Genomic DNA, 72,089 nt, shown 5'->3' on the forward strand with positions numbered 1-72,089 from the left:
CTCTTGTGGCCTTGTCTCATAAGAACAAATCTGTCACTGATTCTTTTATAATCCAAAGCATACCATCTCAGGAAGATTGCCTGCTAGTTATTAGCTTGTTTTATTATGGCTCTTGATAGCAAACAATAATTAAGTGTTCAAACATAAGGTTTTTATCCACTTTAAATAATTGCTTATTAAGATTCACAGGCTAATCCTCACAATTGACTTCTAAATACCTACCTTTTGCCTAGGATTTTAATGTTTTATGTCATTATTTAACCAAGTCCAGTCTTCTTCATTTTTTTCTTACATCCTTCATTCCATCCAGTGAAAATGGTTACTCTCTTTAAAACACTGAATTCTATCAGTTCCTTTATTCATACTGTGGGGAGAGCCCAATAAATAGATATTTTTGTAAACCTTGTATTTTCTGACAGACATCTTGGGGAAATAACAGTGACTACAAACACTTAGCTTTCCTATTTTTTCTTGTATCTGGATGGATGCATGTTAGTTGTCATTGTTTCCTTGTTTTTTCTTTAACAAAATGCAGTTTGTCAATGCAGGGCTTTTTTGTCTCATTAAGAGCATTCCCTTCAAATAAGAAATGGTAATGAGTGGTCATAACATTGTCATTTCTCTTCTGTTTGAAATTTGCTTGTACACATCTTATCTTCCTTTGGTTATATATTGATTTTAAAGCAAATGGTTGTCCCTAGTGAGCAAACTATTTCCCTATGATTTTTCCTTGACAATATTTGGCTGCCTCTCTTTTTCAAATATGAAATGATTTTCCCTATTTCCTACCTTTTGTCTTAACATTTTATATTGTGATTGCAGTTTCATCTGTCTCTACTTCTCCCTGCCTCTTCCAAATCTCCTCCCTCCAGACTCACTCCTTGTCTGTCTTTCATTAGATAAGAACAGGATTCTAAGGGATAATAACCAGACATGACAAAATAAAATATAATAATGTAAAGCAAAAACCATCATACTAAAGTTGGGCATGATATCCCAACAGGAGAAAAAGTGTCCCCAAAACAAACACAAGAAATCAGAAACTTATTTGTTATCACACTCTAGGTCCTATAAAAATGCTAGTTAAATGTTTGCTGATGGGAATGCAAACATGTACAGCCAATTTAGAAAACAATATTGCAGTTTCTCAGAAAACTGGGAATTGAACTACCCCACAACCGAAGTATACAAATATTTGGGCATATAGCCAAAGGGTGTGCCATCCTATCATAAGCAAACTTGCCCAGCTGTGTTCATAACAGCTTTATTCATAATATTCTGGAACCATAAGCAACTTTCATGTCCCTAAATCAAAGAATTAATAAAGAAAATGTACATTTACACAACGGAGTATTATTTAGCTGTTAAAATTTAACATCATCCTTCTGGTCTCCATTGGCACCCAGAGCTAAGGCTTTCTCACAACCCTCTGTAACCAAATCCTGCCCAGAGAGAGCTGGTCTCCCAAGACTGTTCTCACTCCTAAAATTACAGGCTGAAATGTCCATAGGAAGGACAAGCACCAGTCAGAGATAGGAAGACCAATTAGTATCAGAGATATCCAGATGGCAAGAGGTAAGCAAAAGAACCTAAGGAACAGAAACCAAGGCTACTTGTCATCATCAGATCCCTGTTTGCCAACCACAGCAAGACCTGGAAACTCCAAAACAAAGGGAAAGAAAGATTTGGTTTAAAAACCATATCTCATGAGTATGATATAGGACTTTAAGAAGGAAAATAAAAATTTCATTTAAAGAAATACAGGAGAACACAGGGAAACAAGAACAAGCCATTAAAGAGGAAGCACAAAAATCCCTTAAAGATTAAATAAAAACAAACAAACAAACAAACAAACTCAAACACATGAAAGAATGGAATAAAACTATGCAGGATCTAAAAAATGGAAATAGAAACAATAAAGAAATTGCAGAGACAACCCTGGAGATAGAAAACCTAAAAAGAGATTAGGAGTCATAGGTGCAAGCATCACCAACAGAATACAAGAGATAGAAGAAAGAATCGCAGTGTCAGAAAATACCATAGAAAACACTGACAAAATAGTCAAAGAAAATGCAAAATGCAAAAAGCTCCTAAGTCAAAACATCCAGGAAATCCAGGACACAACAAGAAGACCAAATCTACGAATAATAGGTATAAAGAGAGCAAAGATTCACAAATTTAAGGGCCATTAAATATCTTCCAAAAATAAGGGAAAAAACCCTAATTTATAGAAAGAGATGCCCATGAATACAAAAGAAGCCTACAGACATTTAAAATAAATTAGACAAGCAAAGAAATTCCTCCTCTCACATAATAGTCAAAATACACAAAATAAAGAAAGAATATTAAAAGCAGTAAGGGAAAAATGTCAAGTAACATATAAAGGCAGACCTATCAGAATTATACCAAATTTCTCACCAGAGACTATGAAAGCCAGAAGATCCTAAGCAGATGCCATACAGACTCTAAGACAACGCAAATGCCAGCCCATGCTACTATATCCAGCAAAACTCTCAGTTACCATAGATGTACAAACCAAGATATTCCATGACAAAACCAAATTAGCACAATATATTTCCATAAATCTAGCCCTATAAAGGGTAATAGATGGAAAACTCCAACACATGGAGAGAAACTACACCCTAGATAAAGCAAGAAAGTAATCTTCCTGCAACAAACTCAAAGAAGGTAGCCACACAAACATAATTCCACCTGTAACAACAAAAATAATAGGAAACAATCACTATTTCTTAATATTTCTTAACATCAATGAACTCAAGTCCCCAATAAAAAGACATAGACTGCCAGACTGGATATGTAAAGGTGACTCAGCATTTTGCTGCATACAGGAAACACACCTCAATGACAAAGACAAACACTACTGAGAGTAAAAGACTGGGAAAATTTTTTCACAGCAAATGGTCCCAAGAAACAAGCTGGAGTAGCCGTTCTAGTATCCAATAAAATTGACTTTCTACAACAAGTTATAAAAAAAGATCAGGAAGGACATTTTATGTTCATCAAAGGATAAATCAACCAAGATGAACTCTCAATTCTGAACATCTATGCTCCAAATGCAAAGGCACCCACACTCATAAAATAAACTTTACTAAAGTTTAAAGAATAGATTGCACCACACACAATGATAGTGTGAGACTTTAACACACCACTCTCACCAATGGAGAGATCACAGAAACAGAAACTGAGCAGAGACACAGTGAAACTAACAGAAGATATGAACAAAATGCATTTAACAGACAACTATAGAACATTTCATCCTTTAAAAAAAAAGAATATACTGTCTTCCCCACTTCTCATAGCACCTTCTCCAAAATTTACCATATAATGTGCCACAAAATGGGATTCCACAGATAAAAAGAAGATTGAAATAATCCTCTGGATTCTATCAGATCACTATGGACTAAGACTGGTCTTCAGAAACAACAAAAATAACAAAAAGCCCACATACACATGGAAGTTGAACAGCACTCTATTCTATGATAACTTGGTCAAGGAAGAAATAAAGAAAGAAATTAAGGACTTTTTATAATTTAGTGAAAATGAACAGACAACACATCAAAACTTATGGGATACAATGAAAGCAATGCTAAGAGGAAATCGAATAGCTCTGAGTGCCTCCAAAACGAAACTGGAAAGAGCATACACTAACAGCTTGACAGCACACATGAAACCTCTAGATTAAAAGGAAGTAAATACCCACGAGAGGAGTAGATGGCTGGAAATAAACAAACTCAGGGTTCATGGTCCATACCAACCAAGTTGAAACAAAAAGAACTATAGACCAGAACTTCAAGACTCTGAAGAAAGAAATCGATGATGATCTCAGAAGATTAAAAATCTCCTATACTCATGGATTGGCAGGATTAATATAGTAAAAATGGCCATTTTGCCAAAAGCAATCGACATATTCAATGCAATCCCTATTGAAATTCCAACTCATTTCTTAATATAAAGAAATAGAAAGAGTAATTTGCAAATTCATTTGGAAAAGCAGAAAATCTAGCATATCTAAAACTATTCTAAATAATAAAAGAGCTTCTGGGAGAATCACCATCCAGACCTCAAGCTGTATTACAGAGCAATCATGATTAAAAAACAAATAAAAAAAAAAAAACCCTGCATAGTTGGTAAAAAGACAGGCAGTTAGATCAATAGAATAGAATTGAAGACCCAGAAATGAACCCACACACCTGTAGTCACTTGATCTTTGACAAAGGTGCTAAAACTATCCAATGGGAAAAAGCATTTTCAAAAGAAGGTGCTGGTTGAACTGGAGGTCAGCATGTAGAAGAATGAAAACTGACCTATTCTTATCTCCTTTTACATAGCTCAAATCCAAGTGGATCAAAGACCTCCACATAAAAATAGTAGAAGAGTAATTGAGGAAGAGCCTTAAACACAACAGCACAGGGGAAAAATTTCCTAAATAGAACGCCAATGACTTATGTTCTAAGGTCAAGAATCGAAAAATGGGACCTCATAAAATTACAAAGCTTCGTAAGGTAAAGGACACTATCAATAGGACAAAACAGCAACCAACAGATAGGAAAAAGATTGTTACCAATCCTACATTTGATAGAGGGCAAATATCTAATATATGCAAAGAACTCAAGAAGTTAGACTCCAGAGAGCCAAATAACACTATTCAAAAATTTGGCATAGAGCTAAACAAAGAATTCTCAGCTGAGAAATGTCAAATGGCTGAGAAGCACTTAAAGAAATGTTCAACCTTCTTAGTCATCAGGGAAATGCTAGTCAAAACAACCCTGATATTCCACCACACAATAGTCAGAATGGCTAAGAAAAAAAATACAGGTGATTAATATATGTTGGAGAAGATGTAGAGAAAGAGGAACACTCCTCCATTGTTGCTGAAAATTCCAAGTCTGTATAGCTACTCTTGAAATCAGTCTGGTGGTTCCTCAGAAAATTGGACATAGTGCTACTTGAAGACCAGGCTATACAACTCCTGGGAATACACCCAAATGGTGCTTCAACATAAATAAGGACACATGTTTCACTATGTTCATAGCAACCTTATTTATAATAGCCAGAAGCTGGAAAGAACCCAGACGCCCTTCAACAGAGGAATGGATACAGAAAATGTGGTACATCTACACAATGGAATATTACTCAGCCACTGAAAACAATTACTACATAAATTTTAGGCAAATGGAAGAGACTAGAAAATATTGTCCTATGGGCGGTTACCCAGTCAGAAAATAACACACATGATATGCTCTTACTGATAAGTGGATATAAGCCCAAAATCTTGGAATACCTTAGAAAAAATTTCACAGACCACAAGAAGCCCAAATGAAAGAAGACAAAAAATGTGGATGCTTCATTCTTTCTTAGAAGGGAGAATAAAATGCAGGAGGAAATACAAGGACATAGAGTGGAGCTGGGTCTGAAGAAAAGTCATCCAGAGACTGCCTGACTTGGGAATCCATCCCTTATACAGAGACCAAACCCACTCACTATTGCTGATGGGAAGAAGTGCTTGCTGATAAGAGCCAGATATGGCTGTCCTCTGTGAGGCTCTGTCAGAACCGTACTGGTACAGATGAGGATGCTTGCAGCTAACCATTAGACTGAACAGTGGGACTCCAATGGAGGTTTTAGAGAAAAGGTTGCAGGTGCTGAAAGGGGGTTGCAACACCATAGGAAGAACAAAAATATCAACCAACCAGATCTCACCAGAGCTCCCAGGGACTAAACCACCAATCAGTGTGTGAAGTGACACATGATTCCAGCCACACATGCAGCAGAGGATGTCATTGTTCAGCATAAGAGGAAAAGCCCTTGGTCCAGTGAAGGCTCATTTTCCCAGTGTATGGTAATGCCAGTGCCATGGAAGTTGGAGTGGGTAGGTAGAAGTGGGTGTATCCTTATAGGAGCAAGGAGAGGTCAGAGGCGGTATGGCAGAGGGGTAAAGGGGATAGCATTTGAAATGTAAGTACATAAACTATCCAAGAAAAATAAAATTGAAAAAAAGTTGTAATGTTTATATTTGTTATTCATTTCATGTTATAAAATGTATGCTTTTACTTTGGTTTGGTTTTCTCTGAAAATGAATGTGCAGAGATCAACTTCAACATAGAATCTACTCCTTGACTTTAAGTTGTAATGTTTATATTTGTAGGTTTTTTTTCATGTTACAAAAATTATGTTTTTTTCTTTTGTTTTGTTTTCTGAAACTAAATTGCAGAGAAATTTTTCCTAAAACTCTACTAAGTTAAATTCTGGATGAAAAAAAATCAGCTTGTTTCAATTCTCCGCTAATTCTTTTAGAAGTTTTATTCTTCCTGAATTGCTGGAAAAATACACAAATTGTAGAAATGATATTAAGCCATTCACCATTTTCATTAAAAGTGCAACTTGATGCGCAGTCTCTCCACAATCTTATGCATTCAGAAGAACTGACTAATGAAAAGAACAACATATTGCAAAAATGGTAGAAGTTAGAATATGCCCAATTAAAAACATTTTTCAGAGTACAAACAGCAGACACCATTGATCCGTAACTTGTCTGGACTTATTGATTATTTTTATATTCTCATTCTTTTTGCATTCTACAAAGATTTGAAGAAATATATCAGTCAGAACCTTTGAAACTTAGGAAAATATTCTGTTGAACAAGTTATATATGTTTTAATGTTTATAAACTTAGTCCAAATTCAAAAAATTGAATATATAAAGCATTTACAAATGAGAAATTAGTTTAGGGGAGTAATTTTAAAATAAGGAATGATTTTAGATGCTTAGATACCTTAATAGGTGAGGATACTTTTAGATCAGACTGATAACCTGAGTTAAATACATGGATCCCACATGTTTGGAGGAGGAAACTCATTCTTAGAAGTTGTGCTGTGAAACCTACATGTATATATAATGCACATGCATAAACACACACACACACACACACACAGAGAGAGAGAGAGAGAGAGAGAGAGAGAGACAGAGAGAGACAGAGAGAGACAGAGTGAGACAGAGACAGAGAGAGAGAGATATTAATGTACATGAAGAAAACCTTAAGTGAAAAGTAAATATCCTTTTCTAGTAGCACAGAAAACAAAATGCTTATTAATTATCAATTCCATGTAATAAAAACACAATACTCTGAATTTCATCATTCTTTCTAGAAAATGTTCATGCATGATTTTCATATATTTCTATTTACTTTGAGTGCATAAGAAAGATGGATTTATTATTAAAAAGACAGTTGTTATTTTTAATATATTCTATGAGGTAGAGATGATAAAATGATAGAAAAGATAATTGTAATTTTTGTTTTTCAGAACTATTTGAATAGAGATTCCAATAACAAACTGTATTGTAACTTGAACTTTTCATATGGGAAGGATAGGGTTAGTGACAAAAAGAGACAGAAGCAGTTTAACATAATTTAAAGTTGTATCAAAATTCCTATAGAAGTCTAACTTACATGACAATTAAAAATGCCTTGCAATGTTGGCTATTATTGCTACTACTGGCCACAATTTATTAAGCAAAGTTCCAATGACAGTTGTATGATATCTCTTCATAAGACTTTATTTAGACAGGCCACAGAGGTCCCCCAAATAGAAAAGTTTCTTGTTATTGTACTCAGATGCTCACAACTAGATGATGAAAACTTCCTGCTGAAGACATTGAGTACCGTGGTTGTAAGGTATAGAGATATCAAGATGGCACTGACTGAGTTTTCCCTCTGGGGGCTTGCTTTCTAGGTGCTAAAATTTGCAATATAAACTTCTTAAAAGAAAAGTGCACTGTGTTTACCATTTGGGACCAATGAATTACAATGTCGTTCTGCTAAGCACGATGTGCATACTTATGCAATAGTCACATGAAAGTCACTGAAGTAACTTCTCTCTGATTGTATTTGAAGCTGAATTCACAAGAGGGGGTTTCATTTGTGGATTGCAAGCTAGTTTAAAAACATAGTTATTTGAGTAAGGCAACCCAGACACTAAAAGATATCCATGGTATGTACTTATTTATAAATGGATATTAGCCATAAACTACAGGATAACTATGCCATAATCCAGAGATTTACAGGAACCAAATAACAAGGTGGGCCCCAAGCTAGGATGCTTGAATTTCACTCAGAAGGGTAAATAAAATAGATGTCACAGGTGGATGGATGGAGGGAACTGAATGAGAGAGGGGCTGGAGAAAGGAACTACAGCGGGAAGACAACCAGGTATAGGGAGAGCAGTGGAGAGAGAATGGAAATAGGTGGTGAACAGGAAGGAAGAAGATCTATGCGGGTGGATAGCTGAATCTTATAGCAATGGGAGATATGAAGGCTGATGTGGCCACCTGTAGCCAGTCAGGACTCCCAATGAAGGGATTAGAACATGAACCCATCCACAAAATCTTTGACCCAAAATGTGTCTAGCCTACAAGATGTGCAGGGACAAAGATAGAATACAGAATGAAGGAGAAGCTAATCAATAAATGGCTCAACTTGAGACCAATCCCACTGGCAAGAACCAATCTCTGACACTATTAACAATATTCTGTTATGCTTGCAGACAGAAGCCTAGCGTAACTGTCCTTCTAGAGGCTCCACCCTGTAGCCAACAGAAATAGTTGAAAAAAACCACAGCCAAAACTTTCGATGGAAATTAGGGAGTCTTATCGAGAAATTGAGGGAAGGATTGAGGGACTAGGACAGGGACTAGGACAGGATACAGACTCCACAGGAAGACCAATAGAGTCAATTAACCTGTATCCTTGGGTACTCCCAGGAATCACCAACCAAAGAGCAAGCATGGGATTGACCTTGGCTTTCCAGAGATAAGTAGCAGATGTACAACTTGGTCTTCACGCGGATCCCCCAACAACTGGAGCTGGGATTGTCTGTGATTCCATTGCCTGCCTGAGGATTCCATTCTCCTAACTAGGCAACCTTCTTTGTCCTCAGTTGGATAGGATGTGCCTAGTACTGCATTGACTTGATGTGCTAGGGTGGGCTGATATCTTGGGGAGGGTCTCCCCACTTCTCAGAGGAGAAGAGGAGATGGGGAGGAAAAAGGGCTGTGAGGGGTGAGGGGCTTGGAAACAGTACTGCAATTGATATGTAAAGTGAAGAAATAATTAGTTGATGAAAAACAAGGCTATTGAGGCTATAAAAAGGGGAACTTCTTGCTTAGCTAAATTGACATGATGTCCATTTACCTTATCAACATTTATTAATGTATCATTAAACAAATTTTACTCTTAGCCTTAATAAAATATGCCTTCCATCATTTCTTCCTTTCCAAAGAATTGCAACAAATGCAGAGAATTATAACTGATCGAGGTGCTGAGAATAAGCGGCTGCTAAATGGTCAGTCTTAAAGAATTTCTGAGATTCCTCTGTAAATCACATAGAGCATTACCCAAGAAAATTAGAGGAAGAGACTGTGAAATACCATCCCCTGGGCTAGATTTATTGAGAATCTGAAGGTCATTGTGGCCACGGATCACCAGAGAAACCAAGCGTATTAAGCATGCATGGTGGCCTGTTCAAAGAGAAGGTTATAGAACCTTATTTTACATTCAGAAAGCTGGTAGTTGGACCTAATTTCTATAGATATTTTGAAGGAGCTGTGGAATGGTATCATGCATTCAAACTATATGCCATATGAAATAGGCTTTGTAATTATCCAGCATGCCTAATAAAAGTGCATGTTTTTAAGCATGTAGAATCTTGGTATTAGAGTTTACATTTCTCCTCTCTCTACCATCATCATCACACCCTCCTCTCACTCATTTTTCTCTTCTAAGATTTTTGTGAGGTTTTCTTTTTTAATGAGTGTGACTAAAGAAGATTGACAATACTGTAAAACACTACAAGGAATATTTTCTATATTTGGCTGAGAAGTCATGATTTCTTCCTTAGTGTGTTAGGTTAGTCCCTTAACTTCTGCACTTTCACCTGCTTGTAAGAAACTACTAAAAGTAATGCTCACTGTCAGGATGTCGCATTGATTTTGTTCAGTGCCGCTGATTTTTTTCTTGCAAAATAAATTCTTAGAATACAATAATTAAAATTATTTCAAAGCTTTCTGGTATTGGCAACTAAAGTAAACAGTTCATTTCTAAGCAGATATATATCTGGCAATTAGAAAGATAGCCATAGAGAGCAAAGAGGAGACAACTACTTCTGCACACATTCCTGACCCAAGAGGAACCCATCTAGTGTCTTCTGTGCCCTCTGGTCACAGGGATCTAGGAGGAGACAGAGGCAGGATCCTTCCAGTTTCTGCCGTGCCCAGAGCCAAGAGCCAGTCACCAGGAGCGCCAAAACACCTGAGAGCAGAGGTAAGACCAACTTTTCTTCTCCAAGCGACCCACCTGATGGCCTTAGGACACACAAAGGCAGAAGTTGTCTGGGACAAAACACTTCCAGATTCTGGCTGTACCCAGAGCTGAAACTCTTCTGCAATTCTCTGTACCCAAATCCTGTAGGGGAAAGAGCTGAACTCTCAGAAGTGCAGACAGTCCTGAAAACTCAGGGGAGACCACCAGTCCTGCTCACATTCCTGGCCAAAGAGGAACTTTCCTAGTGCCCTTTAAATACAGGAATATAAAAGCAGTCAACGGCAGGAATATTCTGGTTTCTACCAGTGCCCAGAACTTAACTGAATTGGTCCCACAGCTGCCTGCACCCAGGTCTCATAGGTGGTTGGGGTGTCGGGGAGAGCTGGACTCTCAGAAGGACAGACAATCCTGAGAACATAAAACAGACAACTACTTCTGACCACATTCTGGACCCAAGAGGAAGGACCTGGCTAGTGTCCTCTTTGCCCTCTAGGCATAGGGATCTAGGAGCCATCAGGGGCAGGACCCTTCCAGTTTTTGCCTGCACTGAGAGCCAAAAGCCAGTCTCCAGAAGCACCTACACACCTGAGAGAGGAGGTAAAACCAACTCTTCTGCTCCAAGCAACCCACGTGGAAGCTTCAAGTCACAAAAAATCAGGAGCATCCCTTTTTTTCCCAGACAGCCTGAAAGAAAATAGTTCTACAAGAGTGCTAACACGGGAGGGTCAAATCACTGTCAGAGACAGGAAGACAAGCAAACACCAGAGACAACCTGATGGCAAAAGACAAGCACAGGAACCTAAGCAACAGAAAACAAGGCTACTTGGCATTATCAGAGCCCCAACAAAGCAAATACTGGAAATCCAAATACACTAGAAAAGCAAGATTTGGATTTAAAATCACATCTCATGACGATGATAAAGGACTTTAAGAAGGACATAAGTTATTTCCTTGAAGAAATACAGGAGAAAACAAGTAAACAAGTAGAAGTCCTTAAGGAGGAAACACAAATAACCCTTAAACAATTACAGGAAAACACAACCAAACTGGTAAAGGAACTGAAAAAGAAAACATACAGGATTTAAAAATGGAAATAGAAATAATAAAGAAAGCACAAAGAGAAACAAACCTGGAGATAGGAAACCAACAGAATGCAACAGATAGAAGAGGGTACCATAGAAAACATTGACACAATGACCAAAGATAATATAAAACACAAAAAGCTCCTAATCCAAAACATCCAGAAAATTCAGGACACAATGAGAAGACCAAAACTAAGGATTACACATATAGAAGAGGGTGAAGACTCCAACTTAAAGGGCCAGTAAATATCTTCAAAATAATTATAGATGAAAATGTCCCTAACCTTTAGAAAGAGATGCCCATAAACATAAAAGATGCATACCGAACTCTAAATAGATTGGACTAGAAAAGAAATTCCTCCCTTCACATAATAGTCAAAACACCAAATGCACAAAACAAAGAAAGAATATGAAAAGAATTAAAGGGGAAAGGTCAAGTAACATATAAAGGCAGACCTATCAGAATTATACCAGACTTCTCACCAGAGACTATGAAAGCCAGAAGATCCTTGGCAGATATCATACAGACCCTAAAAGAACACAAATGTCACCCCAGGCTACTATATCCAGCAAAGCTCGCAATTAACATAGATGGAGAAATCAAGATATTCCATGACAAAACCAAATTTACACAATATCTTCCTACAAATCCAGTCCTACAAAGGATAATAGATGGAAAACTCCAACATACGGAGAGAAACTACACCGTAGAAAAAGCAAGAAAGTAATCTCCTTGCAACGAAACCAAAAGAAGAGAGACACACAAACATAATTCCACCTCTAATAATGAAAATAACAGGAAGCAACAACTACTATTCCTTAATATCTCTCAACATTAATGGACTCAATCCCCAATAAAAAGACATAGACTAACAGACTGGATACATAAAGAGGACCCAGAATTTTGCTGCATACAGAAACTCATCTCAGGGAAAAAGATTCTTTACCTCAGAGTAAAGAGATGAAAAACATTTCCAAGCAAATGGTCCAAAGAAACAAACTGGAGTAGCTATTCTAATATTGAATAAAATCGACTTTAAAAGAAAAGCTATCAAAAAAGATAAGGAAACTTCATATTTATCAAAGGAAAAACTGACCAAGATGAACTCTCAATCCAAAATATCTATGTTCTATATATAAGAGCACCTACGTTCATAAAAGAAATCTTATAAAAGATCAAAGCACACATTGCACCTCACGGAATAATAGTAAGAGATTACAACAACCTACTCTCATCAATGGACACATCATGAAAACAGAAATTTTAAACAGAGACATAGAAAAACTAGCAGAAGTTATTAACCCAATGAATTTAACAGATATTTATGGAAAATTTCATCCTAAAACATAAGATTATACCATCTTCTTAGCAACTCATGATACCTTCTCCAAATTGATCATATAATTGGTCACAAAACAGGCCTCAACAGATATAAAAAGATTGAAATTATCCCATAAATACTACCAGATCACAATGGACTAATCCTGCTCTTCTGTAAGAACAATAAGACAGAAAGCCCATATATAGGTGGAAGTTGAACAATACTCTACTCAATGATAACTTGGTCAAGGGAGAAATAAAGAAATTAAAGATGTTTTAGAATTTAATGAAAATTTTCAGACAAAATATCCAAACTTATGGGACACAATAAAAGCAGTGCTAAGAGGAAAACTCTTAGCTCTGAGTGCCACTAAAAGAAACAGGAGACAGCATATATTTGCAGGTTGACAGCAGACATAAAAGATCTGAACAAATGGAAGCTAATACTATTAGAAGAGGAGTAGAAAGCAGAAAATAATCAAATTCATGTTTGAAATCAACCACATAGAAACAAAAATGACAGTACTGGTACTTTTATAAAATCAACAAGATAGATAAACACGTAGCCAGACTAACCAGAGAGCACAGAGAGTGCATCCAAATTAACAAAATAGTAAATGACAAAAGAGAGATAACAACAGAATTTGAAGAAATTTAAAAAAATAATCAGATCCTACTACAAAAGCATATATTCAACAAAACTTGAAAATCTGGAGGAAATGGACAATTCTCTTTTCTTTTTTAAAAATCTTTACTATATTGAGTATTTCTTATTTATATTTCGATTGTTATTCCCCTTCCCAGTATAAAATATCCCCCAACCCCTCCCCCTCTCCTTGTCTATAGGCTTCCCCTCCCCATCCTCCCCCATTACCACCCTCCCCCCAACAATCACCTTCATTGGGGGTTCAGTCTTGGCAGGACCAAGGGCTTCCCCTTCCACTGGTGCTCTTACTAGGATATTCATTGCTACCTATGAGGTTGGAGCCCAGGGTCAGTCCATGTATAGTCTTTGGGAAGTGGTTTAGTCCTGGAAGCTCTGGTTGGTTGGCATTGTTGTTCATATGGGGTCTCAAGTCCCTTCAAGCTCTTCCACTCCTTTCTCTGATTCCTTCAACAGGGGTCCTGTTCTCAGTTCAGTGGTTTGCTGCTGGCATTCGCCTGTGTATTGGCTGTATTCTGGCTGTGTCTCTCAGGAGAGATCTACATCTGGTTCCTGTCTGTCTGCATTTCTTTGCTTCATCCATCTTATCTAGTTTGATGGCTGTATATGTATGGGCCACATGTGGGGGAGGCTCTGAATGGGTATTCCTTCTGCCTCTGTTCTAAACTTTGCCTCCCTTGACACTGTCAAGGGTATTCTTGTTCCCCTTTTAAAGAAGGAGTGAAGCATTCACATTTTGGTCATCCCTCTTGAGTTTCATGAGTTCTGTGCATCTAGGGTAATTCAAGCATTTGGGCTAATAGCCACTTATCAATGAGTGCATACTATATGAGTTTTTCTGTGATTGGATTACCTCACTCAGGATGATATTTTCCAGTTCCCTCCATTTGCCTATGAATTTCATAAAGGCATTGTTTTTGGTAGCTGAGTAATATTCCATTGTGTAGATGTACCACATTTTCTGTATCCATTCCTCTGTTGAAGGGCATCTGGGTTCTTTCCAGCTTCTGACTATTATAAATAAGGCTGCTATGAACATAGTGGAGTATGTGTCTTTGTTATATGTTGGGGCATCTTTTGGGTATGTGCCCAAGAGATGTATAGCTGGGTCCTCAGGTAGTTCAATGTCCAATTTTCTGAGGAACCTCCAGACTGATTTCCAGAATGGTTTTACCAGTCTGCAATCCCACCAACAATGGAGGAGTGTTCCTCTTTCTCCACATCCTCGCCAGCATTTGCTGTCACCTGAGTTTTTGATTTTAGCCATTCTCACTGGTGTGAGGTGAAATCTCAGAGTTGTTTTGATTTGCATTTCCTTATGACTAAAGATGTTGAACATTTCTTTAGGTGTTTCTCAGCCATTCGGCATTCCTCAGCTGTGAATTCTTTGTTTAGCTCTGAACCCCATTTTTTAATAGGGTTATTTGTCTCCCTGGGTCTAACTTCTTGAGTTCTTTGTATATTTTGGATATAAGCCCTCTGTCAGTTGTAGGATTGGTAAAGATCTTTTCCCAATCTGTTGGTTGCCGTTTTGTCCTAACAACAGTATTCTTTGCCTTATAGAAGCTTTGCAGTTTTATGAGATCCCATTTGTCGATTCTTGAACTTAGAGCATAAGCCATTGGTGTTTTGTTCAGGAAATTTTTTCCAGTGCCCATGTGTTCGAGATGCTTCCTCACCTTTTCTTCTACTAGTTTGAGTGTATCTGGTTTGATGTGGAGGTCCTTGATCCACTTGGACTTAAGCTTTGTACAGGGTGATAAGCATGAATCGATCTGCATTCTTCTACATGCTGACCTCCAGTTGAACTAGCACCATTTGCTGAAAATGCTATCTTTTTTCCATTGGATGGTTTTAGCCCCTTTGTCAAAAATCAAGTGACCATAAGTGTGTGGGTTTATTTCTGGGTCTTCATTTCTATTCCACTGGTCTATCTGTTTGTCTCTGTACCAATACCATGCAGTTTTTATCACTATTGCTCTGTAATACTGCTTGAGTTCAGGGATAGTGATTCCCCCTGAAGTATTTTACTGTTGAGGATAGTTTTAGCTATCCCGGATTTTTTGTTATTCCAGATGAATTTGCAAATTGTTCTGTCTAACTCTCTGAAGAATTGGATTGGTATTCCTTTTTAACACCTCCATTCTGACTATGGTGCTGTCCTTAGGACTGTGGGTACATTGCTAATGAGCAGGTAGATCAGTGTTGCTCATTGTGCTATAAACATCAGCAAAATTATCTTCACCACTTGCATCATCACGAGTGTATCTCAAGGCAAGTAGTTAACAAGGGTTTATTTGTTTGGACTTAGAGAACAAAATAAAAATCTCTTCACAAATTTCAAAATCTTTCTACATTAGAGCTGTTAAATAAAAGATGGAAAAATACTAGCCAACACAAAGTTGTGAGTTCTAGGTATACAATTTTAAGTTCAAATGGAAGTCAGAAGATTATAATTTTACTGGATGACTAATTCCTTACTAAGCATTGAGATTTCACCCCTCCTAAATTTAGCTGCTCTGAATGCTTGTAAACAATGCTAACATCTCCCTGTGGAAATGCTGGCATTATCGACGCATACCACTGCAACTGTTTTTTTCTGGTTTTCTGTCTGTTTGTGGTGAAGTTCTGAAGCCAAAGAATGTTAGAAAATAGAGATGCCATTTCTCAGTAGGGATCCTTAACAAGATACGGATCCCCTCCACTTTTGCAAAAATGTATTTAACTGTATTTTCTTTTAAAACGTAATTTCATCCTATACATTCTCAATTCCTTTAACATGAACAGAAACAAACGAACAAAGAAACAGCATTAAATTTATAATGCAGGCCTAATATTCCAGAAAAATACTGTGAAAAAGCAGGAAACCAAGATTCATTTGAATCTGTGTATGTATGCTAGGTGGGAGTTTGTTATTTCCACTTGACAGACTCTATGATGATTGTTTGCATAAGAAAAGGCATGGTGCAATGTCACCTTTGCCTGAACCTTATAACAGAGGGTCATTTCCAGAAAGAATTAATCACTTTAGAATACATAAAAATCACAAAGTAAGTAATAAATTCACATTTTCAGTTCTATTAGAAATATCAGAGAGTCTGTAAGCTAGGTAAAAAGTTAAATCCTTAACAGTTATGGCTAAAAGATAAAGTGAGAGAACTATGTATTTTATTAACCCGAAGAAAATTGTCAAAGCCATGTTCTGTACTAATAAATAACTCAAATGCAAAGATTCCACATAAAGAAAATATTTTTACTGATACATTACTTCCAGATGATATAAAGGTGACACTAATTCAGAAGTCTACTGAATTCTCCTCACTACAGATCATTGAATCTTCATATTTCAATAAATACGCCTAGTTAATAACATACTTAAATTCCTTCGAGAAATGAAAAGGATTATGCAATTGGTGAAAGTGAACAAGATACTCAGGGATGAATTATTCAATGTGAAATGAGTACTTTAAACAAATTAGGTAAGATGAAAGCAATGAGACATATTGACTGTAGCACCTACAATGTCAAAAATGAACTTAGGGCTCTTCGTCCGTCCGTGTGTGTGTGTGTGTGTGTGTGTGTGTGTGTGTGTGTCTATATGTGTTCATAGTGGCATTTGTGTTGCAAACCTGTGGTTACATGTGTATGTTCAGTTGTGTGCACCCACGTGTACACATACAATGTCTGGATGTCATATTTTTTGCTCCATCACTCTCCACCTTATTTCCCTGACACAGGTTATATCTACCATTGAACAAGCCTCAGTATTTCAATGAGGCTGGCTGACCATTGAGCTCTCAGTATCCATTTCCTACTCCAAATGCAAGGCTTATAAGAGCACGTGTCCATGCCCAGTCTTTTATATTGAATGTAGGGATTAGCACTCAGTTCCTCATGGTGTGTAACAAATACTCTTTCTGACTGATCTACCACTCCAGTCATAAGTATACTGCTTTTATCAGGGATTAATTATGAAATTTCCAAGATTCACTTAAAAATGTTTTAGGCCTTGTTGTCTGGGTAGATCATGAATCTCAGTCTATTAATTGTAGGACATTACCAAGTTGATTAATTATAGAACATCACCAAGAAAGTTAGCTTTTAGAAACTCTTCTATTAAACACAATGTTTCTTTAAGCATTTCTGTAGCAAAATATTTGTTTAATTCTGGTATTCTACACATCTTGGTCTGATTTTCTCAGAAGAACTCCCACACATGCATCTTTGGAGTTCTATAAAAAATATATTAGCATAAACTTGTACTTTCTTTGTGTCTAACTATTTCCCTCAAATCACAGCTCTCTTATGCCCACTTCACTCATCATTGTAGTGTGAGGGTCTGCATATGCTGGGCCCAGGGAGCAGCACTAATTGGAGGTGTGGCCTTGTTGGAGTAGGTGTATCACTGTGGGTGTGAGCTCTAAGACCCTCATCCTAGCTGCCTGGAAGTGAGTATTCTGCTAGCAACTTTCAGATGAAGATGTAGAACTCTCAGCTCCTCCTGCACCATGCCTGCCTGGATGCTGCTATTTTCCTGCCTTGATGATAATGGACTGAACCTCTGAACCTGTAAGTCCACCCCAATTAAGTGTTGTCCTTTTAAGTGTTACCATGGTCATGCTGTCTGTTCACAGCAGTAAAATCCTAACTAAGACAGCTGGTCAATCCTCTGTTGTCTTCCAGTTCCTAATATTCAAGGTGATTTCTCCAGGAGATAATGAAGTATTGTTAGCCTGTATGAACTAGTCCATGTGGAAATGATTTTCTTACTGCTTCGTATTGGGCAGTCTTGATTTGAGGAAGGATGACTGGTTGGTTATGTTACTCAATTTCTCCACTCTCTGTAGCATCTGACTAATCTTCCTGCCTTGACTACAGCCTCCTGTAGGGACTGTTTTATTCCTTGTTTCAAAGTATTCCCCAAATCAAATATTTCAGTTGCATAGTTTTCCTGATTGCTATGGCCATCTGTCCTGGGTGAATGTTGAGGCTGCTGACTGCACACTAAGGCCCAGACTTTCCTTTCTTCCATAATAAAGGTGGAGTTGCAGGTTGTCTTCTCTCACCTCCACCATTCTCCTTCCGCATACTTTCTTTCTGTACGTTCTTCTGCTTTCTGAGGCAGGGCTTAGTGTGTGTGTGTGTGTGTGTGTGTGTGTGTGTGTGTGTGTGTGTGTGTGTGTGTGTGTGAGTGAGAGAGAGAGAGAGAGAGAGAGAGAGAGAGAGAAACCCTCAGCTCTCAGCTGGAATTCTAATTGAAGCCTTTGCTAGCAGATAAGCAAGTAGTCCAATTGCTTTAATTTTCTAATTAACATTGACTTGAGGCCCTTCTTACTTACACGCTGTGCCTTTGTCATCTCCCAGGGCACCACCAGAAACTGAGAAAGGATGTGAACTAAAGCCTTTGTGTTATCCTAGTGGCTTTTGATTTTGTCTTCTCAGATAATAATTCCATCCACGGGGCATCTCTCCATCCTCTTCATGTATCTTTTCTATCAAAAGAAAAAGAGAAAGAAAAAAAATCTCAGCAACATTTTTAACTGCAATTGGAGAGCCACCAAAATGGTATATACTGCCAAGACTTGGTAAGTTAGTTAATTGTTTACTGTTGACTGAGCACCCAGTATCTCCAAAGGATATTCCACTTTGATATGTTTTTCACAGTAGCTGTGTTACTATCCTTAGTAAGGACAACTGTTATAAGAAGGACGGGCACAGAGGGATTTGCCCAACTGAGGTCTTCAGGCAGTGGCGCTTTAATTGCATGGATTATCACCCACAGCATGGGCAGCACTCCTGTAAACTCATCTTCTATTCTGTCATGTACCTGACAGGCCAGTGTATACTCTACACGAGTAGCTACCCCTCTTAAAAGAAATAGGTCAACATAGCATAAGAATAAAGTGATCATATTGCAATTAGTATTAATAATTTCCCTGTTTTTAATTTTAGATCGTCATGTGCTCATAACTTTTCAATCCCAAACTGTGAACCATTCTGTTAGCATCGTTTACTAACTAGCTTTGGACCTTGCTATATATACCTCAGTGTGGCAGTTCCCTCATAACAGTTCTTAGCCACTCCCTTAGACTGACATTCATTCTCAAGACAATTCAATCAACTTCGTAATAAATATCTGAATCATTCACACTAACGATTTCCAACTTTAATCACATCAGTTTTCCTTAACTAATCTGATTCACCGTGCACCCATCCCAGAAGTTGTCCACAGTTCCTTTTAGGTGGTCGAGACACCCTATTTATCACTCAGTACTGTATGGCCAGAATGTTTAGAATCTCTCCAAGCCCCTGTGACATTTTGCCCACCTTTAGGAAGGCCTAGTTTGGGATGGTGAAACTGTTTTCTTTATGATTAGTGATTTTTGAATGGAAATCCTCACGAGCATCTTTCATCGGTGAGAACACGAAAAGGAGGAGTCACATATCTAACAGAAAGCAAGTCTTCCTGTCAAAAATGGCAAGGATCCTGCTCATAGCTGTCCCTGATTACAGTAACTTAAATAATAAATAATAAATTTTGTTTATATAACTCTCAGTTTAGAAGATTTTGGAACATCATCTATTTACACTGCAATTCTTTACTTCCTGTTTTTTCTTTCACTGTCTTGACAGCAATTATTAGATAGAAACATTAATTCTTAATTATTATATTATCTAAAAATAAGCATGTGTAGGAATTCATACAAATAATATATGTTAAAGAACTGTTCTGTCTTCTATACTTGATTTATGAAAAAGTTTTGTAAAATTTAAACCATTTTTGGTGGAAGAAAAAAATAAAAATTTCATAATCGGATTTTATATCCAAAAGGGTAAAAATATTAACTGAATTGGAGGGATTTTTACTCTTAAACCTAATAAAAATTTCTTCATGTATACATTTTTATAAAATATAAAGCAGAATACACACATTTAATCAATCTCCGAAAATAATTTATCTGATATTATTGAATCTAATATTAACCATGAAAGGCTTATTCAAAGCAGTATTAGCACTTGAATAAGTTGACTTCATATGATACATCCCAGTAAGGTATATTATCATAAAATAGCTAAATATAAGTTTAAGTACATTTTGGAATATTCTGCAAAAATATAAAATTGAAAATCATTATTGATCAAAATTATATCACTAAAACATTGCTGTTAATATTTTTACTTCGAGTTATGTAAATTATATGTAGACATGTTATAACAACAAACATATAATATTTAATTATACATAAATAATACACAAACAACATATAATTTATAATTAAATAATATTTTTATAGCTATTATTACGTGCTGCATATATTAACTTGTATCTTATTTCAAATTTAGTAACTTAAAATACAACTTTCCCAAAAGACTCTTTAAAATACTTTCATAGCCACATATTTCATCATTTATGCAGTATCAAATGCATTTTCATATTAGGTATTAAGATACTGTGTTTCAAGTTCCAATCTACTCTAATGTGTTCCACTCTGTGACTCCTGGCTACAAGGTTGTGTAATATGTATTTTGGACCATTTCTTTGCATGACATTAAAATTAATATTAGATCATTTCTTTTCAAGTCTGTGTGTCTGCAACTCTGAGTATAGCTAGAGATCCTTCCATTCAAACTCTAATAACAATATTTGACTCTTGATACCTCAATGGAAAGGACGACAGTCATAAAAACATTTTTGGTCTCTCAAAGGATTACTTTGAGAAGGGGAATGAAGAAAATGTTTTAATTTGAAGCTTGCTCGTTTCTTCCTCAGTTTGAAATCTATAATCCTGAACCACTGTGTGGCCTAGTGAGCCTTTGTGGCTTACCATTAATGACAAGGCTTTGTTCTGGTAGGGAGGCGTCCGGATGTTCAAGGAAGTCTGTAATCAGATGTCCAGGTCTTTGATTTTGTGCTTCAGCATCAGGAAATCTGTACAGCCACATAACTAAAGCATGTTCTTTTGAAGATCTTTCAGGGTCTGAGTTCTCAGGCAGAGAATAAGGTTACTATTTATAGAAATTCAGTGTCCAAGTTTCTGAATACTTTAAGAATTTAGAAAAAAAAAACACTGCCAAACAGGTTATTTCAATACTTTCAATAACAGCATATGGCTAGAGATAAATTATTATTACTAATATGTTACAGGTGAAATTATATATTAGCTTTTTTGCTAATATCACCACTTAGGAGATTATATCTAATCAGTATGAACACTAGTCAGCAAAAGCTGACAGTCACTTAAAATATCAGGATTTTAAACTAACTGAAGTTATACATTTTAAACCTTTATTGCTTTAAGCTAATTATTTCTAATTGAATAGGAGGGTGTTCTAAAGGAATGAAGGAAGGTAGGAAGGCAGGAAGGCAGGAAGGCAGGAAGGCAGGAAGGCAGGAAGGCAGGAAGGCAGGAAGGCAGGAAGGCAGGAAGGCAGGAAGGAGCTGTTTGACCTTCAAGTGGTATTTATCAAATATGAAAAAAATCTATAATCTTGATATAGCATTTGCTATATGAAAGTCTCTAGACGATATCAGAGACTAATATCACATTCAGTTTTAAAAATCTGAGTGTCTTGCCTGAGGTCAAGGACGAGATACCAATACTGACCTTTGCCATGCTCTTTATCTCAGCACTGGACTCACTACTGAAAACAATTAAGAAAGAGAACGAAATTAGAGATACATCAATAGGACATGTAAAAGTAAGACTTTCTAAATCTTATGACATGATATATACAAAACAAAGCTCTTCATCACAACAAATGTTATAAACAATTCTGTGAATTTAGAGTACAGAAATGTAACACAAATATTAATTTTATTTCCATTTTGAGTGATTAACTAAAAAGAAGCCTGAGAGAATTATTCTGTTTCTTCTAGCATTCCAAGTAGGGAACAATTGGATAAATTTACCCAAGGAGGAAAATAAAAAAAATTATATAGCTAGAGCCACATATATCAAGAAGTAAGTCACAAATCCATGAAAATTATTACAACTTTCAGTAAGAGGAGATTTCAGTATCTAAAGTTCTCCTTGGGTTTCACACAATACTCGTCAAATTCTAATGACTAATTTAGCAATCATAGAAATCTAGTCTTATAATTGTCACCTGCCAACAAATGTCCCAAATGGCTACAAAAGTTATGGACAAAAGATCAATTCTCCAGGAACCACAGTTTTGTATTTTATTCCATGTGCAACCTATGGGTCCATGGTCAGTTCATCTTGAACAAAGTTACTTTGAACACAAAATGTAATGTGCAGTTTTATTTTTTATGCTGTGTTACACAAAACTGAGGCTATGGAGTGCTCACAAAAAGGGACCTACCATGACTACCCTCTGAAAGACCCAACAAGCAGCTGAAAAAGTCAGAAGCAGATATTTGCACCCAAACAACGAAGAGAAGCTTGTGGCACCTGTGGTTGAATTAGGGGAAAGCTGTAGAAAGCTGAGCAGGAGGGCGACCCTGTAGGAGAACCAGCAGTCTCAATTAATTTGGACCTCCAAGATCTCTCAGACACTGGATCACAACCAGGCAGCATACAGCAGCTGACAGGAGGCCATCAACACATATACAGGAGAGGACTTCCAGGTCTGGGTTCAGTCAGAGAAGATGTACCTAGCCCTTAACAGACTGGAGGCCCCAGGAAGTTTAGAGGTCTGGTGGGGTGGGGACATCATCGTGGAGACAAGGGGATCAGGGAGGAGGTATGGGTTGTGGAACAGTCAGAGAGTAGACCGGGAGGGGAATAAAATCAGGAGTGTAAAAATGAAGAAATAAAGAAATAAGTAAATAAACAAACATACTGGATTTAAATGTAAAGTTTGAAACCATAGAAATCTTAATAAAAATGAGAAAAATCCATAACACCATTGTTGAAAAAAATTGTGATGATACCAAAACTGGGACAAAGACAACCTAAGTAGCAAAGTAGTAAAATATTTCTTCAAAACAAAAGGACAGTCAAAAGTGTGATGACAATCCTGGGTATGAGAGAAAGTAAAGGATTAATAGCAAAAATAAGGGTTGAGGAGATGGTTTTGTGGGCAAAATGCTTTGCAGGCAAAAAGATCTAAGCCCGATTTCAGCCACCCACAGACAATGCTGGATACGGAGTAAGGTACTTACAATTTCAGCGGTGGGGAGGAGGAGCGATGGGTGTTACCTAATTCGCAAGCTCCAGATGCCTTTGAAATACTTTGTTTCAAAATCAAGATGGACAATTCCAGAGCAAAAACATGTAAGACTGACCTCTGTCTCTGGCCTTCATGTACAGTCAAGTATGTCCACCCAGTCACACATGAACAGATACATATATTGGCACATCATGCACACAGAACCTAGTATCCAACATAATCAAAGACACAAATCACTCATGTTCAACTAAACAGAAGAACAAAGCACAGATTCTAACAAAAATAGTAAACGATCTGAAAAAAGAAGTGGTTTAAGTTACTAACATTAAAATACAAAAAAAGATACATGATATCACTATTAAAGACATACAAATTGAAAACATGAGATGATCGCATCAAATTTGCTAATGTGACAACTAGTAAAAAGCCAAAAGATGCTGAGAATTAAAGTGTGGGGATCTTCATATACTGCTGGTGTTTTTGCTAATTACACAGCAAAAAGATCATAAGGCCTTAACCCTACGTAAAGACATAAGGCCTTAACTTTCTGTAGAGGAATATAGGCAAATAGGAAATGCTAAGAGTGGGATACATAACTTTCCCCAGGGAAGTACATACCACTTGATTATGTAATAGTAAATGGTTATTCCTGAAAATACACATAAAAGTAAGTTTATACAGACAGACTAGTCTGGATTTATGTATTAAGAGTATACAGGTATATACATTTCCCATGTAACAATAATAGTATACAAATATAATTCTAAGAGAAAAAGGAAAGGTATATGGAAGCATTTGGAAACATATGACCCAGTAATCATATGATCTTGCTCTGTATCTACAGAAATAAAAAAGAACATTATCTCAATAGATATTCTCTGTGTTCATAGAAACAGTATTAAGAGTTACAAAGATATTGAATCAACTTAGATATCAGTCAATGGACTAATGGGTAAATTAAACTTTGGTGTACAAACAGTGTAGTAAAATGACGTTGATTGAGAAGAGGTATAGCTGGAAAGAGAACAGAGATTGGCAAGAGTGGTAGGAAGCAAGAGAGGATAGCATGGTTAATATGATCTCAATGCTGCAAGTATACGTCAGAAATGTCATAATGAAGTCTATTACTATGTATAATTGACATATGTTAATAAAATGCTACAATAATACTATGAAATAAGCTCAGTATAGAAATGCTATCACATTAAATCAGTTATATGTTCAATGTAAAACAAGATTGATACCATAAAAGTCAAGGGTTTGAATAAGGACTCACCTGACCTGTCAGCAGAGGAGGAACTACATGTTACTCTTTTTGTTTTAATTAGAATTTTATTGCTGTGATAAAGACACCATGACAAACTGTAGCCTGGGGAGGAAAGGACTTACACATTTCAGTCACAATCCAGCACTGAGGTAAGCTCAAGCTGACCAAGAACCTGAAGGCTGGAACTTATGCAGAGTCCAAAGAAGGGTGCTACTTACAGGCCTGCTCCCCATGACTTGCCATGTCTGCTTTCTTACCCAGAGACATGTGCTTCGGGGTAACATCACCCACATGGATTGGGAGTTCTCGTATCAACCCTTAATCAAGAAAATGCCCCACTTACTTGCCTAAAGGCAAATTTGGTGAAGGCATTTTTCTCAGTTGGGGTTCCTTTTTTCCAAATATCTTTAGTTTGTTTCAAATTGATACAATCAACCAAGAAATGAACTTAACACTGGCTCATTAAAGATAGAAACTTTGAATGCAATGTGAACCATGCTATGGCCCTAATGGCACAGTAGAGTGACTATATTCCTCAGTTATGCACTCTATGAGAGATTTGGTGAATATAGAGCGTGCAAGGTCCTCGTAAACACATGTAAGCGCCAAAAAAAGTTAAACAAGCATGCTTTTCTTTTCAAAGGAAAATGTTTTCGTGTTTTCCACCAGAGTACTGGGAATGAATATAGTCTATTGCCTGGTCATCTTTTTCTATCTATAGAGTAGGCATCACCCAAATCCCCCAGAGCATTAGGTCTGTTTATTACAGACTATCCCTGCCAACAGCCCCCTATAGCCCAGATTTCGAGGATCAACTCTCAGTCAATAAAACCAATCCTTAGCAGAGATCATTATTTCTGACTTAACATTACCAGACATCATGCAAGAGGCCATATGAATTTCTTAACGTTCCTGTATAAAATGGTGTCTTAGGCTTTGTTGTATACATAAGAGTGAGTTACTTCATCAGGATTTCCTCTCTCCAAATTATGCTGTGCTTAAATATGGCTAAAATAAGCTGCCTGGTGTCAGACCTCAGAACTCTGAACCAACACCAGCTAAGTAAGCCGTGCTGAGTCAGATTTCCTTCTTGTCTTTTGTATGTCATCTGCAAGCACTTACAGGGGCCCTCACAAGTGAAGAGAGTGGGTCTTAGTTTATTTCAACACATAATATATGTGGGGTAATTTACATGTTTTTTTAACGCAGTCCCCCACTACCACAAATTATGCAATCGAGTTTCTCACATTTGGGGAAATCACAGGGGTCAGCACATCCAGAGTGCAATGGATAAGCCTCACCCTGGAAAAATACCCTCATGATCATGGTATCTCCCCTGCCAGAATTACATGTTTATCAACTTCATGTCATAACCTATATTAGGTCCCATATTTTAAATATATACATTTTTATTTGTAAATTATACTTAAATAAATATGTGTAAAAGAAAAAAAAACCTTTCAATAGTTTCCCAGGATGGTAGCTTGTTTGACATACATCAAAACAGCACAAAATGGATTTTTGAAGAAATACTTACCTTGTTTATTCGAACTGCCTTTCTAATCTCTGAATGATAGTGTATGGCACAGATGGTTAAAACAGGAAAACCATGAGTTCAAACTCAGGAGCCCTATAGTCATCTATAACTAGAGCTTCAGGGGGTCGAACTGCTCTTATCTCCTTGGGCATTGCATTAACATGCACCAAGATACAGAAAGATGCAAATAACTAAAAATCCTAAAATTAAATCTGATAGCATGATTTCACAAAAATTATCTTTGATTTAGAAAAACAAATGCCAAAATTGTTGTTATCAGAATGGCAGACTGCAGGATCCTGAGACACTATCCTTATTTGAGGCTTTGCGATCCTCGACTTTTTGAGGTTCATAAAACTGTCCCCATACAGTTAGTCACCCCGTCCTCCTGACACAAGGCGAGCAAGCCGCGTGAAGACTGTCAAAAACCCAAAACTTTTAACATTATCTCTCTGCTTCTCTTTTTCTTAGTGGAGATCTTAATTGTTTACTGCCTCTCTAAATGAGTCAACTTTCAAGAAAACAGCAGATGGTGAGAAAGGAAAAGGCCATGGCCAAATTAGTGAGATCATCTTCGCAGCCTGTTACCGAGTCTGTTCTCAAATGCTTGCTCACTGACAGCCGCGTTAATGAACCCCTGAGTACAGGAGAGCAGAAGGTTTTCTTCTGTTAAGCAACGAAAAGTAAACAAATGTCAATAAGTGCCACAAAGCCATCACATCATTTCTTATCTTTGAAAGATTAATCAGTTTTAAGATGAATTAATCTTTTTTGAGTGCTAGTCAATGAGCGGTTGTTAGAAGGGATAGAATGCCCCTGCCCAGTCCTCAGTGCAAGATAAAATAGGTCTGAAAATACAAAATAAATTGGAGGAAGGCACTCACCAACTAAAATGTTAAAGTCTGAAGATTTACTGTAAAAACCAAACACAAACACAGACATAGTTTGGAATAGATGGTGCTTTATTCTGAAATTGCTTTGTGATAGCACCATCTTGTGGTCAATCTTAAAACAGTCCCCCTTTCTAAACAAAATACAGCTAAATGGAGCTGCAGCAATGCTTCTTCTGAAAAGGCCAGTACTTCTTAAGTCTTTTGTGTTGTTGATCTTTTAATTAGATTTTGATGTTACTCCTGACATTCATTTCTACTATTAAAATTTTCCCAAAATTATAGGGTTTGGTGGCACCAACTTTTAATCTCTGTGTAACAGGGGCATGACAAGAGGCTCACAGACTCAGGGCACTTTAGAACAAGTGTCTTAAACAGAAGCAATTTAAATCCTCTTAATTTTATAAGTCACTTGAACTATATTCCTTACTAATTACTGTTTCAGGAAGTACTTAATGATTTTGGACGGCAGTTATGCTTAAGAAAATAAATTCCATCAAGTTTCATGTATTTACATGTTATGTAAACCACAAATATATTTTCATCTAACAATGTATTTTTAAGCATATTAGGAGTAGAACATATTATTAGCAAACCTTTAAAATATCTTCATTCCAAGGGATTGATAAAGTTTCACAAATTCCTCTACACTCTGATATGATAGACTTAAGAGTATAATAGACAAAGGTAATCACTATTTCATATTTGTAGTAGATTTTTAGCAAATGCTCTGGAACCTCTTGTGCTCTAGTTTTGTGGATTTATTTATGTATTTATGTATTTATGTTTTTATTTATTTCCTTTGGTTGTTGTTTATGGAAAGACCCAGGCCACACGATGTTCTTTTGCTCAGATGCTGTCTGAAAATACTTAATTCTCATCTGTTTTCAAAACTGCAATAAATTTTGGGTTTGCTTTTGTTCACAATGCTAAGTTGCCGGGGATTCGTGAAGCGCCTGTGTTTAAGATTCTACCATTGGTGCCCTAAGTCCACAATCAAAAAGCTCACAGGGAATAATACCAGGAAGGATATTTCTATCCATCTCCTCCTGCATATCTGCAAAGTAGGCTGACAGAAACTGTGACCCTTCCATGTGGAAGGAAAGGAAGTTTCCATTGGGGCAATCCTTTCCATTTCCCAATCTTTAGACCTTAAATAGGAGTAATATTCTGATAACCAATTATTATAGGCTTTACTGTATTCAGTTTTACTTTCTGCCCACCTGATAGTTTGGCAGTGGGAGAGAACATGGGTGTTCTCTCACCAGGAACCCGAGATTAGGAAATATGGCCTCCGTAGGTTTCCTCTTCCTGCCTCTTCTGCAGTCATGATGCTGAGCACACATGGACACCTGCCCTACACTCAAGGAATCCTCTCTAAGGTGTCTCTCTACTCTGCTGATATTTCTTCCCTACCTGGTAATAGCTCTTTGAGAGAAAGAGCACAAGTGAGGAGCTCTGGGTGCACAGTCAATAGATGGCTCCCTCTTGCTCACAGCCTGCATTCTGTCTAGCCTGAAAGCTAGACTTCGCAGTGGCCTGACTAAGTGCCTGACACAAGCAATGGGAAACAGGAAAGGTTTATTTTCCCTCAGAGTTTAAAGGAATCTCAGTCCATCGTTGTGGATAAGGCATCATTCCCTAATTAGGAAATCAGGATTCTTATTGAAACAGTTGACTTTAGGCCTGGCAAAATGATACAAAAGTAGAGAATGTAATTAGAGAACTGTTTTTAATGTCAGAACCAGGACTAAAAATAAGAAGATGGAGCCAATCCAACTTCAATATAATAGGTTATGTTTCATTGTGGGGCAAGTGGAACTGTGTCACCAGACAAAAACTGGGAATGTTGAGTGGATTCAGAAACCACAGTGATTCTCATATCTGAGAATAGTAGGCATTTTATCTGCTCCCCACCCAGTTCCTACCCTGTAGCATGTGAACAGGACACCCCACATGAGGATTGTGACAACTACTTAAGTAGCACAGACCACAGAGTTCTCCATGCTAATAAATTATCTAGATGGGCTGGCCCTGGGGGTTTAGCCAATAAGCTTCCTGACCATTCCATCCAGTAAAAGGTATTTAATCTCTGGTCCACCCTAAGTAAGTTGTATGAACCAATTTTCTATGCTGAATAAACAGGTTGGACAACCAAAGACTGTTTCTCTCATCAAGAATCGACATGGGGGAAACCTTCAATATTGAGCTGTGCCCTCCTGACTCCTTCTGCTTCTCAATGGCATTTGGGAACTCCAACTTCAGCCTCAGCCTGTGCCATTTCTCACCCAGGCTTGGATCCCATGTTAGGCTTCATTCTACCTCCCCTGGTGTTCCTCAAGCCAGTCACCACCATGACAGAGAGGATGGGATCTAGCCTAGCACTTCCCTGTTTTGTCTGCCACAGTGGTGTTCCCACACCCCAACAACAAGGCAGAATGTGAAACCCCACTTCATTTTATTATATTTTATTTTCTCAGGCTTGGCTATTATCTCTTAGAAGTCTGTTCTTTTCTAATGAGAGACAGAAAGGGAGTGGATCTGGAGGAAGGGAAGTTAGGAAAGAATTGGGAGGAGTACAAAGAGGGGAAACTGTAATAAGTATATTTTGTATGAGGAAATAATCTGTTTTCAATAAAAACAAACAAACGAACAAACTTGAGAATAAATGGAATGAAGTCTTAATGAGGCAGAAGGTAAACAGAGAGCTCCCGATATTCCGAATATGCTTCATCTAAGCAAATGAACTATGGCGATGAAATAACATTTCCTCTATGTAAACTATGCTGTAGATGAGCAAATATAGACAACAATAAGAGATGGAAGTCTTAGCTTTTCCAGCCCCATGTCTGCCTGGACACTGCCTGGGTAATAATGGATTGAAACTCTAAACCTGTAAAGCAGCCCCAATTAAATGCTGCCTTTGTCATGTTTTCTGTTCACAGCACTGAAACCCTAACTAAGACACTCTACTATTTCATTGTGAGAATTTTGGCTAGATTGATATTGTACAAGTCAGAATCCTTCTGGTCCACATCTGTGTCCTGGAGTTAAGGCTGTCCCACAATCCTCCATACCCAAACCCTGCCTGGAGAAAGCTGGTCTCCCAGGAGTGCTCTCACTCCTAAGATGACAGGCTCACAGGCCCACAGAAGAGTCAAGCTCCAGTCAAAGACAGCAAGACCAACTAGCACCAGAGATAACTACAAGCAAGAGGCAAGTGCAAGAACCTAAGCAACAAAAACCAAGGCTACTCGGCATCATCAGAACCCAGTTCTCCCTCCACAGCAAGTCCTGGATATCCCAACATACCAGAAAAGCAAGATTTGCATTTAAAAATCACATCTCATGATGATGATAGAGAACTTTAAGAAAGACATAATAACTCCCTTAAAGAAATACAGGACAACACAGGTAAACAAGTAGAAGCCCTAAATGAAGAAACAGAAAAATCCCTTAAAGAATTACAGGAAATCACTACCAAACAGGTGAAGGAATTGAACAAAAACAATCCAGGATCTAAAAATAAAAATAGAAACAAGAAAGAAATCACAATGAGAAACAACCCTGGAGATACAAAGTAACTATAGTTGTTGTCAGGTCTTGATGATGATAATCATGTTGTTATGACCCCAAGTCAGAATTCTGCAGTATTTCTCCTCATCCTGCACTAAAGCTTCATGTTGAATGAATCCAATATCCTTTTTTTGACTACAAACCAGTAATGACATTGGTGAGAAAAGTAGCAAAATATGACTAAAATGTAAAGTTTAGTGAATGGTGTTGAATTAGTAATATTTCTTAATTTTGGTAAAGTTATTATGTACAACAGGAAGTGTTACAGAAAACTACTGCTAATAACAATGCGAAATCTTGAAAAGCAATCCTAACTGATACATCTACAAAATACTTACCCATTCAAGGCTCAGAGAACATTGCAAAAGAGCATTACAACAATATTGTAAGATCCAGAAAGTCAGGAAATTTACTGGGTAAGTGTATCTCCTGGCAATGACAGAAGCTACTCACAGAATGCCTCACCAATATGACTGTCTAAACATGAGCTGAACATAGACAACATGAGACACAGTGAGGTGGACAGTGGGAAGACCATGACGCCTCAAACCTACACAAAGAGCTATAGGAAACAAAGGAATGCTGATACTGGCAAGCTGATACTGGCAGAAATAGTCTATACCAAATGATTGGCCCTAAAAACACATTCAAACAACACCGTACAGACTGTGTAGGCTATACTTACACGTTTAGCAAGTTTACCTTAGAAGTTAATTAATGAAAAAAAATGTTCATGGATTTCAAAAGGAGCAAGAAGGAATATATGGAGTGTTTGAAGAGGGAAGAAAAAGGGAAATAGTGTTAAGTATATTCTCATCTAAAAATGATCTAGCCTTCTAGTTTTTTATTACTAACTTTGATAATAACAACTAGATGATAGTGTATTGAAATTAAAGATTGACAGCAGATGGCAAAGAGTGGGTGCTAAATATAAATACTGTGACCAAGGCTTATGATTTGTGCTCAACTACACCTCTCATGACCATCTCCTTCCCCACTGTGTTTATAAACATACTTTAAAAATAGGTTAAAATATACTTTTTCCACATTAGATTTTTTAACTTAAATGTTGAATCATCTGGTCTCAGAATTTTTCTTATTTTCTTTAGCATGTTTAGCAATAACAACTTTCTCTATGAGTGTCTGTAGACCTATTAAAGGGTGAGGGATGCCTTGCTGAACTGTAGTCATGTACTCCAAGAAGCTAATGGTAAGTGATGCAAGACTGATTTCTGCCAGAAGATGTCCTCAGCACAAATCATTAGCTACACTTACAAAATCAGAAGACCAAAGTTTTCATAACGCTCCATCGGCTGCCTGTACATCAGGACGTTGGAAATCCAGTGAACACCACCTACCTTTTTCTCCATTAAGAAACATATATTCAGTATATACTCTCTAAATGTGCACTGAACACAGCCTAAGATTTCTGTATGATCTAAGAACTTAGAACCATACTTTGTATGATAAAAGGAACAGCTTTTGGTAATGCTCTAACAATACTCTAATAAATCTAGTAAGAAATGTTATTTGAGAGTAAATGCGGGCGTCAATGTTGTTGTTATTGGTCAAAATGATAAACTATGCAGGTTATATCATCTAGAATTTTTGATTACTGTTGGAATTTTCTTCCCAGAAATTTTAAGGTTTCAGAGGTAATTTTTTTTTTTCAGTACAGGTTTATTAGAGAGTGTCTCTAGTCCTGGTAATTTATGACCAGTGTCTCACTAGTTTAGTATGTAACTTTGTCTGAGCCAGGTGACACTCATTAATTACTAAGTAAATAAAGTTCACTCTTAAGTATGATTTTAGGATGCAACACTTGATGAAGCTAAAAAGTGCATGCTGAAAAGGACCGGATATAGATCTCTCCTGAGAGACACATCCAGAGCGTGTTCAAAACAGAGGTCAATGCTAGCAGCAAACCCCGAACTGAAAACATGACCCCCTTGGGGGGAATTAGAGGAAGGATTGAAATAGCTGAAAGAGCGTGCAACCTCATAAGAACAACAATGCCAACCAACCAGAGCGTCCAGGGACTAAACCACTACCGAAAAACTATACATGGACTGACCCAGGTCTCCAACTGCATATGTAGCAGAGAATAACCTTGTCTGGGCACCAGTGGAAGGGGAAGCCCTTAGTCCTGTCAAGGTTGGACCCCCAGTGCAGGGCAATGGGGGGTGCGGTAAGGGGGATGGATGGGGGGAACACCTCTATGGGGGAGGGGGAGGGGATGTGGGGAGTTTATGGACAGGAAACCGGGAAAGGGAATAACATATGAAATGTAAGTAAAGAAATATATCTAATAAAAAAAAAGACACAACTGTGCATGCATAAGAAAAATAAGCTGTTAAGTAATGCACTCATGCTTTATGTATGATTTTGTAATAGCACGTGCCTGCTTTTCTCCATGTTTATCCTGTCATTAAAAAATATACTTTCAGCTTTCACTTTTGTGATTATTTAATATGTTTGCCTCCCTGTTGCTGAGACAAAACACTGACCAAAAGCAACCTGGATGGAGGGGAGAGGTTATTGTTTTTAGATGTTATGGTCTGTCATCAAGTGAAGTCAAGGACAGGAAGCGGGAGGCAGGAGCTAAAGCAGAGACCGTGGAAAAATGCTGCTTACCTTCTTGCTTCATGGCTTTCGAAGATAGATCTTTTATATAACCTTGGACAAGGTGGCCAGGACCAATACTGACCATAATGATCTTCATTCTCCAGTCTTAAACAGAAATCAAGAGACTTGTGATGCCACATCCCAGAAGTACCGACAGGTAAATACGATGGTAGTAATTCTTCAGTTGAGTCTTTTTCTTCCTAAGGATATCAAGGTTTCAGGGAACGTGACTTAAAATTATGATGATGAATATTATTGGATAATTTTTTCCTTCAGAAGATTTAAAATTCCTAAAGATTACAACATGTGTTGCATACCTTTGTGCAAAATCCTCAGTGCAGTCATTTACATTAATGGGTAAATTGTATGCCAAAAATATCTAGATATCTCAGAATAATTTAGACAAGATTTTCTGACCATAGCTAACCACTTGTGTTCCATGTCCTGTAACTGAAATTTATCCTAAATCATTCAAAAGCTATTTCACACAAAGAAAAGCAGCTGGTAAATAACATAACAAATATTCTTAAAATCTGTTGTTATACATTTTAACAGGAATATAATTTGTTTAAATCTTCACAAATTACAATAGAGAGGGCTGGTAACTCTTGATGCCTGTTACAAACCTAATTGATTTTAGATTGGAAATATATGTTAGTAATTAATATTTTCCCTTTTCCATGAATTAATTTTTACCAGCTCAGTTTCTTTTTTCCATTTATGAAAAGAAAAGTTTTCTTTTTCTGTAGGAAAATGTAAAATTCAGTTACACTAACTTAATTGCTAGAGGACAAGATTCTTGATACTTTTTACAAAGTAGTCAAAAGACATAAAAATTTTCCAAGTCTGGAAAGATTTCACCTTATCTCACACTGATGATTTTTTTAATACCACACTTTCCTGACTCTTCACATACATTCAATGCTTGAGGCTTAAGAAAACAAGTTCCTCTTTATTTCATTTGACATCAGTGAAATTCTCAGCCATCCTTCTATTCTCATCTAATAGCTCCGAGTACAGTTAGAATTATTTAAATAATGTTATGTGATTCATCAAAGCCATATGCTTTTCCTCAAAAAATAAACTCCACAAAGATATGTTATCATGAAGAAGTCTCATTTTGTTGTTTATAGCACTGAGTAGAATACTAGAAAATCAGAAGATATGTAATTACAGGGCTGGTAAGTTCTCCTGTGTTCTGTTTGAGAATGTGATACTATAGTTCCAATTAATAACAAAGTGTTGCTTCTCTCCTTGCTTTTCAAGCATATGCCTCCCTTAAGTCTCCTTTAGGAATTCTTAAAAGTCAAACTGGTCACATACTCAGTCAGAGAGCACTATAATTCAATATTAACTGTGTACCGTTAATTATCACTTCTTAAAATGTAGTCTCCTTTGCATTCTCCTTCTTCATAATATTTTTGCTTAAGTTTCAGATTTATTTCATTGGCATTGACTTTTATTTTGTTTTGTAAAGAAGTAAACTGACAAGTAGAGTGTTTTCATATCTCCCCATATAATAGCATTTTATTCTTTTCCAAGTGGCTAACTTTTTATTGAATTCACCCTCATTAGTATATGTTCTAATGCTATTTTTTGATAACTAAATTATATTGGAAATAAAGCAAGATGCATTGGAAATCCACAAGCAATTTAAGTGTGTTATTAGAAATTGAAAATAATTGCTATATATAATCAAATTTCACATAAGTCATTTCTTTAAATACTAAGGTTTGAGATAGAAATGTGAATCTACATACAGACTTTATAGTGTTACGAATTTTTTATAGTGTATTTTGGTTTTTCCTCCTTCTATAGCTAGTTTAGATAAATCATATTGAAATAATATGACAAAGTGTAGTATCTTAATCTATATATTAAAGAAAAATGTTTTCCAATATTGTTCTTTAACTATGGAGTGAATAGTTTAAGACAGTAAGTAGAATACACAGCAAAGTTAGAGCCATTTTTCACCATGGAATTTAAACTTCATCTCTCTCCTTTTAGGATCCTATAACTTACATGCTCGAGGAAAAAGAAGAACCCAGAAAAGCTGAATACAGAAGATAATTATTTACCAAAATCTCTTGGACATGCCACTTAACCTCAGGCTACAGAGGTATATTTTCTTTTAGATAAAAGGTTGCCTATTGCATGGGTGAGGGAGAATCACCCATTTTAGCAGATACTGGATTTGGGATCTCAAAGGCTTAGACTTAAATTTAGAACTAGTGGGAAATGAAATGGCTGTGAAGGTGGATGGTTATTATTTGAAGTCTGTTTTCAATCTTGCCATTGAAGAGCGTATTGGAACTGTCCTTTTCTCTTGTCATTTCTTAGTCATAAAGCAAACACCTTCTTCTGCATATACCCAGACCCAGATGTGCAGCTCCATCACATGCCTAAAAGCAAAGGGTCAAAGGATGCCTGACTGAAACCTTCAACACAGTGAACCAAAGTCAACTTGTATTTTTTTAAGTCAAGTATCTCATGTTTTATAGTCAGGTGTCTCAAAAAGGACAAAACAAAATACAAACCAATAACCACTTTCAACATGTGTGGTGTATATTCTTTCAGAAGACATGTTAGCAATGTGATCCAAATTCTGACATAATTCTGATAAATTAATCATCTTGATTTTTGAGTTTACAGCCTTTTTAATTTGCAGAAATCCTGTAGAGGTACCAAAGGTTATGAATTATTCAACATCCACTAAAACCTTCTGTGCTTAAAAGAGGTTACAGTTACATTTTGCCATGCTACTAAATTTTCCTCATGGGAATACTGTCAATATTTGGAAAAATTTAAATAAACCCATCCATTTTGACTCTCAGGAAAAACATGTCTTAATGATTTCATAGAATAATGTTTATGATACTAAATTTAATCTAACATTTTAAAAACTATATAAAATATTTTACTAATTAAATTGGTTATATGAATGTAGGGCTATAGCAAAGTTAACTGTCATAAATACTGCAGACTTGGTTCAGTTTTTGAGGCTTAAGTTTCATTTGTTCAGTGTAATGTCCTTGGAATAGTTCAGAGGAGACTCAAATTATAGGAAACAAATGTGGGTACCAAAGTTATACAGTAGGAGAGACTCAGAAGGGTCTGCACGTATGGGGAAAAATGGCACACCGTATAGGTAGGATGCTATGTAGTAAGCAGCCCATATGTGATTTAACTATGTGTGCAAGAGCAAAGGCACACACCAATGGAGCATCAGTGGTATGACCAACTGGCTGGTGAGTCAGTGGGTGTTTCTGACATCAAGGTCCAAAATGTGGTCTAGAACAATGGCAAGTAAGAAGGTAATTCAGAGCTATGAAACATAGTTTGTATCAGCACACAAAAAGCATACAAGCTTAATTTAAGAGAACTTCTGAGTCTATGAATTCTCTTTATTTGAGCAAGTTGTCACAAATGACAACCATTAAAGTGGGAATCTTTAGAATGGGAGAATATATCACGGGACAAAGAGGTAAAAAAAACTTTGTATCAATAAAATCCACTTAATAACACTACCACCACCCACCCACCCACCCTCTCAATCAACAACAGATGGCTTTAAGATTCCCAGTGTAGAAACAAAGGTAATAGGATAAACCAAGACATCCTATTTTCTTAAAAATTTGCCAACATCATAATAAAGGCTGTCAATGAGATGGGTATATGAGAAATTATAAACAAATTATTCAAAGTAATGATTATAAGTATGTACAAGAACACATACAAGAAATGAATTTATTCCAGGAAAACAGAAAAATAGATGAATGAAAGGAAACTTTATGTTGGATACAATATGCAATTCAATAAAAATACAGAAATACAATAGAAAAGGCAAAGTGATATGCTGCTGAAAATAAAACTTTCAGTGCATTACATTAAAAATTTCAAGGGTTGGGGATTTAGCTCAGTGGTAGAGCGCTTGCCTAGCAAGCTCAAAGCCCTGGGTTCGGTCCTCAGCTCTGGAAAAAAATTTCAGTGAAACTTCTAATAGAATATATTATATGGAAGATCAAATATCCTGGGTTGAAGATAAGTTAGAAAAATCATAATATTCATTCAAGGTCAACAAGTTAAAATAAAGAAACCTATAAATATATCATTGAGCAGCCTCAGGTCATCATTAAAAAGACAAAATATGTGTTATGGTTGTATAGTTTAGAAATCATGATGACTATGCTCTCATAGGATGAGTTTGGCAATATTTATACTCTTTATAGTTTGTGGAATAGTTTGAGGGGTATTGGTATTAGTTCATCTTTGAAAGAATGGCAGAATTTTGCATTAAAACCATTTGTGCCTGGGCTTATCTTGGTTGGGAGACGTTTAATGATTGCTTCATTTTTCCCTAGGTGGAATAGGAGTAGTTTATCTATCAATAGTTTACATGATCTTGATTTAACTTTGGTAGGTAGTATCTATCTATATACTCATCTTAATTCTTTTACATTTTCCAATTTTGTGTAGAACAGACTTTTGAAGTAAGATCTAATTATTCTTCAAATTTCTTCAGTATCTGTTGTTATGTTTCCATTTTCCTTGCTGATTATGCTAATTTAGACACTGTCTATCTGCTTTTTAGTAACATTGACTAAGAGTTTGTGCATCTTATTGATTTTCTCAAAGATCCAGCTCTTGGTTTCCTTGTTCTCCTTTTTTTAATTGATTGATTTCAGGCTTGAGTTGATTATTTACTGCCATTTAGTCCTTTTTTGTGGGTTTGCTTCTTTTTCTCTAGAGCTTTCAGCTGTAAATTTAAATAGCTGTTATGAAAACTTTCCAGTTTCTTTATAAAGGCAGTTAGTGGTTTAGCACTGGTTTCATTGTGTCTCATGATTTGGGTACGTTGTGCCTTCATTTTCATTGAATTCTAGAAAATCTTTTATTTCTTTCTTTGCGTGTTCCCTGACACAGTGATTACTGAGTAGAGAGTCGCTCAGTTTCCATGTCTGTAGGCTTCCTACTGTTTCTGTTGTTGTTGAAATCTATCTTTAATCTGTAGTGGTTTGATAAGATACAAGGAGTTACTTCAATTTTCTTATATCTCTTGAGGCTTGCTTTGTAACCAACAATATGGTCAATTTTTGAGATGGTTCTGTGAAGTACTGAGAAGAAGGGATGTTCTTTTGTGTTTGGTTGCAATGTTCTGTAGATACCTGTTAGGTCCATGTATTTCAAAATTCCTGTTACACTATTTCTCTGTTTAGTTTTGTCTGGATATCCACCTGTCCATTGGTGAGAGTGAGGTGTTGAAGTCTCTCACAATTAGTGTGTGAAGTTCAATGTGTGATTTATTTAAGTTTTAGTAATCTTTCTTTTACAAATGTGGCTATCATTGCATTAGGGACATAAATATTTAGAATTGAGAATATTGGTAGATTTCCCCTTTGATTAGTATGATGTGTCCTTTTGTATCTCTTTTGGTCCCTTTTAGTTGAAAGTCTATTTTAGTAGATATTTCAAATGCCTACTTCAGCTTGCCTTTTGGATATGTTTGCTTGGAAAGCTTTTTCCAACCCTTTACAATGAGATAATGTTTATCTTCATTACCTAGGTATGTTTCTTGTATGCAGCAGATTGGTTCCTGTTTTACAATCTATTCTGTTAGTCCTTTTACTTTTTACTCAGAAACTAAGTCCATTGATGTTGAGAGAAATTAATGACCAATGATTCTTACTTTCTGTTATTTTGATGTTGGTGCTGTTAGCATGTGTCTGTCTGTTTGGGCATGCTTCCCTCACTTTATTTTTGTTGGTGTATAATTATTTATTTTTTTCTGTTTTCTTGGGTTTAGTTAACCTCCTCCTGTTGGAGTTTTCCTTCTAGAATTTCCTTAGTGCTAGATTTGTAGGTAGATACTTGTTTAAATTTGGTTCTGTCTTGCAATATCTTGTTTTCTTCATCTATGGTGATTGAAAGTTTGTGGGGTTTAGTATATATTGATATTTTGTGTTTCCACTTTAAGGGCTTCTACCTCTTTACCCATGTTCTCTTGTATTTCTTTAAGGGAGTTATTTATGTCCATCCTTCTTAAAGTCCTCTATCATCATGAGTTGTGATTTTAAATCAAAATCTTGTTTTTCAGGTGTGTTGGTGTATTCAGGGCTTCCTGTCGTGGAGGAAATGGGTTCTGATGATGCCAAGTGACCTTGGACTCTGTTGCTTAGATTAATGGCCTTGCCTCTTGTCATATTGTTATCTCTGGTGTTAGCTGGGTTTGCTGTCTCCTACAGTGCTTGACCATCCTGTATGCCTGTGTTTTAGCTCTCCAGGAGACTGGCTTTCTCCCAGCAAGATCTGGATACAGAGAGCATTGGCACAGGGTCAGCTCCTGTTGCAGGCAGAAACTGGAAGAATCCTCTCCCTGACTGCTGTTGGTATTCTGTCTATGCTCCAACCTCACAGTTACCTGGCAATAGCCAGGTATGCTCTACCCCACAGTTGGCTGGCAACTGCCAGCTGTGCCAGACACTATATAAGGGGTGGCTTGGCCCATCCTTCCTCTCTTACTCCTCTCTTGCTCTCACTCTTCTCTTCTCTGCTCTCTTGCCTTCTTCCGTTTGTCCCTTCTCTCCCCATCCCTCTTTTCCCTCCACATGCTCATGACCCGCCTTTACTTCTTCCCTCTTCTTCTCTTCTTCTCTCATTGAACCTTTCCACTTGGAACCATGTTGGCTTGCTGTGTTCTGTCTGGATGCTAGCCTAGATTGAAACCCCAACAACTGCTCCTTGTTTCCAGTGTCCAGAAGGCTCCAGGCATGCTCCTCTTGGGCCAGGAATGTGAGCAGAAGTAGGGGTCTCACCTGCACCCTCAGGTGAGAATCCAGCTCTTTCCCCATGGGATTTGGGTAGAGAGACCTGTGTGACAGGGTCAGGTTCTCATCATGGTCTTTAACCATTTGATTGTCCCTGGATGTTCTTGATATAGCAGGTCTCTAGTTAGTTGGGCCTAAAAAGGGTGTTTCCATGCAGTGGATCTCAGGTGGACAGTCTTGGGCTGGACAATGGTACTCAGGGCCAGTGTACTCAGAGCATTGGAGGTGCACCAGGAGAGTTGACTAGCAGGGGATTGGGCTGGAAAGAGATAAAACATTTATGTTCCTTGTACAGCAGGTTTGGTAAGTACTGGTGAATCATTAGCACAACAATAAGGCACATATCTTGTGGCAGCTGGGTATAACCCAGTGATCTTGGCCAGCAGAGGAGTGTATATGAGGGAAGAGATTTAACCTGGTTATTCTTAGAGCAACAGACTTGGTAAATGCAAGTGGAGAGTTGATTGGACAATGGAGTTTGGGTAGGGTTGTGAGTTCAACAAGCAGCTTGGGGTCCTTAATGCTACTTCTAAGTGCCTTTACTGGTTCCTAAGTCTGAATATAAGAACCATAGAGATAGTGTAATGTGACTGTCAGAATTGATGCTTGTAACAGATAGATTAGGCATTTGTAGAAACACTTACAATTTTTTTATGTGTGGAGAATTCTGATGATTATTTCAATTACTTATTTTCTTTCCTCTAATAGAATTGTTAATGCCTCTTTTATGCAGGGAAATAAATAATTTCAGGAGGGAAACAGAATTTGTTTGCCTTGTTTGGTTAAGAAAAAGTAAACATTGTCCATCTAGACGATGTAGTTTTCAGACTTTCACATTATCACTTTAAACATTGAATATTTAATTCAATGTAGCAATAGTTAAAAGTTTTGGAAGAAATGGAGATTTGCTCTGAATATAGTATAAATGTAAAATAAATTAAATGAATATGTTGAAAACGAACAGAAGTTGTGGGTGGGACATAAGTGAAACTACTTTTGTTTTGTTAATCTAATAATAATTATAATAAAATGTGTCATCTCCTTCAGAAATAGAAATATCTGAATGTCTTTTGGAATGTGTGGTTTGAAGAAACAATGAAAGAATGTTACACATAAGAGATATTGCACAAAATAGATTAGTTTTGTTTATAGGAAATGATTAGCCTCAGGGAAGAGAGTGAGAATATTTGAGAGTATAGAGGCATTTTGGATTGCTATGATGGGAGTCATATAACTTTTTGTGGCAGCCTTTTGGCTGATCATCTACACAATTTATGTGGATTCTATTTTAGTAGCTGTTCAGATGCATGGAAATAGTTGGTAGAAAGGATTTCTCTTACATGGAGCATAGGGTTTCAAGTATGTGACTTATATCATTTTATTATTCTTGCTGCCAAATTCACTTTATTTCTGCATAAAATTGTGACACCTTGGGTTACTGGGCTAGTTTTCCCTTTGTAAATACCTCTAGCACTTTCCTCTGATAGGCAATTCGGATTATTACTTATGAGGGCCATCAAGCTGCAGATCCACTTAGTTGCATCAAATTTAAAATACTCATTGGCTTGCAATTCATGATATGTCCAGAGAACTTAACTATTTCTCTATGCCTAATACATTTTGTCACTGTAAGTCACTTTCACAACTGACTTCAAAAAGTTGTTAGGCAGTTGCCAATATTTATTTAATTTTGCATCTATCTGCATGCCGTTTGCCAAATGATCTCTGACATTAAATTGCATAAAAATTGCTCTAATGTGTACATGAACAGAAGCATATCTAATGTAACTGAAGTACAGGATTTCCATGATGCTGGAGCTTCTGTTAGTGATTTATACTCATCATGATTCAAATATGTAACTAAGTTATATTTAGCTACCATCAGAAATCTCTGCTCTCTTGGTATGGAAGACCAAGTGATGAAGTAGTGAAACAATGCGAAAGTTAAATCAGTGGTTATATATAAATGAACAAAAGTTCTGCCATATGACAATATGTTGTTTAGGCTTTTGTAATCTTGACAAAACTGTTATCATCTGAGAAAAGAGAACCACGGTTGAGAGTGTGTCTCCACCAGACTGGCCAGTATTAAAGTGTGTGTGTCTCTATTTTTTTTTTTTTTTGTAAAACATCTTTTTTTTTTCCTTTTTTTTTTTATTATTATTAACTTGAGTATTTCTTATATACATTTCAGTGTTATTCCCTTTCCTGTTTCCGGCAAACATCCCCCCCCCCCTCCCCTTCCTTATGGGTGTTCCCCTCCCAACCCTCCCCCATTGCTGCCCTCTCCCCAACAGTCTAGTTCACTGGGGTTCAGTCTTAGCAGGACCCAGGGCTTCCCCACTTCCACTGGTGCTCTTACTAGGATATTCATTTGCAACCTACGAGGTCAGAGTCCAGGGTCAGTCCATGTATAGTCTTTGGTAGTGGCTTAGTCCCTGAAGCTCTGGTTGGTTGGCATTGCTGTACATATGGGGGGTCTTGAGCTCCTTCAAGCTCTTCCAGTTCTTTCTCTGATTCCTTCAACAGGGTCCTGTTCTCAGTTCAGTGGTTTCCTGCTGGCATACGCCTCTGTATTTGCTGTATTCTGGCTGTGTCTCTCAGGAGCGATCTGCATTCACATTTTGATCATCCGTCTTGAGTTTCATTTGTTCTAGGCATCTAGGGTAATTCAAGCATTTGGGCTAATAGCCACTTATCAATGAGTACATACCATGTATGTCTTTCTGTGATTGGGTTAGGGTCACTCAGGATGATAGTTTTCCAGTTCCAACCATTTGCCTACAATTTCACAAAGTCATTGTTTTTGATAGCTGAGTAATATTCCATTGTGTAGATGTACCACATTTTCTGTATCCATTCCTCTGTTGAAGGGCATCTGGGTTCTTTCAGTATATGCCCAGAGAGGTATAGCTGGATCTCAGGCAGTTCAATGTCCAATTTTCTGAGGAACCTCCAGACTGATTTCCAGAATGGTTGTAGCAGTCTGCAACCCCACCAACAATGGAGGAGTGTTCCCTTTCTCCACATCCCTCGCCAGCATTTGCTGTCACCTGAGTTTTTGATCTTAGCCATTCTCACTGGTGTGAGGTGAAATCTCAGGGTTGTTTTGATTTGCATTTCCTTTATGACTAACGATGTTGAACATTTCTTTAGGTGTTTCTCAGCCATTCGGCATTCCTCAGCTGTGAATTCTCTGTTTAGCTCTGAACCCATTTTTTAATAGGGTTATTTGTCTCCCTGCTGTCTAACTTCTTCAGTTCTTTGTATATTTTGGATATAAGGCCTCTATCTGTTGTAGGATTGGTAAAGATCTTTTCCCAATCTGTTGGTTGCCGCTTTGTCCTAACCACAGTGTCCTTTGCCTTACAGAAGCTTTGCAGTTTTATGAGATCCCATTTGTCGATTCTTGATCTTAGAGCATAAGCCATGGGTGTTTTGTTCAGGAAATTTTTTTTTCCAGTGCCCATGTGTTCCAAATGCTTCCCTAGTTTTTCTTCTATTAGTTTGAGTGTATCTGGTTTGATGTGGAGGTCCTTGATCCACTTGGACTTAAGCTTTGTACAGGGTGATAAGCATGGATCGATCTGCATTCTTCTACATGTTGACCTCCAGTTGAACCAGCACCATTTGCTGAAAATGCTATCTTTTTTTCCATTGGATGGTTTTGGCCCTTTGTCAAAAATCAAGTGCCCATAGGTGTGGGGGTTCATTTCTGGGTCTTCAATTCTGTTCCATTGGTCTATCTGTCTGTCTCTGTACCAATACCATGCAGTTTTTATCACTATTGCTCTGTAATACTGCTTGAGATCTGGGATAGTGATTCCCTGAAGTCCTTTTTTTTATTGTTGAGGATAGTTTTAGCTATCCTGGGTTTTTTGTTATTCCAGATGAATTTGCAAATTGTTCTGTCTAACTCTTTGAAGAATTGGATTGGTATTTTGATGGGGATTGCATTGAATCTGTAGATCGCTTTTTGGTAGAATGGCCATTTTTACTATATTAATCCTGCCAATCCATGAGCATGGGAGATCTTTCCATCTTCTGAGATCTTCTTCAATTTCTTTCTTCAGAGTCTTGAAGTTCTTATTGTACAGATCTTTCCCTTGCTTGGTTAAAGTCACACCGAGGTACTTTATATTATTTGGATCTATTATGAAGGGTGTCGTTTCCCTAATTTCTTTCTCTGGCCTGTTTCTCTTTTGTGTAGAGGAAGGCTACTGATTTATTTGAGTTAATTTTATACCCAGCCACTTTGCTGAAGTTGTTTATCAGCTTTAGTAGTTCTCTGGTGGAACTTTTGGGATCACTTAAATATACTATCATATCATCTGCAAATAGTGATATTTTGACTTCTTCTTTTCCGATCTGTATCCCCTTGACCTCCTTTTTGTTGTCTGATTGCTCTGGCTAGAACTTCAAGAACTATATTGAATAAGTAGGGAGAGTGGGCAGCCTTGTTTAGTCCCTGATTTTAGTGGGATTGCTTCAAGTTTCTCCATTTAGTTTAATGTTAGCAACTGGTTTGCTGTATATGGCTTTTACTATGTTTAGGTATGGGCCTTGAATTCTATTCTTTCCAGGACTTTTATCATGAAGGGTGTTGAATTTTGTCAAATGCTTTCTCAGCATCTAATGAAATGATCATGTGGTTTTGTTCTTTCAGTTTGTTTATATAATGGATCACGTTGATGGTTTTCCCAGATATTAAACCATCCCTGCATGCCTGGGATGAAGCCTACTTGATCATGGTGAATGATTGTTTTGATGTGCTCTTGGATTCGGTTTGCCAGAATTTTATTGAGTATTTTTGCATCGATATTCATAAGGGAAATTGGTCTGAAGTTCTCTTTCTTTGTTGGGTCTTTGTGGGTTTAGGTATAAGAGTAATTGTGGCTTCAGAAGGAATTCGGTAGTGCTCCATCTGTTTCAATTTTGTGGAATAGTTTGGATAATATTGGTAATGAGGTCTTCTATGAAGGTCTGATAGAATTCTGCACTAAACCCGCCTGACCTGGGCTCTTTTTGGTTGGGAGACCTTTAATGACTTCTTCTATTTCCTTAGGAGTTATGGGGTTGTTTAACTGGTTTATCTGTTCCTGATTTAACTTCGTACCTGGTATCTGTCTAGGAAATTGTCCATTTCCTGCAGATTTTCAAGTTTTGTTGAATATAGGCTTTTATAGTAAGATCTGATGATTTTTTGAATTTCCTCTGAATCTGTAGTTATGTCTCCCTTTTCATTTCTGATTTTGTTAATTTGGACACACTCTCTGTGTCCTCTCGTTAGTCTGGCTAAGGGTTTATCTATCTTGTTGATTTTCTCAAAGAACCAACTTTTGGTTCTGTTGATTCTTTCTATGGTCCTTTTTGTTTCTACTTGGTTGATTTCGCTCTGAGTTTGATTATTTCCTGCCTTCTACCTCCTGGGTGTATTTGCTTTTTTTGTTCTAGAGCTTTTAGGTGTGCTGTCAAGCTGCTGACATATGCTCTTTCCTGTTTCTTTTTTCTGCAGGCACTCAGCGCTATGAGTTTTCCTCTTAGCACAGCTTTCATTGTGTCCCATAAGTTTGGGTATGTTGTATCTTCATTTTCATTAAATTCTAAAAAGTTTTTAATTTCTTTCTTTATTTCTTCCTTGACCAGGTTATCATTGAGTAGAGCATTGTTCAATTTCCACGTATATGTGGGCATTCTTCCTTATTGTTATTGAAGACCAGTTTTAGGCCGGTGGTCTGATAGCACGATGGGATTATTTCTATCTTTCTGTACCTGTTGAGGCCTGTTTTTGACCAATTATATGGTCAATTTTGGAGAAAGTACCATGAGGAGCTGAGAAGAAGGTATATCCTTTTGCTTTAGGATAGAATGTTCTATAAATATCTGTTAAGTCCATTTGGCTCATGACTTCTCTTAGTCTGTCTACGTCTCTGTTTAATTTCTGTTTCCATGATCTGTCCATTGATGAGAGTGGGGTGTTGAAATCTCCTACTATTATTGTGTGAGGTGTAATGTGTGTTTTGAGCTTTAGTAAGGTTTCTTTTTATGTATGTAGGTGCCCTTGTATTTGGGGCATAGATATTTAGGATTGAGAGTTCATCTTGGTGGATTTTTCCTTTGATGAATATGAAGTGTCCTTCCTTATCTTTTTTGATGACTTTTAGTTGAAAATTGATTTATTTGATATTAGAATGGCTACTCCAGCTTGCTTCTTCCGACCATTTGCTTGGAAAGTTGTTTTCCAGCCTTTCACTCTGAGGTAGTGTCTGTCTTTGTCTCTGAGGTGTGTTTCCTGTAGGCAGCAGAATGCAGGGTCCTCGCTATGTATCCAGTTTGTTAATCTATGTCTTTTTTTGGGGAGTTGAGGCCATTGATGTTGAGAGATATTAAGGAATAGTGATTATTGCTTCCTGTTGTATTCATATTTGGATGTGAGGTTATGTTTGTGTGCTTTTCTTTTTTTTGTTTTGTTGCCAAGACGATTAGTTTCTTGCTTCTTCTAGGGTATAGCTTGCCTCCTTATGTTGGGCTTTACCATTTATTATCCTTTGTAGTGCTGGATTTGTAGAAAGATATTGTGTAAATTTGGTTTTGTCATGGAATATCTTGGTTTCTCCATCTATGTTGATTGAGAGTTTTGCAGGATACAGTAACCTGGTCTGGCATTTGTGTTCTTTAGGGTCTGTATGACATCAGTCCAGGATCTTCTGGCCTTCATAGTTTCTGGTAAAAGTCTGGTGTGATTCTGATAGGTCTGCCTTTTATATGTTACTTGACCTTTTTCCCTTACTGCTTTTAATATTCTTTTCTTTATTTTGTGCGTTTGGTGTTTTGACTATTATGTGACGGGAGGTGTTTTTTTTTCTGGTCCAATCTATTTGGAGTTCTGTAGGCTTCTTGTATGCCTATGGGCATCTCTTTTTTAGGTTAGGGAAGTTTTCTTCTATGATTTTGTTGAAGATATTTACTGGTCCTTTGAGCTGGGAGTCTTCACTCTCTTCTATACCTATTATCCTTAGGTTTGATCTTCTCATTGAGTCCTGGATTTCCTGTATGTTTTGGACCAGTAGCTTTTTCCGCTTTTACATTATCTTTGACAGTTGAGTCAATGATTTCTATGGAATCTTCTGCCCTGAGATTCTCTTCCATCTCTTTTGTATTCTGTTGGTGATGCTTGTATCTACAGCCCTTGTCTCTTCTTTTGGTTTTCTATATCCAGGGTTGTTTCCATGTGTTCTTTTCTTGATTGCTTCTATTTCCATTTTTAATTCCTTCAACTGTTTGATTGTGTTTTCCTGGAATTCTTTCAGGATTTTTGTGACTCCTCTCTATGGGCTTCTACTTGTTTATTTATGTTTTCCTGGAATTCTTTTTTTTTGTGAATTTTTTTTATTTATGTTTTCCTCTCTGTAGGCTTTTACTTGTTTGTTTATTTATTTATGTTTTCCTGTGTTTTCTCTAAGGGAGTTCTTCATGTCTTTCTTGAAGTCCTCCAACATCATGATCAAATATGATTTTGAAACTAGATCTTGCTTTTCTGGTGTGTTTGGATATTCTGTGTTTGCTTTGGTGGGAGAATTGGGCTCCGATGATGCCATGTAGTCTTGGTTTCTGTTGCTTGGGTTCCTGCGCTTGCCTCTCGCCATCAGATTATCTCTAGTGTTACTTTGTTCTGCTATTTCTGACAGTGGCTAGACTGTCTTATAAGCCTGTGTTTCAGGAGTGCTGTAGACCTGTTTTCCTGTTTTCTTTCAGCCAGTTATGGGGACAGAGTGTTCTGTTTTCGGCCAGTTTTTCTTCTCTACAGGTCTTCAGCTGTTCCTGTGAGCCTGTGTCTTGAGTTCACCAGGCAAGTCGTTTGTAGCAGAAAAGTTTGTCTTACCTGTGGTCCCCAGGCTCAAGTTTGTTCGCGGGGTGTTGCCTATGAGCTCTCCACGTCCTCAGCAACCATGAAGATCTGCTCCGCCCCTTCCTGGAGTTTCCGTGCACCATTGTTCCAGATAGCTTTTTTTTTTCCTCTGGGGCAGTACTGTGTGCAGCGTGCAGTCTCTTCTGGTTTCCCAGGCGTGTCCGCCTCTGAAGGTTTAGCCTCCTCCCACGGGATTTGGGTGCAGAGAACTGTTTATCCGTCGGTCCCTTCAGGTGCGGTGTCTCAGACGCAGTGGATCTGCTGCTCCTGGGCCCTCCCACGGGTACCCAGAGGCCGAGACAGTTTCCTCCTGGGCCAGGGATGGGGCAGGGTGGGCAGCGCAGGTCTCCTCCGCCTGCTGCCTCAGGAGAGCCCGTCCGGGGAGTCCAGGCACAAACACCGAAGTGTCCGCCCCAGAGCGGTCTCTTTATTTTTATATCAATGCTTTTATGTTGGAGGGCCCAGCCCACTATGGGTATCACCACATCTGAGCAAGTGCCAGGTTATAAAAAACAGACTGAAAGAATCCTGGAGAGCAACCCAATAAACAATGTTCCTCTATGTTCCTCTCTTTAGTTTCTGACTCCTCTAGGTCCTTACCATGAGGTCCTGCCATGAGTACCTTAATGATAAACTATAAGTGTTAAACCAAATAAATTCTTCCCTTTCCCCAATTGCTTGTGATAAATTTTTTTTATCACAGCAATAGAAAACAAACTAGAACTATCAGTAAAGTCTGTTGGACTCATTTTAGCTCTCCCTCAGAAGCAGTAAAGTATGTTCATAGGCCAAGGAACAATCAGTGTAATTGCTGTAAGAATTGATTTGCTAGAGGTACAGAAAATAATTTCCAAAAGTTTATTGGTTTAAAATATTTTCCTTTTAATCTTTCCATTTTCAAAATCCAAAATCTAAAATGAAACATTTGAGACTAAAGCCAGTCAGCAAGCAAACAAACCCATGTTTCTCCTTGGGCTCTAGCAGACGATTCTTTCCAATGGCTTTTTCAATTTCTAGATGCTGTCTGTTTTTCTTGATTATATACTTGTCCTGTATTGCTAGTTCCACTGTCCCACTGGTATTGTCCATTCTCATGTATCCTCTTGTTTCCAGCTACAAATCAAAATGGCCTTCATGATTTCATTTGACTCTCCCAGATAATCCTGATAATCTCATTGTATCACTGCAATGAGATCATGCCAAGTATAATTACTGTAGGTCCAGATAAGGTAAACTGTGTTCCTATGTATTGGGAGATTACAGTAAGAAATGGGGATTAGTTATAAGGTGGGGAATCAGAGTTGAGAGGGTCCAATGGAGGGAGTAAAGCTGCATCAGTCTTAAGAATCTGTAGAATTCCTTGGGAACGGCCCTTATAAGTGGTCTGCTGTAGGGCTGGTGATGACACACAAATTGTTAATGGAGGATAGAAAATTGAAGTTTGGCCATCTGCCCCTCAGGTCAGTGGGTTTCTAGGTATAATATGCCTGGGGTGTTGGTAGCTTAGATAAAGGAATTAGGTGAAAGAGAAATGCTGAATTAGAAGATCTCTGTCTAATCAAATCATTCTCATGCTTACAACACATATTTAAGAGTGAGAATGAAATTAACACCCAAGTCAATACCTCCAAAGATTTTGATTTCAGGCAGTCTGTTTTATTGTCTCTGAGTAATAAATAACGCGAATATTTCCAAGTCTAATGACTAACTCTTTATCTCTGTATTCTCTCCCTTACCATTAGCATTTTAACAAACCTATTTATTCAACCTTCAAAATGTTTTCTATTGGTTTATGAAGTTCACTTCTCTCTAAATTTTCTCCTTCTATCTCTCTGAAGGGACAAGCCAGATAAGCAGATAGAATCCATATGGTTCTTCACTATTCAGGGTAGGATATTTAGTTATGCACAAGGTAGATTGTTGAGAAAATAATAGTTCTACACTGTCTTAAAAAAGATAAATTCCAAATGCCATGCATTTAGACACAGAAGCTATGAATTTGCTTTAGAATTGCAGGAGCGCTAATGCTTCAGGCGTTTAAAATGCAAAAATAAAGGGCCAGAGTAAGACATTTCAGAAGAGTGCTCAGTGCAGGTGAGGAGGACATGGGAACAGTTGACCCTTTGGGTGCATGGAACATTGTGTGTGTGTGTGTGTGTGTGTGTGTGCGTGTGCGTGTGTGTGTGTGTGTGTGTGTGTGTGTGTGTGTGTGGTGTATTGCTATATTACTCCTCCTTTTCCACATCTGTATTTGATTTTGAATCATGGGGCATTAGAGACAGATCTGCTATGCAGTGGCATCTCCATTGATGTTTTTAGCCTCATGCACAAACAATTTATCTGTAGTGTGTTTTTTTTCCTCTAGGTTGTTTTAGCAACCCTGATTTGATTCCTGCAGAATGGAATGGGACCTAAGATCTAGGGTTAATAACACCACCCCAATTATGTCAAATATATAAGCGAAGTTGGAGATTGTCTTTTGAAATTTTAATTTTAGCGATTCTGACTAGAGTAAGAAATGTCAAAGTAGTTTTGATTGAAATTTTAATTGCAAAGGATTATGTAGTCATTTATATTTCTTTTTCTTGAACAGTTTCATAGCCGATTTTAAATATAGTTGTTAGTTTTTTTTAGTGTGTTTTAGTTCTTTGTGTAGTCACTGAATAACTGTCAAAGCCTCTCCTTCCATTCTATAAGCTGCATTTTCAGTTGATTTACATATTACATAGGAAAAAAGAATAAAATGTAATTAAGTGCTGCTAAATATAATAAATATATAAGAATAATGATAGCCTATTTTTAAGTGTTTTGAGAAGTTCGACTATGTGCAGACTCTATGGAAATAAATGTATAGGTTCCTCAAAAAACTAGAAATGTTTTGAGCACATCACCTCGCTATACTACTTCTGGGCATATTCCCCAAAAGGATTCCAAATCCTACCACACTTTAGCTATGGTAACTACAGAGATACATACTGATCCATGTTCACTGCTGCTCTACTCACAATAGTGTTGATATGGAAAGAGCTTGGATGTGCATTAATGAATGAGTGTACAACTGAAATGTGGTATCAATAAATGATAGAATTTCATTTGTACATTAAAAGAGCAAAATTATTAAATTAGTAGGGAGATTCTGGAAGAGTCTGAGGTGATCCAAAGAGGAATTAATTTGATGACAATTCAATGTATGCATGCATGATATTCTCAAAGTGTAAATGAAAATATTATACACTTCACCAAGCAAATAAGTTCAGGCACTAGAACTTTTGTATTTTAGCTTATAGTCAGTTCTCAAAGCATCACAAGACCATCTTTACTTATTAGGTGGATATTTCCTTTAGGAGGGTTGGTACTATTCAGGTCACTATCATACAGGTTTAGCTAAAACCTAGAATAAATAAAAAATACTGGAACCCAAGAGGTGTAGAAATAGCATTTCACTGAAGACAAATTGTATGCGTACAGTCAATATTTAACTTGTCTATAAAAATATATTCTGAGGGGCACATATGTGTGGTACATTTATTACCTTACATTTTGCAATTTGCCTAGTAGAAATGCTTAAGAATATGGTTACAGAATTTATAAAATTGAAAACTTTGTTATATAGTGAATATGTAGAAGGCAAATAAAGGTTAAACAATATGAATATAAATTTTTTTCTCCATCTTTATTAACTTGGGTATTTCTTATTTACATTTCAATTGTTATTCCCTTTCCCAGTTTCTGGGCCAACATCTCCCTTCTCCACCCCTTCTCTATGGTTGTTCCCCTCCCCATCCTCCCCCCATTACCGCCCTCCCCCCAACAATCCTGTTCACTGGGGGTTCAGTCTTGTCAGCACCAAGTGCTTCCCCTTCCACTGGTGCTCTTACTAGGCTATTCATTGCTACCTATGAGGTTGGAGCCCAGGGCAGTCCATGTATAGTCTTTGGGTAGTGGCTTAGTCCCTGGAAGCTCTGGTTGGTTGGCAATGTTCTTCATATGGGGTCTCGAGCCCCTTCAAGCTCTTCCAGTCCTTTCTCTGATTCCTTCAACCGGGGTCCCATTCTCCGTTCAGTGGTTTGCTGCTGGCATTTGCCTATGTATTTGCTGTATTCTGGCTGTGTCTCTCAGGAGAGATCTACATCCGGTTCCTGTTAAGAATTAAAATTATTTATATATTTTATGACTGAAGGTAATAACCAAACAAACCAAATCTCCTGAAATTTCCCATTGAGATCGAAGTAGACATAAATTAATACTAGAAGTCCTATTGTGCCTAAGTCCTGTTATGCACAGAGCTTTGGATTCTCTGTTTAGACATCAAACCAAACAAAGGAGGAAATAACTTTGGTCATGCTAGCAGTGGTTTTCCTTTTCTGTGAAAATAATTACTTTGATGAGAATTAGGAGCTATATTAAGAATAATTAGTTTTGCCCTCAGAAACAATGAGAGAATAAATATTCTTGAATAGATAAATAAAATTTTCTATAATGTTAGATATTTATTAGTATATCTCCATGTGGTAGAATACATTCCAATCACAACCAATTTACATCCATTGTACAAGAGGCAATTGAGTTATAGCCTGAAAATAGTTAATACCTGTAGGTTAAATATTGTCAGCATGGAAGACAGTGCCATTCTATCATTTAAATTTTATTTTTGTTATGAATAAGCACATTTTTCAATATGTTAATGACCATTCAGGTATATTCTTACATATTTTTGCAGTAAGTTTCTATTGAGTTATTACTCTTCCCTTTTCTTAATGTTTTGTTAATACTCTGGAGACCCACTTTGTGTTCACTGGATAAGGAAAGTAATATTTCTAGTCTTTGGGTTTTGTTTTTTCTTAAATTTGTATATATATGTATATATATACATATACATATGTATATATATGTGTGTGTGCGTGTGTGTATGATGTATGTATATGTATATGATGTATATGTATATATGTATGTATATGTATATGCAAAATAAAGATTCAAAAATGCTATGAATTTGAAAGAAAGCAAAACTAGAGGGGAGAGGAATCTGTATTGTAGAAATAAAAGCTTAAATTATGTAATTATGCTATATTTTCAAATCATGAAAGCAACATTAAATTATTATCATTATCATTATTAACTCCAATATACTTAGTTTTTATAAAATACTATGCCCTGAAATGTACAGTTTACACTGATTTTTCAGTCATTTTTCTCCTCCCTGGGTTGGACTATGAACAAGATAGAGCCAATATCTCATTTACAATTCTAGTTAGGTTCTGAAAAGATTCAGCAGAACAGGTTGAGGCTAGTTAGTCTGTTCTTCAATTTTGTTCAGAATGGTTTACTTTCTCATATGCAGAAAGCATAGAAGGCTTTTCTCAGAGAAAAAGAAAACCCTGCAAATTTGAATCACTGGAAGTTGATCCCAGAGAATCATGGCAGCTTTTTAATGACTAAGTCCTAGTAGTTTTTTTTAAAAACAAACAACTTTCACTATTTGTATTCCACCAAGACGTAAAGCATTATGTGATGCTTTAAGTTTAAGACACACAAATATTGTTCTATTTGGTACTTTGTGGTAAACCATGCAATGATAAAACAGTATAAACAGAACAGTGATGTTTCCACTTGCTTCTGTTTTTAATTTTTTTTATTTCTTTGAAAGATTTGTTCAATGTATTTTCAATATATTCTACCCCTTCTCCCAACTTCACCTAGATACACCCCCTTCCCTACCCAACCTATTTTCTTCTCTTTTCTTATCAAGTGTGTTCTTCTCACATTGGACCTGTCTGTCTAATTTGTCCTACACAGCTATTACTGTAGGTGTGGTCTTCCAGTGGAACGTGGTTGACGTAGAAGGGGCTAACTCTTAGAGACAACAGACTTCCCTAAGAAAGTAGTTAACAATTGGTAGCACCAAGTTAGGAGTGAGATTTTGATGCTCAATTCTAATTGCCATATTGAGAATGTCTTCCTTGGACTTTCATAGATCCTATGCATATTCATTTGTCACTTATACTGATAGAATGATGAATTACAGGCACTTACATATAAAATCAGAAGGTAGAAGTCCTTATGATTATACTATTAAGTCAGGCCAATTTCTTAATCTATTCCTCTATTTTTGAACTAATTTGAAGAGTATTTTTTGGTACTGTTACCATAAAGGCAACTTTTATGGTTAATCTAGTGTTTAGAATTTTTCTTACTTGATTGGCAGTTTGAATTTTTATACAGATATGTTAAGTGTGATATCTATGCAGACACACACCTTTAAAATATATATGGTTAAGTTTATTTATTTACATCAATCTATTATTTTAATATATTTAGTAAATGTATTTATATAAATGTATCTATACATTATCTAGTACACCTTTTCTTCATAAGATTCTTTTTAATATAATGTATTTTGATATTTGATTTTCTGCTGTCTATTCCTCCCAGTTTCTCCCCATCTCCCTTCTAATTCAGATCCACCCATATTCTGTATCTCCGTAGAAAACATACAGGTAAGGGATAACAATAAAACAAAAATAAAAAATAAAACAAACAAACAAACAAACAAAGCAAAACCCTAAAGTAGAATAGGACAAACAACAACAACAGAAACAAAAAGAACACAGCACAAGAAAGTAAAAAGAAATAAATCCAAATGCAGAATCATATAGTTACACATTTAGGAATTCCATAAAACACAAAACTAGAAGCCATGGTGTATCTAAAAGACCTTAAAACTTGTAGGGTAAATAAATAAAATAAAAGTTTTGTTTGTTTGTTTGTTTTAAAAAAAAGCTCTGATGAGACATTATGAGACAAGGATTCACTAATGATGTCAATGAGTTTATTTTCTTAAAAATAACTAGTTTCCTCAGTGAGACTACCTTGGAGAAAACTAATTTTTTCATTTTCAAGCGGTTATAAATTGGAGATTACTTTCTGGGCAAGGGATGAGGACATAAGTTCACTTCTTTCAAATCTAGGCACCTGTCTGGCCCTCTAGAGGAAGGGTTTAATGGAGACATCCCGTTTAGGGCACAGTGTACTGAGGACTGTCACTTTATATACAATGCCTGGCTGTGGGTCTCGATATTTGTGTCTGGCTGCTGAAGGAGGAGCTTCTTTGATGAAGGGTGAGCAAGACACTGTTCAATAAGTAGAGCAGAATGCTGTTTGGAGTCATTTTATTATTATTTTCACGCTCTTGATGTGTACTATTTTGTTTTTCCTTATGACGCTGGGCCATCTAGACTTAGGTTCTTCATTAACCAAGCAGTGTTGGTGTGGATTACACCTAATGGAGCAGACCTTAATGCAAATCAGTTATTGGCAGTGTTTTGTACCCAATGCTGAGCTACTTCCCAGCTTTCAGTGTCTACACTTAAGGTGCTCATCAAAAATAAGAATGAACTACTAGGTTTGTGCTTGGTCTTATTGAAGCTTGTTATGCTGTTTGGCTGATGTCCCAGGGAAGACTTCTCATTTCTGAGGCAAGGCAGAGGTGGATGAATCTGGTAGAGCGAAGGTAATAGGAGAGACTGAGGTGAGGGGAGGAAAGAGAAACTGCAATTGGAGTGTACTATATGAGAGAAGAATAAAAACAAGAAAAGAAAATGAAATATTTAAAGCACTTAAAACATACACAAGAAAAATAAAGCAAACTGATTGTAAAACCTTCTACAGTCTTCAAATGAATTGCTATATCCAGAATGATTTTCACAACAGGAGGATAATCATGGAAGTTCCCTCAACAAAATATAGTTTCTTCCTAAAAATTAAATCCTATCAACTTACTATGGCTTTAAATTTTATGTTTATATGTCCTCTACTTTTTCTATTAGGGTAGCCTCTTTACAAAATCCTACTTTCATTTTCCCATATTGCTTTCTTAATTCCATCTCTTTTTATTGTAAGGTTAATTTTATGTTGTCCTAAGTAATCATTGCATTAGTGTATCTTGCATGTAGGATACTACTGTAAATTTAAGAGTTTGTAGCTAGGTTTATGTTTACCTTTTGTCTTCAGTAGAGTGCAGAGTACTTTCTGGTACCATATATACTAGCAAGAAAGGTGAAGGCACTATGTGTGCACCAGCTCAACTTGTCTGTTTTTAATGAGTTGTATGGGTGCTATTTTCAGCCTTTAGGACTAGGGCATTTAAGTGGTTAGTACTGATAAATAAATTCTCATTTTCAAATTTCAGTCATGAACATCAGTAATCCTTTAGATTTAATTCTTATTGGCATATTGGACATGAAATGGCATCTCTGATACAGCTGATATATTCAGTGATTACCTCTGAAAATCACAATCAGCATGCCTTCTCCTTTGATGATCTGTTTACACAGATGACTTCGCTACAAGAGACAGTCAAGTTTAAATGCAATTTCTAATGAAATGATTGACCAATCATGTAATAATTACCAAGCAAATCCTTAAGGACAAACATATGTGAGTAGTTTGGAGCAATATTTATTTTATTTTAAATTATATGATCTATCCATATTTATGTGAGGGTATATGAACATGAGTGTAGAGGCTACAAGAGAATAACAGTTCTCCTGACAAAGGTAGATATGCACTAGCTGCATGAGTGCTGCTTTTTGGTACTCTACAAAGCGGTAAGCAGTATGCACTTTTAATTACTCAGCCATTTCTGCAGCTATTTTGGGATAATCTTAAGTAGAAATCCATGTTTCTACTCACATACAATTATAGGATGCAAAGATAACACTAAATATACATATATTATCTACTTGTGATGTCTAAAAGTTGTCCCTCCCATCAATTAAAAATTGATCTTAAACATTTGTCTTAGTTGGCTACTGATAATTAACAAATTAAAACTATTTTATATTGTTTCTGTGCATTATAGTTGGGATTCCACGAACAGTTTAGTGTATGTTTCTGTTTCCATTTCTGTGAAATAACTTTCTAGAAGTGTATGGCTTTTGGGCTAATATCCACTTATCAACGAGTGCATACCAAGTGTGTTTTTCTGTGATTGGGTTACCTTACTCAGGATGATATTTTCTAGTTCATTCCATTTGGTTATCTCTAATAAGAAAAAAAAATAAGTGTATGGCTGGCTCCAGACAGCTAAGGAATGGAAGACAGCAGATGGTTCTTCTTCATAAGTGGTCAATCTTGTACCTGAAGACAGATGGCATTGTGTATTACCAGCTGGTAACAGAGGTGACCTTATTTTGTCACAACCTATATTCTTCCATAGGTTTGTATGTTTCCCACTAGCAAAGATATTGGATTTTATAGAAATATGTAAAGGTAGAGAGACCATGCTCTTTTCTTATGACAGATCCTTAAATATTTTGTTCGTTATTTTTGCATCGTTCTTTGGCTTTATTCACACATGGACCTGAATGCTAAAACAGGACTCTTTAACAGCTGCATAGAAGTTATACTAACTAAATTAGTCTTATTTCAGTTTTGTTAAAATATCGACACTAAATCTAATATACTTCTCAATCAATATATCTGTATGCCACAATCAATTTTTTTGAGCAAAAGATTAGCGTCCCTGATTACAGCATTTTTAAATATATATAATTAAACCTTAAAAATAAAATAATGTAACTTTTCTAGTTTAATTTAATTGCCTATCTTTTATAAGGTTAGCAAATTCAAATTTCTTTATTTTAGTCAAAATATGCACCTAAAATAGTTTTTATTTGATGGTGGATTGTAATTTTGACAACATAAGCTTTTATCTTTTGTTCAACCCTTCTTCTCAAAGTTAAAAATCAAGTGTATAGCTATCCATTTAAATACACTTAGTATTTTATCTAAATATTTTTAAAAATATTTATTTATAGCAATTGTTTTTAGTTTTTCTAAAATAAAACATCTAATATGTTATACATTATAATATAAAAAGTAGGATTATTATGAGAATTACTTCACATGGTTATGGAAGCTTAGAGATCCTGTAGACATGCCATCTGGATGGTAATGAACCAGAACAACAAAGGTGTGGACCATGTGGAGTCAAGTTTAGAAAGTTAAGAAAGCTTATGTTGTTTCTCCTTTTGGAGACTAAAAAATGAAACCAGAGAACCAGTTAAAGTGCCCCTTGAAGTTCAGGCACCTACCATGTCTGGTACTTTATGCAAAAAAAAAAAAAGAAAGAAAGAAACAAAGAAACAAAGAAAGAAACAAAGGGAGAAACAAAGAAAGAAACAAAGAGAAAAAAAAGATGCCCTACTTCACTGGGGAAATCAATCCAAAAATGGACCTTCCATTCTATTCATACTCTCAATAGTTTGTGTGCAATTCATTAGCTTTGGTGATGGCCCATATTTTACCAATTATTGATAAAAGTTAATTTCTTACAGAAATACTCTCATAGACACACTCAGGCATATTTTATCTAATATAAAAATACTGTAGTCATTCAGGTTACATGGATTTGAGTGTCCAATCTGCACAATTTTATAAGGTCATTCTAGAGGTTTTAATTAATGTCTTTGAGACAAATAAACACAAACTAATATAAACCAATAAATATGAAAGATTTGAAGTGTTAGAAGAACAAACAACTACTACTTATTTGTCAGCTAGTGTCTTTCCCAATGAGTTGTCTCAATGACCCTTTAAATTTTAAATAATTCTTTTTGCTAGTCAGTTTTCCAATAACAGCTTAATCTCTTAATTTATGAGAATACTTTCACTCTATAAAATACAAATCTTGGGCACAGCTCTCTATACAAAAATCCCAGCTGGAGAAAACTGGTCTCCCAGGACTGTTGACACACCTAAAATCACAGGGTCAAAGGAGGGACAAGCTCTATTCAGAGACAGCAAGAACAACTAACACTAGAGATAACCAAATGGTGAGAGGCAAGAGCAAGAACCTAAGCAAAAGAAGCCAAGGCTACGTGGCATCATCAGAACCCAGTACTCCCACTAGAGCAAGTTCTGGATACACCAACATACTGGAAAAACATGTTTTGAAATCACTCACATCTCTTGATGATGATAGAGGAGGTTAAGAAGAACATAAATAACTCACTTAAAGAAATGCAGAGGAACACAGGTAAAGAGGTAGAAGTCCTTAAAGAGGAAACACAAAAATCCTATGAAGAGCTACAGGAAAACACAACGAAACAGGTAAAGGAATTGAACAGAATCATCCAGGATTTAAAAATGGAAATAGAAACAAAAAAGAAATCACAAAAGGAGACAACCTTGGAGATGGAAAACCTAGGAAAGAGATCAGGAGTCATAAATGCAAGAATCACCAACACAATACAAGAGATTGAAGAGAGAATCTCAGGGGCAGAAGATACCTTAGAAAACATTGACACAACTGTCAAAGAAAATGTAAAATTCAAAAAAGCACCTAACCCAAAACATCCAGGAAATCCAGGTTACAATGAGAAGACTAAACCTAAGAATAAGAGGTAGAGAAGAGAGGGAAGATTAGCAAATTAAAGGGCCAATAAATATATTCAACAAAATTATAGAAGAAAACTTCCTTAACCTAAAGAAAGTCATGCCCATAAACACACAAGAAGTCTACAGAACTCCAAGTACAGTAGACAAGAAAACTAAAACAACAAATACAAAAAAAGAAAGAATATTAAGAGCAGCGATGGAAAAATGTCAAGTAACATATAAATTTAGACCTGTGAGAAATATACCAGACTTGTCATCAAACACTCTAAGAGCTAGAAGATCCTGGACAGGTGTCATACAGACTCTAAGATAACACAAATGCCAGCCCAGGCTACTATAGCAAGCACAACTCAATTAACATTGATGAAGAAACTAAAACATTCCATGACAAAACCAAAGCTATACAATATCTTTCCACAAATTCAGATATACAAAGGATGATAGATGGAAAACTCCAACCCAAGGAGAGAAACAACACCCAAGAAAAACCAAGAAAGTAATCTTCTTGCATCAAGAAAAAGACACTGTCAATAGGACCAAACGGTAACTAGCGGATTGGGAAATGATATTTACAAATCCTACATTTGATAAAGCGCTAATATCCAATATATACAAAGAACTCCAGAAGTTAGACTCCAGAGAATCAAATCACCGTATTAAAATTGGGTAAAGAGCAAAGCAAAGAATTCTCAAGTGAGGAATATCAAATGGCTGAGAAGTACCTAAAGAAATGCTCAACATCCTTAGTCATCAGGGAAATAGAAATCACCATGACTCTGAGAGTCCACCTCACTCCGGTCAGAATGGCTAAGATAAAAATCTCAGGTGACAGTAGATGCTGGTAAGGATGACAATAGAGAGGAATATTCCTCCATTGTTGGTGGAATTGCAAGCTGGTATAACCACTCTGGAAATCAGTCTGGTAGTTCCGCAGAAAATTGGACATACTACTACATGAGAACCCAACTATATACTCCTATATACTCAAAAGATGCTCCAACCCATAACAAGGACACATGTTCCACTATATTCATATCAGCCTTATTTAAAATAGACAGCAGCTGGAAAAACCCAGATGTCTTTTGACAGACAAATGGATCCAGAAAATGGATCCACATATACACAGTGGAGTATTATTCAGTGGTTAAAGACAATGTCTTCATGAAATTCTTAACCAAATGAATGGAACTAGAAATATCATCATGGGTGAAGTAACCGAGTAACAAAATCAACACACATGATACACATTCACTGATAAATGGATATTAGCCCCAAACCTTCAAATACCCAAAATACACTTCACAGATCATATCAAGCTCAAGAAGGAAGACCAAAGTGGGAATGCCTCAGTTCTTATCAGAATACTCACAGGAGGAAATATGGAGACAAAGTTTGGAGCAGAGACTGAAGGAAAGGCTATTGAACAACTGCCCCACCAGGGGATCCATCCCATATACAGGCAGCAATCCCAGACACTATGGTGGATGCCAACAAGTGCTTGCTGACAGAAGCCTGATATAGTTTTGTCCTAAGATGCTTTCCCAGAGCCTGACAAATACAGAGGTGAATGCTGGGAAATAACCATTGGCCTGAGCATGCTGTCCCTAATGGAGGAGTTAAAGAAAGGACTGGAGGAGCTGAAGGGATTTGCAACCCCATAGAAAGAATAACAATATCAACCAACAAGACCCCCCCAGAGCTCCCAGGGACTAAACCTCCAACCAAAGAGTATACATCGAGGGACCCATGGCTCCAGATGCATATGTAGCAGAGGATGGACTTCGTTGGGTATCAATGGGAGGAGAGGCTCTTGATCGTCTGAAAGTCTGATGCCCCAGTGTTGGGGAATGTTTTGGGCTGTGGGGGAGGCAGGCAGGGGTGGGTGAGTGGCAGAACATCCTCATAAAAGCAGGGGTATGGGGGATGGGATATGAGTATTTCTGGAGGGGAAACAGGTAAGGGGGATAACATGAAATGTAAATACATACATTATCCAATAATAAATAAACATGGAAAATAAAATAAAACACAAAATTTGTAAAGAAAAATTATAAATCTCTCCTAGGCTACCAATTTTTTTCACTTTATTTATTTTAAGACATTTGTTGCATTTCTCCTTTACTTCCCTCAAATTTCATTAGCATTCAGGCTGTTTTATGCCTGTAACACTTATGCTTTTGTGTAATAATGCGGTTTAAATTTCTTAAATCTATATACATTTTCCTTTTCAGTTCTATTAATAGCTTTAGTATATAGACATAAATATTGTACTTTATTTCCATCTCAGCAAATGGAAATATGACTTAAAGAAAAAGTGAGATGCTTATTTGAGTCGATAAAATGTATTCCATGCAAGATAAATAAAACAAGAAAAAGTATTAGTATGATTTAGGATGAGTCAGAATATGGATTTCCACATATTGATGTCAAAGGAGCCTCCATAATCTCAGAAAGCAGAGTTGATGAGTATGCAGCTCCTCGGTACTTATCAGGAGGAGTATTTGTGCTGGGTAAAATGTTGACAGAAGGCCAATCCATAGATTCTACTTTCCCATAATGGAGCAGGATGCTCAGCTACAGCTCTAAGCCAAATATTAATGCTGTTTTCATTTACTAAAGTTAGTAAGGTTCCATTGCCCTAATGGGTAGCATTTTTAGCTGCCCTAAGATATCTATTTATTCAAATATTAAACAATATTACTGAGATTAATATGGTATTGCCAGGAAAACAAAAATTAAAATGGACTCATATTTCTTAAAAAGAGAAACCTATGAAAGAAAGTAAAAGGGATTGAGTTTGGAATTTATGTCCCAAAAGGCTTTTATAATAAATCTTTATGCATATTTGTATATATGTAATATATGCTTATTCACATATTTTTCCTGCAGTACATATCAAACTCAGTGACAACACACACACACACACACACACATCTCAAATGACATTTTCAGATGTATTTTATTATACACTACAGAAAATGCAGACAATTATGGTCACCATGTTAGTGTGCTTCAGATATGACCAATCAGTTCATGACCATACATATCACACTTATCATTTGTTGTAAATTTCTTCATTATCACCCACAAAGTGATGTTATTGCAGCAAGACTGGGGGTGGAGGCTAGACACACATTGCTCTCACATTTCTTTATGGTCCTGTATTGGGAGTGATGCCCTTAAAACCCTCCATTATTGATGTTAATACTATAGTTAGTATGACGGGTTCATGGAAAATCCCCAGCCAGCTGCAGAAGACTAATATAAATCTGGTTGTCAGGATGCCTAATGATATGACAAACTTGTGACCTTTCTGAGAAACCAACATCTGGTGGTCAGGTTGCCTAATGATATGACAAACTTGTGGTGTTCAGGATGTCTAATGATATGACAAACTTGTGACCTTTCTGACATCTTGTTGACATCAGCTGATGGTCTGGCTACAAGAGCAGTATCCTTGGCCTGTGTAAATGTTTCCCACTTCCCCCATCCCTTTGTTACCCCTGCTATGGTATAAAGTCAGCCTTGGGAAAAAGTAAAATTGTCACCTTGATCAGACTCTTGGCATCCTTCTTCACGTCTCTTGTCCCCCATTCTCTCCTAGGTGGTCCCCAACCTCTACTGATGCCCAGAGGGCCGGGGCAGTCCTGTGGAAGGAATTGTAGCTGTTCACATTTTTTGGCAGTAGCAGAACCATCTTCTCATAGTGACATGTGAATCCAGCTTACAGTTTCTTTCTGGTTGTAGGACCAGGCTCATACAACTCCAGAGTCTCCAACTCAGAAGTTTCATTCTCAGTCCCCTACGACCTCTCTTCAAACACAAAGGTATAGGTTCTGTTTTCTTCTCCAAGGTCTTGATTTTTTAGTTCCTGGAAATATCTGCTCCAAGCTCCTAAGGTTAATAAAACTTTAGTCTTCTTCCCCTTTGCAAAGATGTAAATGTCAAAGTGACCTACTATAATTGCTGTCTTCATGGTAACCTCACTTTTGCCTTCCAGTTGCTAAGGAATGGTATACTAAGTTAATAAGATATGTTTCATTTATTAAATTATCATTGTTAAAATAGCTGATATACTTTTTCTCTACTAGCTGAACTCTGACTAGCCAGATAATTTATCAAATGCCCAGAAATTCATAGCATTACAGTTCAACATGAAAATGGAAATGTCGATTTATTATTGTATAGATAGAAAGTCAATTAAAAAACTTTTTATGCTATTTAACATAATCTACTTCATTAGTGAAGATATTAGAATCATTTTTTAGAATTAAAAAAATAATATTAAAAATAATACACAGTATAAACAGGAGAATTTTGAAATGAGTTAAATGATGCTTTCAGGATGTAGTAGAGTTGGTAAGTGCTTTACTAGCATACCAGAAAAAGATCTTGGGTTTGTTCTCCAGCCCCTGGGCTAATGGTGATGAATAGAATACAACCCCTCACAAGTTTGAGGCAGGGAGATCATAATTTCAAAAGCACTGTCAGCTACACAAAGAGTTGAAAGTCATCCCAAGTTACATAAGACACTGCCACAGAAAATGTGTCAAATGCTTTTTTTATTTTATTGAAAATATCTTTTTTTAATTCCATCTGTTTGCCTGCAAAGCTCATGATGTCCTTGTTTTTAATAGCTGAGTAATATTCCATTGTTTAAAGGAACCATGTTTCTATTCTTCTGTCGTGAGATATCTGGGTTGTTTCCAGATACTGGCTATCACAAGTAAAGATGCTATTAGCTTAGTGGAACACATGGTCCTGTGGCATGGTGAGGTATCTTTTGGGTATATTGCCAAGAGTGATAGTTAGGTCTTCAGGTAGATATATTTCCAATTTTCTAAGGAACCTCTACATTGATTTCCAGAGTGGTTATATCAGTTTGCAATCCCTCTTTCTCCATATCTTCACCAACATATGCTGTCACCTGAGGTTTTGATCTTAGCCACTCTGAATAAGGAAATTCAGTCCCCAAAGGGTATACATGGTATGTACTCACTAATAAGTGGATATTAGCCCTAAGGTACAGAATACCAATAATACAATCCACAGAACTCAAGAAGATTAACAAGCTAAATGGCCCAAGTGAGGACAACTCTATCTTACTTGGGAGGGAGAAGAAAGTAATCACAGGAGGGAAGGAGGGAGAGACTGCAGTGGGAAAGGAAGGGAAAGAGGAGAACACGCTCAGGTATTGGGTTGGAGGAACAAGACTGAAGCCCTGAGGGCAAGCAAAAGAATGTAAACAGGAAACCTCAGGAGGTAGGAGGTGGGGGGACCTGGTAGAATGTACCAGAAACCTGGAAGGTGAGAGATTCACAGGACTCAAAGGGAGGGACTTTAGAGGAAATGCCCTAAAGGGATGACAGATCTTGTAGAAATTTCCTCCAATAGAAAACCAGGGAATCAAGTGGAGGAATGGTCTTGACATCCCACAGTCCAAAACTCTGACCTGTCTGAAAAACCTACAGGGATAAAATTGGACAAGAGTCTGAGGGAAGGATGTCCAGCAACAGGCCCAAAGTGGGATCCAGTTCAAGAGGAGGCCCTAAGGTCTGATGCTATTATTGATGCTATAGTGTGCTCACAAAAAGAGATGTATTGCGACTGTCCGCTGAAATATCCAACAAGCAGCTCAAATAATCAGATGCAGATATTTACACCCAACTAATGGATAGAAACTTGTGACACCTTTGGTCGAATTAGGGAAAAGCTGGAAGAAGATGATGAAAGAAGATGACCCTATAAGAAGACCAGCATTCTCAACTAACCTGAACTCCCTAGATCTTTCAGACACTGAGCCACAAATGAGGCAGCATTCACCAGTGAATATGAGGCCCCTGATGTATATATGGCAGAGGACTGCTGGGTCTGGACTAAGTCAGAGAAGATGCACCAAACCCTTAAGAGACTGGAAGACCCTGGAAGTGGGGAGGTCTGGTGGGTTGGAGGTGGGGGTGGGGTGGGGACATCCTCATGCAGATGGGGGAGATGGTATGGGATGTTGATTAGTCAGAAGGTATACTGGGAGGTATATAAAGTCTGGACTGCAAAAATAGATTAAAGAATAAATTAAAATATATCCTGATTATAGTTTTCCATCCTTCTAGCTTCATAGCTTCTCTCCACTTCCATTCTTTTCTTGATTCACTCTTTTATGTTTGTAATTAGAAAACAAGCAGGCTTTTATGGGATTATACTATACTACATTACACTACACTACACTACACTACACTACACTACACTATACTATATTATAGTGTAGAGATAAAACAAAACGTATCAGGATTGAACAAACCAAAAAGAAGTAAAGAGACTAAAGAGAAGGCACAATAGACAGAGATAACTCAGTCATATTCTCGGGATTCTTGTGAGACCCATCAAGTAAAAAGAGAGAAAATAAATACATAAAAATAAAAAAAATATTAAGAGAGGAAGAAAAAGGAAAGGAGTGTGAGCAGTGAGTCCTCACAAGATATGAGATAGAGAAAGGAACATCCAAAAATAGCATTGAGCTCATTTTCTGCTGTCCATGCAGCTCAATCTTAAGAATAGTAGTTCGGGGCTGGAGAGACGGTTCAGAGGTTAAGAGCAGTGACTGCTTTTCCAGAGGTCCTGAGTTCAATTCCCAGCAACCACATGATGGCTTATAACCATCTATATTAAAATCTGATTTCATCTTCTGGTGTGTCTGAATATAGCTATGGTGTACTCATATACATAAAATAAATAAATAATTCTTAAAATAAGAATAGCATTTTATTGCCCCAGACATTTTTAGTTATCAAGTGGATATTTTTCTGGGCTAGGGACGGGGAATTGTTTCTGCTTACCCTTCAGCTCTAGGACCCTCCTACAGCAGACTCATGCAGGCCCTTTCCATGCTGCCTCAATATCTGTATTTATCATGTTTATTTAGAGGGTCTTGTTCTTTGGTGTTTTCCAGCCCTTCTGGCTCTTGTACCCTTTCAACCTTTTCTCGTAGCCTTCCTCCCAAAGGTTCTCTGATCCCTAAGGGGAGGGATTGGATGGGGAATTCTCTTTCAGGACTAATTGTTCCAAGCTGTCTCCCTCTTGAAATAATATCTGTAGTTGTAGATCTCTGTATTTGTTCCCATCTGCTGCAGGATGAATCCTCTCTGTTGATGGTTGAACAAGGCACACTGATCTATGACTGTAGTAGGATGCCCTTAGGGGTCACTTCATTACTATGTCTCTTAAGTAGAACAGTGATATTTAGTTTTCTCCAATGTCTCTGGGCTCTCTAGTCACAGGTTCTTAATCACTCATGAAGCAGTTATATTATTTACAGAGCTTCGTCTTTCCTTCCAGTCCTCAAAATCTCTTCTCCAGTCTTATCCCCAGGGCAGTAGCAGATCAATTTCCATAACTTTTCTTCCTACTCATTTGTCCCCATCTTCAGGGGATCACAAAATACCTTCTCCTCCAAACATTCTTTTCATCACTCTTGGTTTTGTCTTAGCCTCCAACCCCAGCAGACGTTCCCTAAGTATATCTTTTCTAATATCACTATTTGAGATAACAGTAGTTCCTACATGGCCTAATAAGAAACAGTGTTTGCACAAGGTATTTGACTTAGTGATAGAGGGTTCACTTGTACTGCATGAGTCTTCATTATTGTTGTACCCAAAGAAGCTAAGTAGTTTCAGTATGGTCTCAGAGGCGTGTATGACATGGAAGCCCTTATTTTACTCTAGTAAACAATATACAACCAATGAATCTTTTGAACTTATAAATACTGAGCTTCTGTGAATATAAGAAATTAGTGAAAATATTACTCAATAGTTTCAAATGGCTTTATAATTGAAATTTATATAGATTCCTGTGGTTATTTTTTGTTTGTTTGTTTTGTTTTGTTATTTTTTTTGCTCTTTTTCCTTTCATTTTTTCTCTACCTTTATTAAATTGGGTATTTCTTATTTACATTACAATTGTTATTCCCTTTCCAGAGGCCAAGACTTTGCTTCCTCATAGAATTAGTCTTACTTGAAATATTGTCTAATAGAAGCCAAATATCCATTTTCATTATCCATTAATAGAAATATAAACCTTAAAGATAGAAATTGAATGAAAAATAAATCAAGTTATCACTTATAAATCACTTCAAATTATATCTTTTTCATATATACTTTATTCTCTAAATGATTATTTCCTATTATTCTTGAAAAATAAGTATCTACCTTGAGGCATAGTTCCTTGTGATGGTTTGTATATGCTCAGCCCAGGGAGTGGCACTATTAGAAAGTGTGACCTTGTTGGAGAAAGTAGGTCACTGTGTGGGTGGGCTTGGAGACTCCCATCCTTGCTGCCTTCAGATGATGATGTAGAACTCTCAGCTTCTCCTGCATCATGCCTTCCTCGACACTTCCATGTCCGTACCTTGATTATACTGGACTGAACCTCTGAACCTCCAATTAAAAGTTGTCCTTTATAAGACTTGCCTTGGTCATGATGTCTGTTCACAGTGCTAAAACCCTAAGACAGAAGTTAGTACCAAGGACTGGGGGATTGCTGTGCTAGACCTGACCATACATTTAATTAGAAGAATGGATTTGGGTACTTTAGATTTGGAAAGCCATGGAATACTTTCAGTGGGACTTATTGGGAAAACCTAGTAGGACTATGGAAGACAGAGGTGCTGAAGGTCATTTGAGCTATGTGGGCCTGCTGGACCAAGAGGTTTCAGTGGAGAAGAATTTAATATGTAGCAAAGAGACTGTTTTTGTGATGTTTTGGTGAAGAATGTGGCTGCTTTTTTGCCATTGTTCAAAGAATCAGCCTGAGGATAAAGTGAAGAGACTCAGATTAATTTCATTGACAAAGAAAGTCCAAAAAAGCTGAACAGAGACTTTGTCTGATAAAGAACATTTTGAAAAATTGTAGCAAACTGAGAAAGGAAAAATGCAAAATATATAGTTTGAGTATTGGACACCAGGAAGTGAAATGTAGCTGAATTGAATTAAGTGAGTAGTGACCTTGGGGAAAGATCCTACCCAGCTCAATTTAGGTACATGTATTAGCCTTTAATACCAGGAGATAAAGCCATGCAGATCTTTGAGTTCAAGACCAGCCTGGGACAGAGGAAGTTCTAGGTGAAGAAAAGCTTTAGTCCATGCTTGGTGGTACATACTTTTAATCCCAAGAGATAGGCATGCAGAACTCTTGAGTTCAAGATCAATCAAAAGAGCAAGATCCAGTACAACCAAGCTTAGGCAGTGAAAGAGTTGGACAAAAGGAAGCTAGTGATAATTAAATAGAAAAAGGGGGCCATGTTCCAGCTCCTTCAAGCATCAGAACTCATCAGTTTTTGGCCGTGTGGGTATGGCTTAATATTCAAGAGGTGAAGTAGACTACTGGGATAATTGAGGCTGGTCAGTTCCATTTAAGAAATTAGTGGTGATTAAGAAGAGACTGGCACCACTGAGGTGAAATCTTCTGGGAAGTATTTTTTGAGAGCACAAATAAACCGTTTTCTAGAAATAGCCAAGATTGTACCTCATGCTGCAGCTTTACTTGGTAATGTGTAAGAATCACCCAGGTGATACTGGTTTGGAAGACATGAAGGCTTGGCACTATGAGAGGCCAGAGAAGGTGAAAGTACAACATCAGATGTAGTGGAGAGCCAAGGACTGAAGGCGTCATACAAAGGAGTTGAGGCTTGGCATTATGAAGAGAGTCTATGAGAGTCTATAGGTGAAGCCTAGTTGTAGCAGAAATCTCCAACATATTCGAGATGCTAGTAACAATGGCTGATCCTTGCAGTGGCAGTGGAGTGGATCAACCTGAGGTTAGAGTGCTAGAGAGGGCAGAACTGAAGAAGTGACACCAGCCTTTGGGGGAATAGAGAAGTTCATATGTGCATCCCAAAAACAAGAAACTGTAACACTGAAGTTGACTTGGAGACCCCAAGATGTTTGAGATGCTAGAGCTTTGGACTATCTAATGAGGGAAGCTGCTAACAGGGAGTGGAACAATCCCAGGAGGAGGGAGGAGGGAGGAAGGGAGGGAGGGGAGAGAGAGAGAGAGAGAGAGAGAAGAGAGAGAGAGAGAGAGAGAGAACTTTGTTGTACTCAACAGAGATGAAAAAGTTAGAGATCCGAAGACTACTATGAAATCAGACATGGAGATGCAGAGTTTGGAGTTTGCCCAATTTATTTTCTGTCTTGCTTTGGGGAGTACAATAAGTGATTGGATGAATCTCAGAAGAGACCTTGAACTTTGGACTTTTAACATTGTTGAGACTGCTATAGACTATGTACTCTAGAAATTAGGCTAAATGTATTTTGTATTGAACTATGTTAAATTGTGGCCCCCATAGACTCATACGTTTGAACAAGTCTATTGAGTATATGTTGGTTTGTATATGCGTGGCCCAGGGGGTGGCACTGTTAGGAGTTGTGGCCTTGTTGGATTAGGTGTGACACTGTGGATGTGGGTCTAAGACCCTCACGCTAGCTGCCTGGAAGTCAGTCTTCCACCAGCAGCCTTCAGATGAAGATGTAAAACTCTCAGCTCTGCCTGAAGCATGCCTGCCTGGATGTTGCCATGGTGCCAACTTGATGATAATGGACTGAACCTGTAAGCCAACTCCAATTAAATGTTCTTCTTTATAAGAGTTGCCTTTATCATGATGTCTGTTCATAACAGCAAAACCCTAACTAACACACTTGTGATATATTATTCTTTGTGGGGCTTCTTTTATTGATTGCAATAATGTTTTTGTTTCTTTTCAAGGCATGACAGTTATATAAACAAGTCGTGACAGATAACATAAATATAAATGTATAAACATTTACAATAAAGGTTGCCATCATCCCTCATCAGAGATGCACCTTTTTGCAACAGACACAGATTATTACAGAAAACTGAAACTGGCCAAAATTGAAAGAACAACTCATTATGGAGTGGGTATGTATGTATACAAATTCAGGCAACAAAATCTCAGGCAAATTAATCAAGAAAGATTGAACTCATAACAGTCAACGGATTAGGAAATCTGCTATAAGATTGTGCCTCCTAAAACTGACAAGGAATCTTCACTTATGATATTGCCACAATATAGCTTAATAAAGAGAAACTGAAGTAACACAATAGCAACAGACATGCAAACATGGAAAGAGAACATTTCACTGGGTCCTGTTACTAGACAAACAACTATAGGCTGCTAAGGATGTTTCAAAAGGGAGAATTAGTCTATCCCAGAGATGAGCCCTCTAATTGTCTTCTCAATACCAACGGATCAGCTTTGAAACTATCTATACATTTGCAATTTGCAACAGTAAGCAGGATCAGCAGGCTGCATTTATATATTTACGCAAATACACACACACACACACACACACACACACACACACACACACACACATGCATCTACAATAAATGTGGCCCGTATCCCCCATCAAAGATGCAAAGATGTGCCTTTTTTCAAAGGCCATGACTTTGACAGAAATACAGAGTTGGGATCATTGGAGGAAAGGAAATGAGAAAGGGGAAAATGATGTATTTATGTGTTAATTAAAAGGAGGTTTAGATTTAAAAACTCAAATAATTCATAAGAATTTTGAACACTTATTGTGAAAACATGTCACTTACTTACTTACTTATACAGAACCATAATAATGCAAAGAATTCACATGTGAATCATTGAAACATCACCCACTCTTACTTTTCTGCTTTCTTTTTGTATTTTTATGATCAAGTATGAAGGTGAGCATGTGGGAAGGAGTATGTGATAGCATGTGTGTGTATCTTAATATGTGTGTCTATAAGTATGAGAACATGTGTGTGAAAGTGTGTGTGTATACGACTCTGTGTGGGCATGTGAATATGTTACAGTATCTGGTTTTTCTGTAAATTTTGGTTTAAGTTACATAGCTAATAATTGCTGATCTTTAGTAATTTCACAAAATTTTAAGTAAGAGATTCTAGTCCAAAAATAATTCTATATTTAAAGTTCAAAATGTTGAAACAAATCTAAAAATTTGTAGACATTAAGTTTTTACATTATACCATTAAGTCATTTAAAGAATGAAAAAAAAGAATATTCTGGTTTTAATCCAGCCTAAAGAAGGCTTAAACATTTTAGATATACTTTAGCCTACTTCCTCTAGAACTCTAGATGAGGTCATCGTCTTTTCTTGATGTCAATGACTTGGCTTACTGGATTATTTCAGGCAACAGTGTTGTTGTAAAATATAAAAAATTAAATGGTGTCTTTTATCCCCCACTAGATCTGGCACATTAGTGCCCCAAGGTATCTACTAGATACCTAAATCTCAGTCAGCAAAGCCTCCTTTTGCTCCTTCCCTTTCACACTGCTGAAGGCCCCTCTCTGAGCCTGGCAGCAATCTCTCTATCTATCCAGTTCCCAAGACGGGTTTCTATGCCAGAAACACACATCCCAACTCCATGGTGTCCCACATACCCTCCCAAATTCAATTCTCCACATGGAAGAACATACAACACAATAATCTTTGATCCAATTGATAGGATATAATTGCC

General features: G+C 37.0%; 1 non-coding gene and 1 pseudogene across 1 annotated transcript; both read right to left on the reverse strand.

Annotated features, from left to right (window-relative positions):
* Window positions 1-19,004: 19,004 nt before the first annotated feature.
* On the reverse strand, window positions 19,005-48,430 carry LOC116911595 (annotated as a pseudogene).
* LOC116911817 lies at window positions 25,985-26,155 on the reverse strand. The gene has a single exon (XR_004389355.1). It is a non-coding gene; the product is annotated as a U1 spliceosomal RNA (small nuclear RNA).
* Window positions 48,431-72,089: the final 23,659 nt, after the last annotated feature.

The sequence above is a fragment of the Rattus rattus genome, chromosome 10, assembly GCF_011064425.1.
Source record: "Rattus rattus isolate New Zealand chromosome 10, Rrattus_CSIRO_v1, whole genome shotgun sequence".
Lineage (NCBI taxonomy): Eukaryota > Metazoa > Chordata > Mammalia > Rodentia > Muridae > Rattus > Rattus rattus.